We start from the raw sequence: 72,089 nt of genomic DNA on the forward strand, positions 1-72,089 counted from the left end.
TCCCCATAACCCCACCAAGACAGAGCAAAGGCTCTGTCTATTCCTAATTTTTCCAAACGTTTGGTATACTTTCTGAGGACCCACCGAAGCTGCTCCATGCTTTGCCTAGAAAGATCACACCTAAAGGTGTAGGGACCCAAAAGACCCCAGGCAGCAGAAACAACTGTGCCAGGGAACGTGAATAGGGCAGCGCTGGGCAGAGCAGGGGAGCAAGGAAGACAGGAGCTACGGTTGGATTAAAATGAGGTCAGAGGAGCAAGGGCCAGCACAGTTGCCTCTAAGAATCTTGAATGGCATCTAGGAGTCCTGGAGCAGAAGAAAAGGGGAAAATAAGATCTTGTTATAAAACGCAATGTCCAGATAGATTTACTATGGGAGGCCAGGAAGTCAGAAGCCTGGAAGTCAGATAAGGTGACAAAAGATCGCAAAGAAGAGAATAAGATAGATGAGAAGTGCCTGCAGAGATGTATCAGAATGAGGAGGCAGGATTTCGCTGCATATTGGAATCATCCCAGGTTTTAATATACTCACACCTGGGTGTCATCCCTCCCATCCATCCCCAGATTTTAATTTCATTCATCTAGAAATGTCACTTTGAGCATCTGGAGTGTTCAAATCTTACCCTAGTTCGTATCAATATGCCACCAAAGTTGAGAATCATTGCTTTAGAAAATGTCAACCAGACTTACTTGGACTCGGGGAGTTAAGGGTTTCTTAGCCATGTCTGCGGGCTTCCCTGGTGGCTCAGACAATAAAGAATCTGCCTGCAATGCAGGAGACCCAGGTTCGATCCCTGGATCAGGGAGATCCCCTGGAGAAAGGAATGACAATCCCCTCTAGTATTCTTGCCTGGAGAATTCCACGGACAGAGGAGCTGGTGGGCTACAGCCTGTGGGGTCGCGAAGAGTCAAACACAAGTGAGCGAGTAACACTTCCGCTTTCACTAGCCACGTCTGGCTAGATGTGAGTGAGACCAGACTTGACATAACCCTGGAGCTGGACATAGCGGCAAAGGGATCAGACCGAGGCTGTACCGCAGAGGAAATACAGAAACAATATCTGAAGAACCACCAGTGACGCTCTATGTGTTTGGCTAGATTATTGGGTTTGTTGAGCAGTGGTTCCCAAACTGGAGCAGCATCAGAGTTATCTGGTGCCTAGACCTTGTGACAACCAAGACTGTTGATCCTGAACCCAGGAGTTTCTGATTCAGTAGATTTGGTGGGGCCCTAGGATTTGCATTTTTGCATCATCACCAGATGTTGCTAATGCTATTGGTCCAGGGACTACACCGGGTGAAGCATTGCTCCAGAGAAAGTTCCTCTCCGTTCATTTTCTTAGTCACCAGTGTTTTATGTGATTAAGAGAGTGGTTTCTTTACAGCCCCACAGGGAGCCTTCCCGCTCTGTAACCACACACAGGGAAACACCAATCATCCCAAGCCAGAAAGGCCAGCAAATGCTCTCTGTTCCCCACCAGGTGCCTCAGCTACACAGCCGCCTGGGGCCAACCCAAATGCTCATGGGGAACTTGGGTTTTCGTTCTGCTGTCATTAGAAAACTTGGAACCTACACAGCAAGGAACGCCCATTTGTCAGCAAGGGCATTTCCTCCTATGATCACAAATGGTTTCCAGTCGTGAAGAAAACTCAGGAGACATGTGGGGAGAAAAATTGCCAAGCCAATGGCTGTAGTCTCGGTTCATCCGCAAAATCAAACTGAAAGCTAGAGAAATAATTTGACTTCTCTCTACTTATTCTTGCACTGCTGTTTGGAATAAACAGATTTTTTTTCCCCTTTATTTTCAATATTTGCAAAGAAATTATCCCTTGAGATGTAGCATCTCTAGAAAAGTTTCAAACACTTTTATTAATATCTGAGAAGTCATTTTTTCTTTTCTCCCAAACGCAAACATCTCATCATTCATTTTTAATTATTGCCTTTTCTCTCTTATGTTGAAACACAATTTGGAAGTGGAAAAATCAGTGCTGCCAGATTGCCCCAGCCTCAGAAGAAAGAAAATGTAACAGCTGGCACCAAGATCTGAACTCTGCTGGATTCTTCTAAATTCACCCCTGAGGGACGCCGGTACCTCAGTCCAGTCAAGGACCACCGTTCTTCTATGTGTATCCCACATCCATGTGCAGAAGCTTTGGGACTAGAGTGGTCTGAATTTCAAAGTCGTGACATGCAAATGGCATCCTTGATTCCCTGAGGTATTCTGATCCCTACAGCAAATGCAGACACACCTGGGATGCCCAGACCACCTCGGATAATGGACATGGGGCCACAGAGGACAGGTCCCCACCATCAGTTACACAGACACCAATAAGCATGATGAACTGGCCTGGTGTACCCTGCGTGCTCAGTCACTTTAATCGTGTCTGACTCTTTGTGACCCTATGGACTGTAATCCGCCAGGCTTCTCTGTCCATGGGATTCTCCAGGCAAGAATACTGGAGTGGGTTGCCATGCCCTCCTCCAGGGGATCTTCCCAACCCAGGGATCAAACCTGAGTCTCTGCATCTCCTGCATTGCAGGCGGATTCTTTACATACTGAGCCACCCGGAAAGCCCTGGGACAATAATTCCATGATATAGCCCTGGACATATAATCTGGGGAAACATTGAATTAAAGTCAATTATATAAATTTCTTTATGTCAGGACTTCTGAAAACTCAGTGTACTAATACGCATGGTGAATTTTCACAGGCTTCCCCAGTGGCTCAGCAGTAAAGAATCCACCTGCAATGCAGGAGATACAGGAGACATGAGTTTAATCCCTGGAGTAGGAAGACCCTCTGGAGGAGGAAAAGATAACCCACTCCAGTATTCTCACCTGGGAAATCACATGGACAGAGGAACCTGGCAGGCTACAGTCCATCAGGTCCCAAAGAGTTGAACACAACTGAGTGACTGAGCACACACACACATTATGAATTTTCAAGAAGAGGTTTTATTGGCCCATAGGAAATATATTTGATCATAGGGAAAAAGTAAGGGAGCTTCCCTTGGGGCATTCCTGAGGAATTGCTTTGGGAAATGAGAGTTAGAAAATGTCTAGTCTCTTCTCATATAAATTCTACCCTCTGAGTCCCAGGTCTCTACTACATGGGAATGAGTCTAAACTAACCAATAAGACTCAGTGGTGAGGTTTAAGCCAACCATCTACCTACGAGCTAAGAAGCCAATTTTTGTGAAGCCTTTGAGTGTTCCTCCTGCTCCCTTTCCATCACCTGGCTGGAGTAAGAAAGTGACTTGGTGTGAAAGAAAAACCAAGAGAGGACTCTAAAATACTAAGTTGCAGCTTTTGTAGGTGTATTTTAGACATTTTCTTTCACTGCTTCATATATAAAATATTTGGATTCAAATATTCTTGCCAGCGGAAGTCTGCTTTGCCTGGCGATCCTTCCAAGAGGACAAAGCACCTTGGTAGAAATCACTTTTTCTTAAAGAACAGCAGCCATTAAATTTTGTAAATGGATATTCAAACAGTGAGCCCAGAATCAGAAACCGTGTGACCTCTTCTACTCATTTCTCTCACTTGCTCTTTAAAAAAAAATTTTTATTGGAGTGTAGTTGCTTTACACTGTTGTGTTGATTTCTACTGTACAGCAAAGTGAACCCATTGACTGTACAATAGATCGCTCTTTTTTTGGATTTCCTTCCCATTAAGGTCACCATAGAGCACTGAGTAGAGTTCCCTATGCTAACAGCAGGTTCTCATTAGTATCTATTTTATACACAGTGTCAATAGTTTCACTTGCTTCTTGGGCTGGGATACACGACCTAGTTTGGCACCCTACCAAATCAGCAGTATTCCATGTTCTTGGCCACTGGTGATGTTGTTTTCCAACATTTTAAATGCTTTAAAAAAATAAATAAATGCTTTAATGTTCCAAAAACAGCATATTACTGTTACTTTACCTGTTAACTTTAATTATTGCCTGTTACTTTAATTATATATGCTATGATTTAATTATATCCTTTGATATTCACAGTAATGACATACTGATGAAATAAACATTGTCAATATTCCCCTTTCATAGGTGAGAAAACCAGGTCTGAATGATGTTAAGTAATTATCCTAGGTTACACAAATACAAGCAGGACCGGAATTTGAGCCCAGACCATCTGAAATCAAAGCCTTTGTCCTTCCCGCTACCATAAATTGCCTTCTGTAATTATTGGAATAAGGTTGAGAAAGAAAATTTGAATGTTAAAGATAATTCCTTATATGAAACCTCAAAATGCTTTCAAATAACCCATCATTTAAAACTGGAGAGGGATGGATTCTTGTAATATCCAAACATGAAGTTAACAGACTAAAAAGATCCAGAGTTTTCATAACCTGCAAATAATCATATCACACTGATGACAGATTTTACAGCAAATAAATAGACAGCTCCAGAGATAAAAGCTCACAGCCCAGAGGGGCTGCAATGCCTCAAAAGTACACTGTGAGATGGACTCTAAGCTCTCCAAATCAAGGGGTTTGTTTAAAAAAAAACACTGTAAAGAATCTTTAGCAATGTTTATTTCTGGGCCACCAAATTGATTTAAAAAAAAAAGAGAGAGAGAGAGCAAGAGAGAATTTTACAGTTTGGAAAATGCAATTAATCTTCAAGTATGATTTGCAAAGCTCATTTGTAGCAATTAACTTCATTATTCTACTTGAAAGATTTCTCTCTCTCTCTCTCTGTATTCCAACCTTCTTTTAAGTTTTAAATCCGAGCCATTTTTACAGCTTTATTTCTCGTTAAGATTGCAATAATTTGTCATTGGTGTGCAGACACTTTCTTAACTATTCCTGTGTTACAAATAAAAGAACCAGTATTGCTCGGAGGTTATCTCTAGGGCCCTGCAAAGCCAAGCACTATAAAATGGTTAGACATTAAGATGCGGGGGAAACCCCATAAAACAACACATAAAAATGTGTCTTGCTTTGCCATTTATATGGAAAGATGGTGCTGTTCAATCTTTCAAGCCAAAGACTATTTTAGAATTAAAGTTTCAATCAGGACAGGAATGGAGAGAGGTTTCACTCTTTTCTTTTTGACCCTCTTTCTTTGCTTGTAAAACTGCCAAAGCAAAAATCATGTGCTGCGTTGGCTCTACCGCTGGCCTTTTGATCTCTCTCTCTTTCTTCTTTCCCCTCCCTCTCTGTCTGTCTCTGTCTCTCTATCTCTCTATCTGTCTCTCTATCTCTCTATCTGTCTCTCTCTCACATATAAACACATACACACACACACACACAGCAAGAGAAATCTGCTTCTTCCAGCTCAACAAAAACCTTTGGTAAATCAGACCTCAAACTCTTGGAGAAACAACTTTGATTTGTTTGTTTGGGTAGACTTAATTTTTTTTTTTAAACTTGAGGAATGCGGCTCTGTTCATAGTCACTGGAGGATCACTCCGGTTGCCCACAGGAGAATGGGATCACACTTACTGACTACAATAGGAAGTGTGCTGGCTTTCTATGCTGATTTCACACAATCCTCAGCACGTCTCTATGAAGCAGCTCTTTTTTTATTTTCCATGTGTTTCTGAGAGGATATGTCTAGCCCCAGGTCACCCCATCAAGTGATGGAGGTAGGGTCTGAATCCAGCTATAGCTTGTCTCAAAGACGGGGCTCTAAATAAACCTCGGGGCACTCTTGAGAACCTCTATGTAAATTCTCTCCCAACTTATTACCCAACACTTCTTGATGTTCTCATGGGTTTTATCATTTGTATTCACAGAATCCATTATCTTGTCGATGGCTACCTAGTGCAAGTTTGGGGCTGGTGGCTCAGCTATAAAGAATCCACTTGTCAATGCGGGAGAGATGGGTTCAGTTCCTTGGTCAGGAAGATCCGTTGGAGGAGGAAAATGGCAGCCCTATTCCAGTATTCTTGCCTGGGAAATCCCATGGACAGAAGAGTCTGTCAGGCTACAGTACATAGCGTCGCAAAAAGTCAGATACAACTTAACGACTAAACAATAACAAGTGTGAATTTGAGGTTTTAATAACAAGGGGCTTTGTTTGGGAGGGAACCCTACTTGCACGGGGCTACAGGTATGTCTTCCTCTACTCGTGAATTGATTGCAGCTGTTTATAAGTTATGCTACATTCTCAGTGTTTTGTGGGCAGGTTGGAGGGACAGCAGGGTATCACCCAGCATCAGTGTAACTTGGGATCCTTGAGTTTCTAGAAGTTCTTTCAGTAGATTCAGGCTGGTGCTAGGCTTTTCACTGGAAACTCAGTGGTGTTCTTGTAAAACCCTATCAGGACACTTGTCTGGGCAAATCTTTGTGCAAACGCAGCAGATTATGGTGTATCTTGGGGGAACTTCCCTGGTGGTCCAGGAGCTAAGACTGTGTTCTCAATGCAGGGGGCCTGGGTTCCGTCCCTGGTCAGGGAACTAGATTCCACATGCCTCAACTACTGGAGTGGGTAGCCATTCCCTTCTCCAGGGGATATTCCCAACCCAGGGATTGAACCTAGGTCTCCTGCATTGCAGGAGGATTCTTTACCAGCTAAGCCACCAGGGAAGCCCAAGAATACTGGAGTGGGGAGCCCATCCCTTCTGCAGCAGATCTTCTCGACTCAGGAATTGAAACAGGGTCTCCTGAATTGCAGGTGGATTCTTTACCAGTTTAGCTACCAGGGAAAGGCCAATTAAGAGTAGGCACAGCCAAATAAATAAATAACTAGATTTTTTTAAAGTGCATCTTGGAACAGCCATCCCTGCTTCCAGCAGCTTTACTTTTTCTTGCCATAACTGACAAGGATGAATCGACTCTGTCCTTAAATCTCTATAAAAAGAGATACCACAGGTTTTGCATTTCAGGAACATATTTTCAGGTTGAATTCACAGAAACATGTCAGTCTCCACATGTCACCTAGAAACTAACCAACCCCAGCTCCAAGCTCCAGCTATTACAGTTCAGTTCAGTCACTCGGTTGAGTCCAACTCTTTGTGACCCCATGGACTTCAGCATGCCAGGCTTCTCTGTCTATCACCAACTCCCAAAGCTTGCTCAGACTCATGCCATCCAACCGTCTTATCCTCTGTTGTCCCCTTCTCCCCCTGACTTCAATCTTTCCCAGCATCAGGGTCTGATCCAATGACTCAACTCGTCACATGAGGTGGCCAAAGGATTGGAGTTTCAGCTTCAGCATCAGTCTTTCCAATGAATATTCAGGACTGATTTCCTTTTGGATGGACTGGTTGAATCTCCTTGCAGTCCAAGGGACTCTCAAGAGTCTTCTCCAACAACACAGTTCAAAAACATCAATTCTTCAGCACTCTGCTTTCTTTATAGTCCAACTCTCATATCTATACATGACTACTGGAAAAAACAGAGCTTTGACTAGATGGACCTTTGTCAGAAAAGTAATGTCTCTGCCTTTTAATATGCTGTCTAGGTTGGTCATAGTTTTTCTTCCAGGAGCAAGCGTCTTTTAATTTCAAGGCTGCAGCCATCATCTGCAGTGATTTTGGAGGCCAAGAAAATAGAGACTCTCACTGTTTCCATTGTTTCCCCATCTATTTGCCATGAAGTGATGGGACTGGATGTCATGATCTTAGTTTTCTGAATATTGAATTTTAAGCCAACTTTTTCACTCTCCTCTGTCACCTTCATCAAGAGGCTCTTTAGTTCTTCTTCACTTTCTGCCATAAGGGAGGTGTCATCTGTGCATCTAAGGTTATTGATATTTCTCCCTGCAATCTTGATTCCAGCTTGTACTTCCTGCAGTCCAGTATTTCACATGATATACTCTGCATATAAGTTAAATAAGCAGGGTGACAATATACAGCCTTGATGTACTCCTTTCCCTATTTGGAACCAGTCTGTTGTTCCATGTCTGGTTCTAACTGTTGCTTCTTGACCTGCATACAGATTTCTCAGGAGGCAGGTCAGGTGCTCTGGTACTCCCATCTCTTAAAGAATTTTCCACAGTTTGTTGTGATCCACAGTCAAAGGCTTTGGCATAGTCAATAAAGCAGAAGTAGATGTTTTTCTGGAACTCTCGTGCTTTTTCAATGATCCAACGGATGATGGCAATTTGATGTCTGGTTCCTCTGCTTTTTCTAAATCCAGCTTGAACATCTGAAAGTTCACAGTTATGTACTGTTGAAGCCTGGCTTGGAGAAATTTGAGCATTACTTTGCTAGCGTGTGAGATGAGTGCAATTGTGCAGTAGTTTGAACATTCTTTGGCATTGCTTTTCTTTGGGATTGGAAGGAAAACTGAGCTTTTCCAGGCCTGTTGCCACTGCTGAGTCTTCCAAATTTGCTGGCATATTGAGTGCAGCACTTTCACAGCATCATCTTTTAGGATTTGAAATAGCTCAACTAGAATTCCATCACCTCCACTAGCTTTGTTCATAGCGATGCTTCCTAAGGCCCACTTGACTTCACATTCCAGGATTCTGGCTCTAGGTGAGTGATCACACCATCATGGTTATCTGGGTCATGAAGATCTTTTTTGTATGGTCTTCTGTGTATTCTTGCCACCTTTTCTAAATATCTTCAGCTTCTGTTAGGTCCATACAATTTCTGTCCTTTATTGTGCCCATCTTTGTATGAAATGTTCCCACAATATCACTAATTTTCTTGAAGCGATCTCTAGTCTTTCCCATTCTATTGTTTTCCTCTATCTCTTTGCTCTGATCACTGAGGCAGGCTTTATCTCTCTGTGCTACTCTTTAGAACTCTTCATTCAAATGGGTATATCCCTCCTTTTCTCCTTTGCCTTTTGCTTCTCTTCTTTTCTCAGCTATTTGTAAGGCCTCCTCAGACAACCATTTTGCCTTTGTGCATTTCTTTTTCTTGGGGATGGTTTTGATCACTGCCTCCTGTACAACATCATGAACCTCCATCCATAGTTCTTCAGGCACTCTGTCTATCAAATCTAATCCCTTGAATCTATTTGTCACTTGCACTGTATAATTGTAAGGGATTTGGTTTAGGTCATACCTGAATGATCTGGTGGTTTTCCCTACTTTTTTCAATTTCAGTCTGAATTTGGCAATAAGGAGTTCATGATCTGAGCCACAATCAGCTCCTGGTCTTGTTTTTGCTGACTGTATAGAGCTTCTCCATCTTTGCCTGCAAAGAATATAATCAATCTGATATCAGTATTGACCATCTAGTGATGTCCATGTGTAGAGTCTTCTCTTGTGTTGTTGTAAGAGGGGTGTTGCTATGACCAGTGTGTTCTCTTGGCAAAACTCTTTAGCCTTTGACCTGTTTCATTTTGTACTCCAAGGCCAAATTTGCCTATTACTCCAGGTATTTCTTAACTTCCTACTTTTGCATTCCAGTCCCCTATAATGAAAAGGACATCTTTTTTGGGTGTTAGTTCTAGAAGGTCTTGTAGGTCTTCATAAAACTGTTCAACTTCAGCATCTTTGGCATTAGCGGTTGGGGCATAGACTTGGATTACTGTGATATTGAATTGTTTGCCTTGGAAACAAACAGATCATTCTGTTGTTTTTGAGATCGCACCCAAGTACTGCATTTCAGACTCTTGTTGAGTATGAGGGATACTCTATTTCTTCTAAGGGATTCTTGCCAGCTATTACAAGTCCCTGAAAATCCCCCACTGCTTCCCAGATGCCCCTGTTCACTGTCTTGTTTATTTAATGATCTCAAATTCCTTACAAGTTTTATTATCTGCAATAATCAAGACAAATTGAGATGGCTCCCTGGCTTACAAGGATGCCCCCACCCCCATAAGAGTCCCTCTTCCTACCATATTCACTCTCCTTGTAAAAGGTGGCAAACCCATCAGGTGGTAACCCATCCACAGTGTCCCACCACTGGTTCCCCTGCCCCAATCCGAGGACTGAATGGATGATTGGCCTGACCAATCAGAGTTCTTAGGATGTTTTTTCCTAATTAAACTAGAAGGATAAAAGCCTTTCCTTTCTCCAGACATGGAGGTGTTAAGATACGCATCTGGAACTGCTGGGGGTGTTCCCCTCCAGGCTCTTGTGCGGCATTGTGAGGACTAGCCATGAGCAGAGGGAAACAGAGAATGAGAAGTCCGGATGCTATTCATGTCCTTCCTTAAGAGGGCTTACTCCCTCTCCGCTTTGGTGGTTCATGTGAGTCACTAAATTTCTCTTCCATCTTTAAAATGCTTTTAATCCTGACTAGATCCAACCTTTCATGGAATAACAAAGAAATAAATTAAAGAACAAGTAGAAACATTTCTATATGATGAGACAGCATAACTTCGTAGGAACATTTTATGGTCAAGGGAGAGAACAGGGGCGCTAAAGGGCAGACGCACTGTGTGTGCCCTGAGTGTTCACAGTAGCTATCCTGAGTCTTTGCCAAAAATTTTATGTTCCATAGACTCTATTTAAGTCAAGAATAAAATATCTTAGAAATATTGGGTGGGCCAAAAGATTTGTTAGGGTTTTTCCATAAGACGTTATTAAAAGCCAAATGATGTGTTTGGCCAATCCAACATTTAAATCCAAATGGAGAATTTTTTTTTTTAACTCAGGTGTTTGAAAGACTGAATGCAGTTATTAAGAACCACAGGCTGAATTCCAGCTAAAGTATTTTTTAAAGGGTCGACCATATCCGATTTACAATTTCTTCCCACACTGTGAAATTATTTTCTCCAGCGGATGCCAGCTTCTAGTCCAAATGCAAACACTTGGATGAACTTGGGTTTCTCTTCTCTCCTTTCATGTTTCTTCTTGTTGTTCAAGTCCTTCTCTGTTTCATTGTCTGGGTTACCTGTACCTCACCTGCCCTACCTTCGGTGCTAACTGTATCCCTGTCCCCAGAAAAGAGAGTATTACAGAAGGCACTTAGATTCAAGATGCAAGAACTCCACTTTCTAGCTTAGGTTCAAGATGCAAGGACTCTACTTTTTAGCAGTTTCCATCCTGTACTTTCCTTGAAGCAGGATTCCAGGTTGTATTAATATTAGGAAATAGAGAGGAAGGTCTGTGAGTTAACAGGGTCTCCAAAGGAACTTAAGAGATGCTTGGTTCCCTTAGGACAGAGGTATCACCATGTTCTTGATGGTTCCCTATAGGGAAGGAGTCCCTTTGGCAAATTCCAGTTGAGCAGCTGGAATCTTGCTTCCAGACTCCCCTATGCCAACTCCATGATTCTCCAGCAATCACCTTCCTCAAATGGGTTCCTCTCCCACCCACCAGGCCACACTTGACAATGTTACTGGAACCCATTTACCACCTGCCCTCTGCAGTTACGCTGTAAGACCCCACATGCCAAGTGTCTTTCCTTATGACCACACCCTCTCCATCCCGCCAACCTCTGGCCAGGCCCTCTGGGTCCACACTGCAGGCTCCCCACAGCAGCTAACATTCCCCTGGCTTTATGTTATTTGTCCTCTTGATCCCATTCTCTGAGTTTTTCAAAACTGTGTCTCAATGCACCATCTCCCAGTCCTAAAGTAGGTATTTCTAATCTACACCCAGCTTCTTGTCTCCACTTATATTAGGTATTACAAACCCTCTTTTATTAGTATGATTTCCTGAGTACATGATTCTCATACACTTTGGCATGTGAATCTACAAGGGTTTTTTTTCCCCTAATTATTCTAAACTTTCCATAGATTTTCCAATAACCTGTAACACGTATTACATTATATCTATCAACCCCCAGATCTTCACTCCCTACCATCTTCTTATAACATCTACCCATACTTGTAATTTTATGTCATCTGTCTGTATAAAACTTTCTTTTTCCCCCATTCAAATGTGGTTTTTCAGCATTATGCCGTTCTCACCACATCATTCATTTCATAATTCCACCTCCTTGGCAAAGGAGGACTCCTACTCTTCAGCACTTCCTTCTAGGTTAATATTTATCACCAACTCAAAGAACATGAATTTGTGCAAACTCCAATGGTAGTGGAGGACAGAGGAGCCTGGCGTGCTGCACTCCATGGGGTCTCAAAGAGTCAGATATGACTTAGTGACTGAACTGTGCTAAATTTTCTGAGAATTGAAAAATTTACTGAGAATCTTACCCTCTTCTTTCAAGCCAAGCCATAATTTAATACAATACAAAATATGTACTCATTTATCATTTAGCACTTTCTCTTATTCCAGTGGTTGGCATATGAATCACCTTCACACTAATTTTTGTTATTTCATGAAATATTAGAGACAGTCTTCATCCAGGAGACCACCTAACTGACATCCAGAAATGCAGCAGAATTTCTTGATTCAGTTCATCTGATACTTTCAAAAATCCTCCACACATGCATTATTCCTGCTCTTATTTTAATTTTCCACTTATTTTTCACACATATGAAAAGTAGAATCTTTCTGCATATCAGACTGGCAGCTCCTGAATTTCCTATTTTGTATATCCTCCCCATTCAGCTTCTGGAGACTCTGTTATGCATCTCTTTGCCCCCACTCCCCTCGTCAGTCTCATCCTTCCATCTCGTAGTGATTGCCCTGAAACATCCCTGTGGGTGTGCGTGCTAAGTCGTTTCAGTCTTGTCCAACTCTTTGTGATCCCATGGACTGTAGCGCCAGGTTCCTCCATCCATGGGATTCTCCAGGCAAGAATACTGAAGTGGGTTGCCATCCCCATCTCTGAAATATCCCTAAGGAATTTCAGTTCATTTGCCAATAAGGGTGTCTGTTCTGAAACACCTAGTGCAACTCTTTTAATTTTAAATACATCTTTGTATCATATGACTATAAAGAACAAGTCATTTTCCTTAAAGAAAACAGAAAACACAATTTGAAAAGATAAACAGCAATAGAGAAATAATCAAAGACTGGGAAGATATCACTGATTTAAAAATTCAAATGGACCATAAACATATCAAAAATATTCTCTCTCAGATTCAAAAGTGAAAATTAAAATCACAAGATGCCCCTTCCATCTATCAGATTGGCGAGATTAAATACATTCTCAATCTCAGAATTGAGGAAACTTTCTAAGAAATTGCATTTTCATTGCTAGAAAAACCACTCTCTCTAGAAGGCAGCTCAACAAAATGTACCAAAATACTGAAATTATGAGTCAAATCCATGCAAAATTTTCTAAAAACTTAATTTCTTTGTTAAAGAAAATAAATAGCAGCATGAGTAAACTTTTACCCATTTGTGTAATTATAACAACATTATTTAGAACAGTATAAAAAGGAAAACAGAAAAAATGTCCATCAACTCAGAATTGGCTGTATCAGTTCTAACACAACCATGGATGGAAACCATTATGCCATTAGAAATCCCTACTTTAAGTATGTGCTAAGTGAAATAAATCAAGTATGAAATAATATCAGTTCAGTTCAGTTGCTTAGTTGTGTCCAACTCTTTGTGATCCCATATATAGCAGCACACCAGACTTCCCTGTCCATCACCAGCTCCTGGAGCCTACTCAAACTCATGTCCATAGAGTTGGTGATGCCATCCGTCTCATCCTCTGTCATCCCCTTCTCCTCCCACCTTCAATCTTTCCCAGAATCAGGTCTTTTCAAATCAGTCACTTCTTCGAATCAGGTGGCCAAAGGATTGGAGTTTCAGCTTCAGCATCAGTCCTTCCAAGGAATATTCAGGACTGATTTCCTTTGGGATTGACTGGTTTGATCTCCTTGCTGTACAAGGGACTCTCAAGAGTCTTGTCCTACACCACAGTTCAAAAGCATCAGTTCTTCAGCATTCAGCTTGCTTTATAGCCCAACTCTCACATCCATACATGACTACGGGAAAAACCATAGCTTTGACTAGATGGAACTTTGTCGGCAAAGTAACATCTCTGCTTTTTAATATGCTGTCTAGGTTGGTCATAGCTTTTCTCCCAAGGAGCAAGCATCTTTTAATTTCATGGCTGCAGTCACCATCTGCAGTGATTTTGGAGCCCATTTGTATGATGTACTCTGCATATAAATTAAATAAGCAGGGTGACAATATACAGCCTTGATGTACTCCTTTCCCTATTTGGAACCAGTCTGTTGTTCCATGTCTGGTTCTAACTGTTGCTTCTTGACCTGCATACAGATTTCTCAGGAGGCAGGTCAGGTGATCTGGTATTCCCATCTCTTGAAGAATTTTCCACAGTTTGTTATGATCCACAGTCAAAGGCTTTGGCATAGTCAATAAAGCAGAAGTAGATGTTTTTCTGGAACTCTCTTGATTTTTTGATGAAAATAATATGCATAGTTTAATTATAATTATTTTTGATCATTTGTAGAGAATTGTGCCTATCCCTAAGACAGAATACCAAAAGATAACAAAATAAAAAGTATTTCTGGGTGGTCATATTTGGAGAGAGTTTATTTTCTCTTTTGTTGCTTTTCTATGTTTTCTAAATTATTTATAATAAATAAAACTAACACCTTTTGGTACTGTATTTTTATTTGTTTGTTTTTATTTTTTTATTGAAGTATAGTTGGTTGACAATGCTGTTAGTTCTGGTATACAGCAAAGTGATTCAATGATACATATATATATATATATATATATAAAATATATATATATTATATATATATATATAATTTTCTAATTTTTTTCTCTTGTAGGTTATTACAAAACATCGAGCATAGTTCCCTACACTAAACAGTAGATCCTTGTTGTTTATCTATTTTACATGTAGTAGCATGTGTCTTTTAATCCCAAACTCCTAAATTATCCCTCCCAAACCTAACTTTTTTAAGGTCAATATTTCATTGAAAACATCCTATCATTCAATATCAATATCCATATGTTTCCTCTTTTCCCATAATTTACCTTATTTTAATCAAACAGCAATAACCATGAGGGAAAAAAACCATCTTTTTTTTATTTTGCTATTAATATTCCACGAGTATAGTTTTTTGTCCAATCGATGATTGAAACAGACTCAGCACCACACCAATTACTAGAACCAACAATGATGATAGCAAAAGGTCACAATGTGTTTACTGGGTTCCAGGAACCAGTCTAAGGGGGATGTGTGTGTATGTGTAATTCTTACACAACAGCTCTATGAACTAGATCTCAATATCATCCCCTTTCTGTGGACAAAGAAATTGAGAAGTTAGGTAACTGGCCCAAAGTCACACACCTAATGCTTGTCCAAGTGCAGTCAGTCTGCCCCAGACACTACACCCCAAACCAATGTGTGATATCATTTCTATAACAAAGAGTATTGGTGGCTCTTGTTTTCCACGTTCTCCACTGCAGTATGTCAACTGAGGCATGTGTTAAGTAAAAGTTGGGGGCGGGGCTAGCCAGGGTCCTGAACTGCCATTTATATTATTTCTATGGAAAATTCCTTGTGCATTCCAAACAACTGACCTACAAATGAAATTTCTGAATCGTCTATTTGCAAGTGGGGGGAAATTATATAGCATATCTCACAAGGAAATTATTGCCAAGGGAACGACACGTGTTTCCATCCAAAATAAATGTCTGGAAATTATTTTGCCTTTGAATAAATTCAGGCCATCCATCTCTGGCCAGGAATTTACTCTGAGGAATCTTCATCAAGTGCTTACATTGTGAATAAAGACTCTTCAGAAGGCTGACAGCGACTGGCAGACATGGATTTGGGAGGCGTAGAGTTTTCACATGGGCACACATGTGCTCCTGGGGAGAGAGTCCTCCTCGGCTGCCTGGCTTCTTGAAAAGATGAAACAGCACAAGTGCTGAAGCATTTTCTGGTCCTTTCAGTAGTAGACGGACGTTGCACTCTGTCCTTCCACAAAGATAAGATATCTAGGACAGGGAAAAGGCTGAAAATCAGGAGAATTTTATTTTTTTAATGTTTTAATCTTTTTTTTTTTTTTTGGCCATTATCAGACTTTTACTTTTTAAATTATTCATCTTAGTTGCCTTACCATGTTGTGTTAATTTCTGGTGTACAGCAGAGTGGATCAGCTATTGTTGTTGTTCAGTCGCTAAGTTGTGTCTGACTCTTTGCGACCCCATGGACTGCAGCATGCCAGGCTTCCCTGTCCTTCACTGTCTCCCAGAATTTTCTCTGATGTTGACCCTTATAGCCTCTTGATCGCCTTAAACCTCTCCGTCTGCAGTATCAATCTATTCACAATGACAGTTGAGGAATAAGGACAGTAGAGTACTGAACCATCTCTCATGGGCTTCAAAGAGTCAACTGTGTGGACCTCTTCCCAACTCTGGCTTCAGTTACATCACATCAGTAGTGTGAAACCAGCCAAGGTGAGAGTATTTACACCATAGAAATCAAATGCTACAATCAGGGATTTTTTCCCCTTTTTTTCTTTCCTCTTTCTCTCTTTTCTGAGAGAGACAGAGAGCACACAGAAGTTGTCACACACTCATCACACATTGTTGGATGGGCATGACTTGATTTGGGTCCATGAGACCTGAGGAGATAGTTAATCAGGCTTTTAGGAAACCATTGATGACTTTATTCCTCTGGGTAAATTATAAAGAAATGAGATCTCAGACAACTGAAGCTACTTTGGCCACCATAAGAAGACCCATCAGAGGATGAAGGTGACATATAAATCAAGAATCAAAGTGATCTGGAGTCAGAGTTCTGATGGTGTGGTCTTCGGAACCAACCCTCCTGTGACCTATATATTTTTTTTTACTCTTGAGTTAAATGGGACAGTAGAATTTCTGTCTTAAACTAGTTTGAACTAAGATTTTTTATCATCATCAATGGAAAGATTTTGAATTGATACACAGAGTTATGACTTATGAGCAAGGCCACCCACATGGTGCAATCCCAAGAGGATCACTCATGTTGACATCATCGTGAAGAGCAGTCCTTAGAATTGGGCAGGACACCACCTCTGCAGCCACGTATGGTATATGAGGCAGTTGTGCCTAAGAAACAAGTTTACCCATTCCCTATAACTCAGCAAGAACCAAAACCCCTTGCTCAATTCCCCTTGGTTCCATTTATTTCCTTGTGCCATTTTGATTAATCTCTTCTTATTCCCTTGCCACAAGTGAGACACCCACTGCCCTATTTTTCTTTCCTTGCTTCATCCAGCAACCAACCTTTACTGCCTTCTATCCTCATTTCAAGTTTTCTGTGGCCTCCGGGAATTCCTAAAAAGAATGAATAGACTCTTTAATGCTGGCCAGCTCCATTGATTAATCAAAGTTTTCCCACCAGTCTTGCAAACATTTATCCTGTTATTTTGATTTCCATTTCCCCTATATTGGCCAGAAGGACCTATTCATCATCCTCCAAATATGTCCAACAAATCTGTGTTTCAGCACCTCTGTGCGTTGTTCTTCTTGTCCTGAATTCCAAGGTCCCTTTATCTTTCCCTATTGAAATCTTATGTTTCCAGCAACTCCCAATTCAAATCCCTTCCCTTATGAGTAAGTCCAATATTATTACAAGAAACAGACCTCTTTAGCCAAAAGAACTAGTCAGTTGGATAAAAAAAATATACACACACACAGTGCTCACTCACAGAACCTAGGGCACCAAATATAGCCATGTCCCACATGACACCAGAGTCAGAGGAGTCAGAAAAATCATGGGTGGAAATTACCCTCTCCATCTCTGGGGCACAGATCTCCACTTCTCTGATCTTCTCTTCTTTTATGCTTTGTTGTTCTCACTCCTTCACACCAGTTCTCTGCATTTAGTGGGTCCAATGGCATATTTGTCCCATCAGTTCTGGAATTCAATGGAAACAGTACATTCTCCATATGTCCCCATTCCCCCAATTCCTTGGAGAGAGAAGACAGGAGTTCCAGCTGAGCAAAGGAGTGGACTCCCTTCAGTCTGATGCCTACCCCTTGACCAGCCAACTGTGTAGACAGGAAGAAAGAGCATGATTGTTAAAACATGGAAACTTGGACTCTTCCTTCTAGAGATGTGGAAGAATCTGAGTCTTGAAAGAGGAGGCATCCAGACTTGGAAGAAATGACCGGCATCCCCCAAATCATCACACATGGAGTGATCTGAACTCCCACCACCCCCACTTCTTACTACCTGTGTCTTTTGTTGTTGTTTAGTCACTCAGTCCTGTCTGACTCTTTAGGACCCCATGCACTGCAGCACGCCAGGCTTCCCTGTCCTTCACTATCTCCCAGAGTTTGCTCAGATTCATGTCCATTGACTCAGTGATGCCATCCAACCATCTCATTCTCTGCCATCCCCTTCTCCTTTTCCCTTCAGTCTTTCCCAGCATCAGGGTCTTTTCCAATGAGTCACTTCTTCACATCAGGTGGCCAAAGTATTGGAGTTTCAGCATCAGTCCTTCCAATGAATGTTCAGGACTGATTTCCTTTAGGATTGACTGGTTTGATCTCCTTGCTGCTCAATGGATTCTCAAGAGTCTTCTCCAACACCACAGTTCAAAAGCATCTATTCTTCAGCGCTCAGCCTTCTTTATGGTCCAACTCTCACATCCATGCATGACTACTAGAAAAATCATAACTTTGACTGCATGAACATTTGTCGGCCAAGTGCTCTCTCTGCTTTTTAATATACTACACGGCAATAACTTTATTCACGTCTCACTTCCTCCACTAGGGTACATGCCCCAGTTTATTTCATGTGTGTTTATGTGAGAACATAGTTGGGTTCTCCAGAGAGCAGAGTTATAGTTTATGTGCAGGGTGTTTATTCAAGAATGACCTTGGTATCCAGACCCATGAAGGCAGAGGAAGGGAGCAGGACTGGGAAAAGGGCAATGATGAATTTTAGCAAAGGCCTGATGGCAACTTGGTCTATTCTTTAGCCTGCTGTGGAGCTAGGAGGTAACTTGAGCTTCGTCCTAGTTACTAGGGCTTTCCTGATAGCTCAGCTAATAAAGAATCTGCCTGCAATGCAATAGACCCCCGTTCAACTCCTGGGTCGAGAAGATCTGCTGGAGAAGGGATAGGCTACCCACTCCAGGATTCTTGGGTTGCCCTGGTGTCTCAGATGGTAAATAATCCTTCTGCAATGAGGGAGACCTGGGTTTGACCCCTGGATTGGGAAGTTCTCCTAGAGAAGGGAACAGCTACCCACTCCAGTAATCTGGCCTAGAGAATTCCATGGATTTGTATAGTCCATGAGGTCACAAAGAGTCTGACACAACTGACAGACTTTCACTAGTTACATTGAGAGAACCAGGTCTCTGGACCCTGAATTTATCTGCCATTCACTCTGAGGATCTGCAGGAAAGGGCTTGGATTTGTGAAGGGGAAGCTGTCTGCAGCTGAGGCACCCTGGAGGGACCAACAGCTGGGGGCTGTGTGCTGACAACATGCCCAGCAGCTGCAGCAACAAGTTTTTCATTAAAGTGGGATCTGGATGGCAGGACTCGATGATCAAATGCAGTCACCATTGTGCATCACAGGAGACGTGAGTGTGCATATCTGTTATCAGCTTCAAAGCAGAGAGGGAGATGGGGAGAAGGGCGAGAGAGCAAGAGAATAATTGTTGAATGGAAGAATAGATGGATGGATAGATACAAATGAGTCATTTTTACACAGATTCTATGGGAAAAATAGAGGGGGGGGGAATCCCTATGTGTGAAGTTAGCCATGTGGGCTAATTCCAGTTCATACCCTTCCAATGGCTTTAACCAGGTCACTAAGCATCTCTGTTGCTTCTCTGCTCTTCCATCTGATTAAAGCAAATACACTCCCTGATGTCTGTCCCTAACGTTTGCATGACCCAGAGAAGGACACAACTGGGGGTCCCCACCCCACAGAAGTGAGGTGCACCTCAACCCACACAATCAAGTCCTGCCCACACTCCTTCTCCAACTCTCCATGAGCAGCAGCCCCTGGGACAGCCATGAATCGAGAGGCAAGTCCATGGGGTGGGCCACCCTTGGGTGAACAGACCCACAACAGAGACCCTCAGGCCCTAAAGGAGTCCTAGAATGCTAGATTCCTGGAATTCTGAGAAAAGCTTAATTAAAATGGTGGCTCATTTAATGAGAACCTATTCTGTAGCATAGAGAACTTTACTTAACGCTCTGTGGTGACCAGAAAAAAGAAAGGATATATATACATACACACACACACACACACACACACACACACACACACACAGCTGATTCACTTTGTTGTACTGGAAAAACTAACACAACATAGTAAAGCAACTATACTCCAATAAAATTTAAAAAATGAAACAAAACAGTTGCTCATGAAGGGGAATTTCTACCTAATAATCTGTGGATGCCCTGCAGGTCATTTTAGCCTTCTTGTGTGCAAACTGAAACTCCCCAGTCTGCTCTCAATAACTCCTCCACCCCACAGCCCCTCTCAGGGGTGACTCAGTTGCCTGAGCTCCCAGCCCAGGAGCACCCCAGCCTCTGCCCCGCCCCTCGCTTCATTTGCCACAGTCGACAAACAACACGACCTGCAGATTCTGCCTCCTTACTGCCTGTGTAGTTGGGGCCACCTCTCCCTGTGGTCACCTCCTCTGTTCCAGCCACGGCGATCTCCAGCCCGAAAGACTGCAGCAGCCACATCTGCATTGTTTCTGCCTCCAGTCTAACCCACATCCAATCATTCCCTGCTCTGTGGCCAGAGAGATCATTCTGACAAGAAAATCCAATCATGTTACTTTCCCACCTATCAGGCTTTCTGTTATACCCCTCTGCCCTTGAGATGAAGTCCCAGCTCCCCAAGAGAGCATGAAAGACCTTTCATTTCTGCCTCCTTCTTACTACTGAGGCTTTTAAAAAATATGTCACACACATATTTATATATATAGTATATTCTATATATGAATATAGAATATATACATATATGTACACGTATACAATGTATGGGCTTCCCAGGTGGCCCAGTGGTAAAGAACCGGCCTGTCAATTCAGGAGACACAAGAAGTATGAGTTCAATCCCTGGGTCAGAAAGATCCCCTGGAGAAGGAAATGGCAATCCACTCCAGTACTCTTGCCTGGGAAATCCCATAGACAGAGGATCCTGGCAGGCTAACAGTCCATGGGGTCGAAAAAGAGATGGACACAACTTAGTGATGGAGCATACACATACATGTAATGTATAGCCCACATATACACATACATGCACACATGTATGTGTGTATACAGAATATTCCCATATACACTTAAGTACAAGAAAATACAAAACAGATATAAGTGTGCAATGACTTGCATGTAACGGACATTATCATTTTGTCCTATTTATTTCTGTAATTTTAGATATTGTTTTAAAGAAAGAAAGTTTGACAGATATACTTGAAAACTTACCCTCTACCAAAGCCCCAAATCCCACCCTTTACCAAACCCAAACTTTGTCCGGTAGAATTCACCTTTACTCCCCCCCAGCCCCACCAGCAAAGTCCATTAGCCCAACAACCCTTTAGTGAATGGTCTGTCCTTTGCACACATTTGCAAACATTCTCTTCTGTCTGTCTCTGTCTTGTATCAGAGACAACCCTCAATTTTCTCAACCCTCAATTCTGTAATTCGCTTCCACTGGTCTGCCTCTCTCTCTCTCTCTCTCTCTCTCTCTCTCTCTCTCTCTCTCTCTCACATACACACACACACACACACACAGTTTTTATTACTATAAATTTAAAACAATTCAGAAAAAGATACTTGCCACTTAACCAATCCCATGTGCCTGAGCCACATAGCTCTAACAGAAAAAAAAAAAAAATCCAGCAAAAAAGAGGATGAGAAATAATAACAACACTTCAGGGTTAGGTGCTGAGCTCCTCAGACATAGTTCTGGTGAATCTTCAGCTACATGTCTCAGTAACATTTCCGATATTAAGACACCATCATCTTTGGAAGTGATTCTGTGAAAATTATCTGTGTATCTCCAAATCAGCTTTGCTTTCTATGGGTTAGAAGAGAAAAAAGTACATTAAATCTAAGGTCAGCCCTCATTAAGAGACAAGAGACAGAAAACACTAATGGTTAGGTACAAGTGCTCCAAATATTCTTAACTTTCATAGCCAAGCCCTTTTTTAAAAAACCACTTTCTCAAATTTTCTAGGGAAGCATTTTTGACATTCCCTCCTATTAAGACTGCAGTCAACCTAAAGGAAATCAACCCTGAATACTCATTGGAAGGACTGATGCTGAAGCTGAAGCTCCAATACTTGGGCCACCTGATGTGAAAAATCAACTTATTAGAAAAGACCCTGATGCTGGGAAAGATTGAGGGCAGGAGGAGAAGGGGGTGACAGAGGATGAGATGGTTGGATGGCATCACTGACTCAATGGACATGAGTCTGAACAAGCTCTGGGCGTTGGTGATGGACAAGGAAGCCTGTTGTGCTGCAGTCCCTGGAGTCACAATGAGTCAGACACAACGCAGCAACTGAATAACAACCTGTTGAGACAGTTTTCTTTTGGTTGTTCTTAGGCAGTAACTTCAAGAAACTGTCTTTATTAAGCTCCCACGGTCGGTGGCTTGGCTTCCCGGGATGTTATAACCCTGGCAGCTGCATCCCCAAAGCCATCAGTTACCCTCTGGTCTGTCCTCTGTCCCCGTGTCCTGTAGAGTAAATACTCAAATTCTCCCCTGGGGGTGAGTTTTCTTTCATTTTTAATTTTTTTCAATCTCTTCATCCATCTGTATTCCTTTTGGCTATCAGAGTCAAGGTGAGATTGACACATGCTGACAGTTGTTACAGCTGCTGCTGGGCACCGGTTACCCTAGCAACGGAGAGAAAACAAACATAGGAATCCCAAGGAGCCATGGGGACACCCCTCAGCTCTAGGCTTCTGAAAATTAGTGGAGTAACTGGATCGCAAGCCTTGCCCACATCTGTCTGGCTGGATTCGTGGCTGAATTTACAAAACACAGAGGAAGAGCCGATTGCTGCCACCAGTTCCGAGGAGGAAACCTCCCCGCTTTTTCTTTCTTTTTTAAAACTTTTTATATTACATTGAGGTATAGCTGATTAACAATGTTGTGATAGTTTCAGGTGAACGGTGAAGGGACTCAGCCATATGTACACGTGTATCCACTCTCCCCCAAACTCCCCTCCCACCCAGGCTGCCACATAACACGGAGCAGAGTTCCCAGTGCTCCACAGGAGGTCCTTGTTGGTTATCCATTCTAAATGTAGCGGTGCACTTTGATTTATAGCGTGTGATCTTACAGGCAAAAGGACCCCTATCCCCAAGTATTTTGTGTCCTGACCTGTGACAATAACCCTGATCCATCTCCCTTTATACAGAGGTGTCTGAAACTTAGCAAGCTAAGGGGTTGCCAAGGTCTTGAGGGGCAGGAACCAACCATTGTCTTTGGCCATCGGCACAGTCTTTGCAATAGCAAAATTATTATTCCCATTAATGCAGTGGGGGAGGGACTTCCATCTTTTAATGAGAAAATGGAGGATTGTTTTCATTTTTAATTGCAGGGGCTAATTAAGGCCTGGGGCTCTGTGGCCAGGGACCCTTGTGGGTATGCATTCCCATCACCTCTGCAGAGCCTCCCCCCAGCTGTGGGTAAGTCCCCTGCCCCAACTTCCTGCTGTAATTAGTAAGGGCTTCTATTCTGATTAAGTACTTTATTACAGAAGCTAATTATGAAGCCCAGAGCGGGTTAGCTGTGCCTTAGGAGAGATTTCCTTGTGCTTTGTGAAGGGAATTCTAATGGCAGCAAGGGTGTTGTTTCGACCTTTGAAGGACAAAGGTAGGAATTGGCACATCACACGGATGGTCAAATGTTCATCTATCCATGGAAAATGGACATATGTTAAAGCCACACCAGGAAAACCAAGCAGACAAAGCTCCTTTTCAACAGAGATTTCAGCTGGAGGTTAGAGAGGAAACAAACGCTATCAGCCACCAGCACCCACAGACTATTACAACAAAAGGTCCACCTTGGACCCCCGAGCAAACCCGCAGTGTGAGGAATCTGGGCTTTGTCTAATGCACCAACCCAAGCTGAAATCGTGGACTGAAAGGGTTTCAGTCATAACTACATATTGTATCCTGTAATTGTCTCTGCATTCATGTTTTTTCAGTATCACCGTGTTATCTGGAGAAAAGACAAATGTGAAGAAGAAGGAAACCGGGAAAGGTTGGGAATTTGTAATAGTCTTTTGTTGTTTTTTACATCATTCATCTTAAAGCCCTTTGGATAAAGAGAGTTAAGAAAAAGCATGTTTTTTATTAGACATGTCTTTATAATTCTATATGACTTCCTAGCATTTCTAGGGAGATACCGATATCTATATTTGTTGTTGTTGTTTAGTTGTTAAGCTATGTCTGACTCTTTTGTGACCCCATGGACTGTAGGCCACCAGGCTCCTCTGTCCATGGGATTTCCCAGGCAAGAATACTGGAGTGGGTTGCCATTTCCTTCTCCAGGGGATCTTCCTGACCCAGAAATCGAACCCTCATCTCCTGCATGCAGGTGGATTCTTCACCACTGAGCCACCAGGGTCTGGAAGCACATTTTGTTCATTCAAGATCCCCACTTCCTATCGAAAACTAGAGAGTCCTTCAAAGTGGAGAAGACCCTGCAGAACTTCACTGACACTTTCTACTTTGCAGGGGAAAGGCAGACAGTGGGGCTTCAACATGCAGGGTGCAGGCCAGGGCCCCTACGCCACCTGTTTAATCCACCACAAGTGTGTCCAGCAGCTTCAGCCAAGACAGGCAGGAGATGTCCTTTCGTACAAGGTGAGTCTCCCAGCTGTGACTGCCTGGTCTTCCTCTCAGCATCCATTTAGCTACCGAATCCCTAACAAAAATGCAGACTTGTGTCCATGTTCCATCTTCCCCTCGCACAGAACTGTAAAATTTGAGTAGGAACCCCCATTGATTTTTTACAGAATATTATGATTTTTATTTTTTTTTAGTTGAATCATTTCAGTTTATTTCACTGAATAAGGTACTTTGTATGTGTTAATAACTCTCTACTTTGCTCCAAGTTATTTATGTGGCTTATAAAAATACATATAAAATAAAAAAAGAATCAATGGAGACAAAAAGGAGCACGTTAAAATGTTCAATTCAATTGCTCAGTTGTGTCTGTCTCTTTGCAACCCCACGGGCTTCAGCACACCAGGCTTCCCTGTCCTTCACCATCTCCCGGAGTTTGCTCAAACTCCTGTCCATTGAGTCAGTGATGCCATCCAACTGTCTCATCCTCTGCCATACCCTTCTCCTCCCGCCTTCAATCTTTCCCAGCATCAGGGTCTTTTCCAATGAGTCGGTTCTTCACATCAGGTGGCCAAAGTATTGGAGTTTCAGCTTAAGCATCAGTTCTTCCAATGAATATTCAGGACTGATCTCCTTTAGGATGGGCTGGCTGGATCTCCTCGCAGTCCAAGGGACTCTCAAGAGTCTTCTCCAACACCACAATTCAAAAGCATCAATTCTTCAGCGCTCAGCTTTCTTTATAGTCCAACTCTCACATCCATACATGACTACTGGAAAAACCATAGCTTTGACTAGACAGACCTTTGTTGGTTAAGTAATGGCTCTGCTTTTTAATATGCTGTCTAGGTTTTTGTTTTTTTGCGTTTTTTTTTTTTTTTTTTTGCTCTTGTTGTGATCAAATAATTGCTTGATGAAAGGAAGAGAGAATGGCTTTGCTCAAACACTGATTGTGCAATGGTCAGTAATGTAATCTTTCTGATGTTTAATTTGGCAATGTGTGCTTTGAAAGCCTTAAAAATGTTTATATTCTTCACCCCAGTAATAATGATTTTGATTTTTAGAATGAAGAAATCATCAGAGCTGCACACCAAGATTTACATGGTTCTTAGTATAATTTATGATACAAAAAATGGGAAAGAATCTATATATTCATTAAAAGTTTGGTTAAACACAATTGGATATGTATAGGCATTAAAATATATTTGAATAATTTTTGTGAATTTTTAAGGAATGGAAAAATGCCAAGTATATCTTAAGTGAAAACTCAGCTTATATAGAGCATGACACAATTGTGTACAGATAAAGCAAAGATGAAACAAATTTATAAAGGGAAAGAAAGGCCAAATGCTGCATTTAACACTGTTTATCTCTGGGCTGTAATGTTACAGGGAATTATTATTATTATCCAAATGTTCTGCAATAAACATTTATTACTAGTATAATCAGAAAAAAAAAATCCTTTTCTAAAATTCTCATTCAAAATACTCCTTCTGCTTGGGGATGATCTGTGATTCTTTCCCTGGTAATATTAGCTTAGAAAAAATAAAATATCCACACCTCAATTTGTTTGCTATTCCCATCTCCAGCCAGATCAAGTGAAAGTGAAAGTTACTCAGTCGTGTCTGACTCTTTGCAACCATGGCTATACAGTCCATGGAATTCTCCAGGCCAGAATACTGGAGTGGGTAGCTTTTCCCTTCTCCAGGGGAAACTTCCCAACCCAGGGATCAAACCCAGGTCTCCCGCTTTGCAGGCAGATTCTTTACCAGCTGAGCCACCAGGGAAGCCAGATCAAATCTGACCTCAAATTGACAACAAATTTGTAGGAATTAAATATCATCAACATCTTCTCCCAGAGGGCCAGATCTTTTTAAAAGACTTTTTCAGACATTAGTGATGTCTTTTGGCCCATGCATTCTTTTAAGAGGGCGTGAGGGGAGTGTCCAGGGGTACCAATCATGCCACGAATGGACTGTTGGTTAGAACAGATGCACCAGGAACAACCAATGAGAACGAGGTTATAGATGGTAACTACAGTTGCCTTCAGCCTCCATGTCAATCCAGACAGAAATTTCCAACACAGGTGAGTATAAGGAAAGAAACTTACCATCATTGATGGATTTTTCCTTTAACAGATACCCATTCCATACTTTTGAAAATGCAAGTCATCTCTGGATAGTGCCTTTCTAAGTGACAGTGACTGAAAGTGTCAGATGGTCCAAGAGGATCTCTGAGGGCACAGTGTCACAACAACGTCTTCACTGATCTGCTAGGTGTGCACAGTGACAGGCCCCCCAGCAACCAATCAGGATGAGAAATAGAATCCATTAGTGGACTTGTTAAGCACCTCTGGCTCTCTGTGGATGACAGTCGAGTATCTGCCTTTCTCTATAACAGTAAGTCATTCTCCCCAGGTAGTGACAGCGGGGAGACGTCACACAATACGAGAAAAATCTCAACAGTGATTGCTTTATTTTGTAGATGACATTGAGAACACCAGAGGTGCTGGTTAGAAACACGCAGAGATTTATTTTTATGAGGTTTAAGCCTCAGGAATGATTTATAGGGCAACTCCTGAGACAAAGTAATAATTCACCACAGACCATGGAGCTGTGTCTCTGTTCTGAAGCCTCAAGAAAACAAGATTCATCCTTTATTGTGTCTGTGATCATGAAAGCAAATGCTAAAAGTTAGCGATCGGTAGGAACTCTGTCACAGTGATTTACAGACTTGCCACTTTCAAAATTAATACTCCTTCAACCTGTGTGTCTAGAGGTTCCTGAACTCACCTATCTCGACTTCCTCATACCACACATCACATGTATTAATAGTTGAGGACATCATTTTGTATTGGATGAAAAAGATGAATGCAGTCCTTCCAGTAATTAAGTTAGTGCCAACTGATCCTTGTGACAAACGGGGGTTGAATCTAGCAGCATCAGGAAAGGAAACTCACAGGCAATCAGTAGTCACAGAGTTAGCCAAGCTGAGATGATCTTTGACTATGACTGAGAGACGTCCGCTCAGACAAAGGGAAATGCATTTATCACTTGTCAGAGCTTTGGTCTCCACATGTGCTATCTCCGGACACATGTGTTTATGATAACCTTGTAGATGCTCTTAAAGCAGCAGTCCCCAACCTTTCTGGCACCAGGAACCAATATCATGGAAGAAAATTTTTCTACAGACTGGGGACAGGAATGCTTTCAGGATGATATGTTAAGTGCTTTACATATATTGTGCACTTTATTATTATTACATCAGCTCCACCTCAGATCACCAGGCTAAGTTAGATTGCAGGGGTTGGGGTCCCCTGTCTTTAAGGCTGTGATTCCTGATTTTAATTAATCCAGTAGTCCTTGGATCATTCAGGTATTCCAGGTGAAAAAAAAAATTATACCATTTTCGTAGCAGAGATTTCACAAATCAGTTTCACAAATACAACTGTCCAATGACGATTTCCTCCAAATCTCTCCATGTTCCAAAACTTCCATTATTTTGATAAAAGTTGCACAGTGACTTCACTGATTGGGCTCTGCCCATCCCACCCCACCCCCACTCTCTCTGTAAGCTTTATCCCTTCACTTACAGGTTATTACTGATTTTTGTTAAGTGTGCATTTCTATGTCTGATGATTGGATTGCATTATAATCTCAATCCACACAAAAGGGGAAAAAGTCAACCGTTGATCATGAAAACAGTGCTGCCTGCAAAGACCACAGCTACTCTTGTCTTTTGAGATTACTCGGGTCACATACAAGAATTCTTTCGCCTGCCAAGTCTAGATTTCACTGTTTGTTCTCAGATAAGGACTCTTGCTTTTTTTCCACCCTCGACACAGCAGCTAAATTTACAATTTGAGGTTCCAAATACGCCTACCCAGGGTTCAGAGTGTAATCTCTTAGTCCTGGTCATGGTAGATTTCTGCTTGCATTTCAGGGTTTTATCCTGAGTACTCACCCAGTACAAAAACTGTGCACTTCCCACTGGGGAGGAGAAGGCATGTCCGTGGTGTGGAGGCAGTCTTGTGAATGCAGTGGGAGACATTTGAGAGAGAATGCTAAGTCACTTCAGTCGTGTCTAACTCTTTGCAATCCCGTGGACTGTAGCCCACCAGGCTCCTAGGTCCATGGGATTCTCCAGGCAAAAATACTGGAGTGGGTTGCTCTTCCCTTCTCCAGGGGATCATCCCAATCCAGGGATTGAATCCACATCTTTTATGTCTCCTACATTGGCAGGTGGGTTCTTTACTTCTAGCACCAAGGACAGGATGTAAATCAAACTATTAACAGTCGTGAACATTGAGGAGTGGGGCCAGGAGAGAGCGAAGTGAAGAGAGAAAAAAACTTACCTTTTACTTTGTGCATGTTTGTTCCAATTCATCCAGAGATCTTTCCAGAGCCCCTTGCCAGGGGCTGGGAGTGTGTGTCAACAGGAAATGTGGGGTCCCTGCTCTCAGGGAGCTTACCTTGTAGAGGGAAAGCCTAATTAGTAAACATATAAACACAGAAATGCAAAAAATACACATTGGATCATGGCATCAGTCCCATCACTTCATGGGAAGTAAAAGGGGAAAAGGTGGAAGCAGTGACAGGTTTTATTTCTTGGGCTCCAAAATCACTGCAGACAGAGACTGCAGCCATGACAATAGAAGATGTTTGCTCCTTGGAAGGAAAGCTATGACAAACCTAGACAGCATATTAAAAGGCAGCGACATCACTTTCCCAACAAAGGTACGTATAGTCAAAGCTATGGTTTTTTCAGTAGTCATGTACAAATGTGAGAGTTGGACATAAAGAAGGCTGAGCACAGAAGAATTGATGCTTTCATACTGTGGTGCTGGCGAAGACTCTTGAGAGTCCCTTGGATGACAAGGAGATCCAACCAGTCCATCCTAAAGGAAATCAATCATAAATATTCATTGGAAGGACTGATGCTGAAGCTGAAGCTCCAAAACTTTGGCCACCTGATGAGAAGAGCTGACTCACTGGAAAAGACCCCGATGCTGGGAAAGATTGAAGGCAAGAGGAAAAGGGGGCGGCAGAGGATGACATAGTTAGATAGCATCACCAACTCAATGGACGTGAATCTGAGCAAACTCCAGGAGATAGTGGAGGACAAGGAAGCCTGGCGTGCTGCAGTCTGTGAGGTCACAAAAGTTGAACATGACTTAGCGACTGAACAACAATAGCAGCACAGGGAAGAAAATGAACATGCCAGAGAGATCTGCCTTGAAGACAAGGATGGGGCCTGAGGAGCTGACCACACACATCCCCTGGGACACATGCACAGTTGGAACTGTATTCAAGGTCCACCTACTTCCTTTAAAGAAATGCTTTTGAAGAAAATAAAAGCAGAGCAAGCCAGGCAGCCCCTCAGCGGAATTTTGAACTTAAAGTTTTGGTGTCTGCCCTCCTCTCCCTTGGCAGTGAACTTGGCTGGGATGGATGGGAGGAGGGCACATGGAAGGCGAGACAGAGGCTTCACTGAAGCAGAAGCAGAGCCTTGTCAAAGGCACAGGCCACGGAACACAAGACCCGGAGCCACCATTCATTTTCTGAAACCCAAGGTCGGGCTTCAGTGAGTGATGGCAATGTGGCTTCCTCCAGCTCGAAGGACTGGCAGGTCCATCCATCTGTGCTGCTGCTGTTTCTGATGCAACAGGTGCTTAATAAATGCTACCTGAGAAAAACACAACTAGTTGTAGGATTTTCTTACCTATTCAGGGACGTGAAGAGGTCCATTGTGATGCAGACCCCAACTGGAAGGGAAATGCATCTATTTTTGCAAAGCATTCCTGAGCACTTGGAGTTCTATAATTTTCCAACTGCTCATAACCCTCCTCCCCATAAATGTGCTTGGAGCCACCAAATATCTGGGCCAATTTCCTGTCCATCTATTCACTGAGCGAGACAGAGCTGAATGGGGAAACCAAAAGCCAATCCCATTGGAGGAGACTGGAAGGGCACTGGGGCTGGAACGAGACACTAGCCCCCATGGGAAAGATTGGCATTCCAGGTGGATTCACCGCCAGGCATGGAAGGCTGGAGAACCTTATTCATCTCTGCTCCGTGGCACCTCCCCCAAGTGAAGGCAGAAGAGCACCTGGCCCCAGGGCAGCCTCCCCCTCCACCCACAAAGGAACACTAGGTGGTCAGAGGCAAGCAGAGCAAGCACGTTTCCATCTCACACAACGGAGAATCTAACCCAGCGGGGACCAGTGGAGCCAGCCAGCAGGTGTCACCACCCACGTCAATTAATGCAACTGGAAAATAAAGGAAATGCCCCATTCTCTCCACCAAAGTTGAGTGTAAAATTCCAAAGGGAAAGTCAACTCTTCTAAACAAGCTGGGGAGAGTTAGAAACTTGCTCTACCATCTCTAACTGCTCGGCCGGGCTTTATGTCCCTGTGAGAAGTTCTGCCTGGTATGAAGTTATGCAAGTAACTAAAACACTTGGAGTGTCATTCTTAATAAACCTTGACCAAGAAAAAGACTCCTGAAATCCAGAGGTGTGAGACCTCAGGAAAACCCCTTGACCCCTATTTTCCACTCAAGACTGTTATGCAAAGAGAAGAGAACCTGGGATCAGACCACTCCTAAGGCTCTTTTCGGGCATCCCCCGTGGCTCAGTGGTAAGAAATCTGCTTGTCAATGCATGAGCTGTAGGAGATGTGGGTTCGATCCCTGGGTCGGGAAAAATCACCTGGAGAAGGAAATGGTCACCCACTCCAGTATCTTTGCCTGGAGAATTCCATGGACAAAGGAGCCTGGAGGGTTACAGTCCATGGGGTTGCAAGAGTCAGACACAACTGAAACTACTTAACATGCATGCTGCAAGGCTTTTTCTAGCACTGCCTGGGAAAAATAATGGAAAAATCTAGAACTGTCTTTGTCCCCTTTTCAACTGAGCGGATTCCGAGCTCAAAGCAAAGAATGAAATCCAGCAGCTGGGAAGTCCTGAAGGAAGGGTGCAGACAGCCATTCTTCCAATAGCATTATGTTTGGAAAAGAAATTCTGTGAAAATGATTCCTTAGATTTTCCTTATTTATTTTTTCTCAAAGACTTTCATATCCAACAGATAAAAAGAAATAAACTCACCACCGTTTGTTAAGGTAGTTCCAAAGCAGATTATCTGTGGGTGCCTCAGCTTTGAGGACCAGATGTAACTACAAGTCTATCAGTGTAAACGATAAGTCAGCGAGCATTGTGTATAAAAATCACGTGCCTATGACACTGATCTGCTTCCAAACGTGGTTTGAATGTGTGCAGCAGACAGGCCAAGAGTTTCTTCATCACTGCTGGGAAAGGTTGCTGCTTTTTAGTTCACAATGAGAAAATAACCGCTCTCCCCAACTGCCTCTCTGTGAAGAGACAGGAGATAAACACAAAAACTTCCCTGGAGCCTGGTCATTACATCTGGAGAGTCAGAAAGGGCTGAAATGTGACTCTGTCCCCAAAAGGCTCATTGCAGATGTGCAGACAGAAGAGCAGAAAATTCCAATGGGAGGGACAACAGGTGGACTAGAGAAGATTGCATGAGGCCAGGTAAATGCAGCATAAGGTATGTCTAGATGATACCAAATGCCAGGTTATAACACTAGTAATGCAACCCTGACATCGATTGCACCTCATTTCCACCAAACGCAGCCAATGAATGGCTGCTTTGATGCCGCCAAAAAAGAGATTGATGGCAGGGGCGGTGGGGGGGGGGGGGGTGGAGGTGGCCAAAGGAGTACAATTTATCAGCATATTAAACATTTGCAGATGAATGAAATGGAGCAGTTGATGACCTGCACTAGATCAGTGTTAGCACAGTGCCCTTGGCAATGGCTTCACCAGGGTGGCCTTAACATTCTTTGGTCTCATGTAAAACATTCCTTTTTAGTTCTGATTTTCTGTAATCCTTATACAAAACCCTGGCAATCCGATTGCACCCTTTCTCCTATGGGAGATAGATTTTATTCTTCTCTGTCTCCTCAGCTGCTTCCAATAAGAAAACTGAAGCTTTTTTAAAAGTACAATTCAGAAGAGCTGGGAAGTGAGCATATTATGGGAATCACAAATTGTTTCAAATTGGAGGTGATTTGAGCAAAAGCACTAACTCCATCAGGAGGTTAGGAGGTTGCAATAAGCTCTGTAAGGCACCACATAGAACTTAAAGAGAAGAACCTAAAATAAGAGACACTGAGGAAAGCTTTGGGATCCATTCCTATAAAATCCAGTGCAATGTAGCCAGGGATATTCCAGAAGAGGTAGGAAGATGATTGATTTAAAATAAGACACAATTTCAGGGTGCAGTTGAGGTAAGAGGAACTGTAGTGTAAGAAGATCAAACCTGAATACCATTTAAAGAAAAATAAAAATCCAACACTATGAAAACTGGGTTTCAGATGAGATCTACATTAAGAGTAGCTGTGCTGAACAGCTATCTGTTAGGTCTGGTGAGAAGCTAACACTTTGTTGCTTTTTGCCAAGGTGATCAAGGGTCCACATGCACTGATCGAAGCCGAGGGTACACTCAGATGCAGAGCTGACTGAGAAACCGTCCAAAGACACCCCATGGTTCTTGGGAAGTGGGATTGGGAGGGTGAAGCATGCCTTACAGTCACTCGCTGCCACGTTCATTTCTCTGTGAATGGGGGCCTTCAGCCTGAAGGTCTTGGTGTTTGTGGGTTCCCCAGCTCCCCTGACCTCACTGGCACAGAGGGTCTCATCTTCCTATGAACTTGACACTAGTGTTACTAATGCGATTTCTATTCATTCACTCATCAACTATGTATTGAATGTCTTACTGTGTTTACAAGACATTGGGGATAAAACAAGGAACTGCTCCTGCCCTCTTGATTCTTATGATTGGTGGGGAAGATCTTGTTATTCACAGCCTTATTGTGCGGAAGGGGCTTGCATAACTCAAGGAAGCTATGAGCCATACTGGGCAGGGCTACCCAAGATGGAGAGGGGTCATAGGGAAGGGTTCTGACAAAACGGGGTCCACTGGAGGAGGGATGGCAAACCAGTCCAGTATTCTTGCCGTGAGAAACTCATGAACAGTATGAAAAGAAGAGGAAGATAGGCATTCATTAATTCATAAAAATGTAAAGATGCAACTATGATCAGTGTCTCGAAAGTAAAGAATTTGGTGCGGAATTCAGTCTAAAAGAAGCGCCTGCCTCAGTGAGGGGTATCAGGAATTCAGCTGAGTGGAAAAAGATGAGCAAGATTAACCAGGTGAAGAGCGGAGTGAGGGACAGGCCAGGCGAGAAGGAACAGCATGTGCAAAGGCTCATAGGGAGGTGGTTGCTGCTATTTAGTCACTAAGTCGTGTCGGATTCCTCTGCAACTCTGTGGACTGCAGCCCACCAGGCTCGGAAGCATGTAACGAGGGACTAAAGAAAAAGGCAGTGTAACCAGAAGAGAGAGAAGGAGGACTTCTGAAAATCTAGTGGAACCATGGCAGCTGAGAACTAATGCAGCAACAGCAGATTTGAAGAAAAGGGCAATTGGAGAGAAAACAGAAGGGATCTGATGATAATTTGGGCATCAGTTGAGAGAAAAGGAAAAATAAAAAATGACTCCTATGCTTTCAAGCTGAATCCGTTAAGTGGTAACACGCATGGATTCAGGAAAGTCTCGTGACTGTGTGTCGTGCTGGGGGAAGGTGTGTGGTGCGGGAGGCTGTGTGTCATGTTGGGAGTTTGAGGGGCTTTTTTGGGAGGAGGAAATTCAGGAATTTTGCTTGGGTTGCACTAAGTTCAAGTGTTCTCTGTGACATCCTAATGAGTAAATCAGGGAGTTGAAGTGGATCCAGACTCAGAAGAAAGGCCTGGGCTTTAGAGAAACTTGAAAATGACCACTATCAAAATGGTACTTAAACTGAGAGGAATGGAAACACTCACCTAGGAGAAAGTTAATATCTAAGCCTCAGGGAGCCTTAACAGGTTTGTGAAGTTTGGTAAAGAAGGAGGAGGGCTTCCCTGGTGGCTCACTGGTAAAGAATCTGCCTGCAATGCAGAAGACACAAGAGATGCAGGTTAGATCCCTGGGTCAGGAAGATCCCTTGGTGGAGGGCACAGCAACCCACTCCACTATTCTTGCCTGGAAAATGCCAGGGACAGAGGAGCTTAGGGGGCTACAGCTCATGGGGTAGCAAAGAGTCAGACATGGCTTAGCAACTAAACAACAAAGAAGGAGGAGTAAGCATAAGGGACTAAGAAAAAAAGAACCAGTTTGAAAGTGAAAGTCGCTCAGTCATGTCCGACTCTTTGCAACCCTATGAATTCTCTAGGCCCGAATACTGGAATGGGTAGCCTTTCCCTTCTCCAGGGGATCTTCCCAGTCCAGGAATCAAACCTGCATCTGTCTAGTGTCATAAGGGTCTAAGAAAAAAAGAACCAGTTGAGAAAAGAAGAAAAAAAAGATCTTTGAATTATGAGCCAAGCATAAAAACATTCCAAGAAGGATGTAGCCATCATCAATGCCAAAAGCATCTAAGAACATATTTTTATTTAATATGTTGGATAAAGACAAAGTGATGTCCACTTGTTCAGGAAGCAAGAGGTCCCCAGAGCCCTTGACAAGGTGTTTCAGATGCATATTAGGGGCAAAAGCTCTAATGTGGGAAGTTGAAGGATAAATATGGTGGGGTAGATGGTGATAACATAGAGACCACCCCTTGGGAGATGCTTGGCTGTTAAGGTTAAGGAGGAGAATCTGGACTCCAGGAAAGTTTGGGGTTTGTTCATTTTTAATAAGTTATACCTATTATTTGTTTTTATCAGTGGTGCACTGATAAATGTTTACTGGCTCTCTGGAGTCAAACTTTGGTCTGTAGTGCAGCATTGGCCATTTTCTGCAGCATAAAGGCTCTCATGGGGATTGATTTCCAGCTACCCATGTGATATCACTGTACGTAAAGATGGAAAGAAATGCTTGGAACTGACTTTTACTAACCAGTGACTCTGGCTCTAGTACAGTTCTGCTTTTCTCATGTTTGCATTTTGAAAACATCTTGTTCAGAGTGAAGGATGCACAATGCAGGATACAGAGACCAAAGAAACAAAATCTTTACAAAGGAGAGAAGGAGAGACTTGAGAACAAGAAGGAAGCTGGCCTTTACAAGAGGAGGAATAGTCCGCTGTTGTAACAGGAGATACAAAGAAAACAGGTGTAAATGAAGATGCTGGGGGAATTCTCCTCTGTCTTTTCTGTAGGTCCTAGGCACCAGGAACCTTCAAGTGCTTTACATAGATTATCTGATTTAATCCTCACAGTCACCAGAAGAGAGACACTTTATTAGGAGACTTTTTCATAGGCTGAGGCTTGCAAATGAAAGGTAACTTGGTTAAAGTCACCCGATTAGTAAGATTAGAATCCAGGTGATCCTAACCACAGAACCCATGCTCCTGCCCACAAAATCCAAGGTCACAGGCTGGAGCTTCTGCAGCTATTTTGTCACTAAGAGGAAAGAGCCTGCCTGAGGAAAAAATATCAACCAAACCAAATCCCACAAACAGAAAAGGGGAGAAATCAAGTTCTGATCATTTTATTTGAACTTATAGATCAAACCATGCATCAAGCTAAAACTACCTCTGGGCTAAGAGAAGTATGCCAGTAAAATTTTCTCTCTCTGTTAGCTTCTGCACATTTGACCTCCTTATTACTGGCAACAGAACAAAACAAAGAGTTGTTGCTGTTGTTCAGTCACGCAGTCCTGTCTGACTCTTTGCAGCCCCATGGACTGCAGCATGCCAGGCTTCCCTGTCCTTCACCATCTCCCAGACTTTGCTCAAATTCATGTCAATTGAGTCGGTGATGTCATCCAATCATCTCATCCTCTGTCGTCCCCTTCTCCTCCTGCCTACAATCTTTCCCAGCATCAGGGGACAGAGTAAACACAGTTTTTATTTTATTTTATTTTATTTTATTTTTTTATTTTTTTTTATTTTTTTATTAGTTGGAGGCTAATTACTTCACAACATTTCAGTGGGTTTTGTCATACATTGATATGAATCAGCCATAGATTTACACGTATTCCCCATCCCGATCCCCCCTCCCACCTCCCTCTCCACCCGATTCCTCTGGGTCTTCCCAGTGCACCAGGCCCGAGCACTTGTCTCATGCATCCCACCTGGGCTGGTGATCTGTTTCACCATAGATAGTATACTTGCTGTTCTTTTGAAATATCCCACCCTCACATTCTCCCACAGAGTTCAAAAGTCTGTTCTGTATTTCTGTGTCTCTTTTTCTGTTTTGCATATAGGGTTATCGTTACCATCTTTCTAAATTCCATATATATGTGTTAGTATGCTGTAATGTTATCTTTCTGGCTTACTTCACTCTGTATAAGGGGCTCCAGTTTCATCCATCTCATTAGGACTGGTTCAAATGAATTCTTCTTAACACCTGAGTAATATTCCATGGTATATATGTACCACAGCTTCCTTATCCATTCATCTGCTGATGGGCATCTAGGTTGCTTCCATGTCCTGGCTATTATAAACAGTGATGCAATGAACATTGGGGTGCACGTGTCTCTTTCAGATCTGGTTTCCTTGGTGTGTATGCCCAGAAGTGGGATTGCTGGGTCATATGGCAGGTCTATTTCCAGTTTTTTAAGAAATCTCCACACTGTTTTCCATAGCGGCTGTACTAGTTTGCATTCCCACCAACAGTGTAAGAGGGTTCCCTTTTCTCCACACCCTCTCCAGCATTTATTGCTTGTAGACTTTTGGATCGCGGCCATCCTGACTGGCGTGTAGTGGTACCTCATTGTGGTTTTGATTTGCATTTCTCTAATAATGAGTGATGTTGAGCATCTTTTCATGTGTTTGTTAGCCATCTGTATGTCTTCCTTGGAGAAATGTCTGTTTAGTTCTTTGGCCCATTTTTTGATTGGGTCATTTATTTTTCTGGAATTGAGCTTCAGGAGTTGCTTGTATATTTTTGAGATTAATCCTTTGTCTGTTTCTTCATTTGCTATTATTTTCTCCCAATCTGAGGGCTGTCTTTTCACCTTACTTATAGTTTCCTTTGTAGTGCAAAAGCTTTTAAGTTTCATTAGGTCCCATTTGTTTAGTTTTGCTTTTATTTCCAATATTCTGGGAGGTGGGTCATAGAGGATCTTGCTGTGATTTATGTCGGAGAGTGTTTTGCCTATGTTCTCCTCTAGGAGTTTTATAGTTTCTGGTCTTACATTTATATCTTTAATCCATTTTGAGTTTATTTTTGTGTTTTGGTGTTAGAAAGTGTTCTAGTTTCATTCTTTTACAAGTGGTTGACCAGTTTCCCAGCACCACTTGTTAAAGAGGTTGTCTTTTTTCCATTGTATATCCTTGCCTCCTTTGTCAAAGATAAGGTGTCCATAGGTACATGGATTTATCTCTGGGCTTTCTATTCTGTTCCATTGATCTATATTTCTGTCTTTGTGCCAGTACCATACCGTCTTGATGACTGTGGCTTTGTAGTAGAGTCTGAAGTCAGGCAGGTTGATTCCTCCAGTTCCATTCTTCTTTCTCAAGAGTACTTTGGCTATTTGAGGTTTTTTGTATTTCCATACAAATTGTGAAATTATTTGTTCTAGTTCTGTGAAAAATACCGTTGGTAGCTTGATAGGGATTGCATTGAATCTATAGATTGCTTTGGGTAGAATAGCCATTTTGACAATATTGATTCTTCCAATCCATGAACACGGTATATTTCTCCATCTGTTTGTGTCCTCTTTGATTTCTTTCATCAGTGTTTTATAGTTTTCTATGTATAGGTCTTTTGTTTCTTTAGGTAGATATACTCCTAAGTATTTTATTCTTTTTGTTGCAATGGTGAATGGTATTGTTTCCTTAAGTTCTCTTTCTGTTTTTTCATTGTTAGTATATAGGAATGCAAGGGATTTCTGTGTGTTAATTTTATATCTTGCAACTTTACTATATTCATTGATTAGCTCTAGTAATTTTCTGGTAGAGTCTTTAGGGTTTTCTATGTAGAGGATCATGTCATCTGCAAACAGTGAGAGTTTCACTTCTTCTTTTCCTATCTGGATTCCTTTTACTTCTTTTTCTGCTCTGATTGCCGTGGCCAAAACTTCCAACACTATGTTGAATAGTAGTGGTGAGAGTGGGCACCCTTGTCTTGTTCCTGATTTCAGGGGAAATGCTTTCAATTTTTCACCATTGAGGGTGATGCTTGCTGTGGGTTTGTCATATATAGCTTTTATTATGTTGAGGTATGTTCCTTCTATTCCTGCTTTTTGGAGAGTTTTAATCATAAATGAGTGTTGAATTTTGTCAAAGGCTTTCTCTGCATCTATTGAGATAATCATATGGTTTTTATCTTTCAATTTGTTAATGTGGTGTATACATTGATTGATTTGCGGATATTAAAGAATCCTTGCATTCCTGGGATAAAGCCCACTTGGTCATGGTGTATGATTTTTTAAATATGTTGTTGGATTCTGTTTGCTAGAATTTTGTTAAGGATTTTTGCATCTATGTTCATCAGCAATATTGGCCTGTAGTTTTCCTTTTTTGTGGCATCTTTGTCTGGTTTTGGAATTAGGGTGATGGTGGCCTCATAGAATGAGTTTGGAAGCTTAGCTTCATCTGCAATTTTCTGGAAGAGTTTGAGTAAGATAGGTGTTAGCTCTTCTCTAAATTTTTGGTAGAATTCAGCTGTGAAGCCATCTGGTCCTGGGCTTTTGTTTGCTGGAAGATTTTTGATTACAGTTTCGATTTCCTTGCTTGTGATGGGTCTGTTAAGATCTTCTATTTCTTCCTGGTTCAGTTTTGGAAAGTTATACTTTTCTAAGAATTTGTCCATTTCATCCAAGTTGTCCATTTTATTGGCATAGAGCTGCTGGTAGTAGTCTCTGATGATCCTTTGTATTTCAGTGTTGTCTGTTGTGATCTCTCCATTTTCATTTCTAATTTTGTTAATTTGGTTCTTCTCTCTTTGTTTCTTAATGAGTCTTGCTAATGGTTTGTCAATTTTGTTTATTTTTTCAAAAAACCAGCTTTTAGCTTTGTTGATTTTTGCTATGGTCTCTTTAGTTTCTTTTGCATTTATTTCTGCCCTGATTTTTAAGATTTCTTTCCTTCTGCTAACCCTGGGGTTCTTCATTTCTTCCTTCTCTAATTGCTTTAGGTGTAGAGTTAGGTTATTTATTTGGCTTTTTTCTTGTTTCTTGATGTGAGCCTGTAATGCTATGAACCTTCCCCTTAGCACTGCTTTTACAGTGTCCCATAGGTTTTGGGTTGTTGTGTTTTCATTTTCATTCATTTCTATACATATTTTGATTTCTTTTTTGATTTCTTCTATGATTTGTTGGTTATTCAGAAGCGTGTTATTTAGCCTCCATATGTTTGAATTTTTAACAATTTTTTTCCTGTAATTGAGATCTAATCTTACTGCACTGTGGTCAGAAAAGATGACTGGAATGATTTCAATTTTTTTGAATTTTCCAAGACCAGATTTATGGCCCAGGATGTGATCTATTCTGGAGAAGGTTCCGTGTGCACTTGAGAAAAAGGTGAAGTTGATTGTTTTGGGGTGAAATGTCCTATAGATATCAATTAGGTCTAGCTGGTCCATTGTGTCATTTAAGGTTTGTGTTTCCTTGTTAATTTTCTGTTTAGTTGATCTATCCATAGTTGTGAGTGGGGTATTAAAGTCTCCCACTATTATTGTGTTACTATTAATTTCCTCTTTCATACTCGTTAGTGTTTGCCGTACATATTGCAGTGCTCCTATGTTGGATGCATATATATTTATAATTGTTATATCTTCTTCTTGGATTGATCCTTTGATCATTATGTATTGTCCTTCTTTGTCTCTTTTCACATCCTTTATTTTAAAGTCTATTTTATCTGATATGAGTATTGCGACTCCTGCTTTCTTTTGGTCTCCGTTTGCATGAAATATTTTTTTCCAGCCCTTCACTTTTAGTCTGTATGTGTCTCTTGTTTTGAGGTGGGTCTCTTGTAGACAGCATATATAGGCGTCTTGTTTTTGTATCCATTCAGCCAATCTTTGTCTTTTGGTTGGGGCATTCAACCCATTTACATTTAGGGTAATTATTGATAGGTGTGGTCCCGTTGCCATTTACTTTGTTGTTTTGGGTTCACGTTTATACAACCTTTCTGCATTTCCTGTCTAGAGAAGATCCTTTAGCATTTGTTGAAGAGCTGGTTTGGTGATGCTGAATTCTCTCAGCTTTTGTTTATCTGTAAAGCTTTTGAATTCTCCTTCATATCTGAATGAGATCCTTGCTGGATACAGTAATCTAGGTTGTAGGTTATTCTCTTTCATTACTTTCAGTACGTCCTGCCATTCCCTTCTGGCCTGGAGGGTTTCTATTGATAGATCAGCTGTTATCCTTATGGGGATCCCTTTGTGTGTTATTTGTTGTTTCTCCCTTGCTGCTTTTAATATTTGTTCTTTGTGTTTGATCTTTGTTAATTTGATTAATATGTGTCTTGGGGTGTTTCGCCTTGGGTTTATCCTGTTTGGGACTCTCTGGGTTTCTTGGACTTGGGTGGCTATTTCCTTCCCCATTTTAGGGAAGTTTTCAGCTATTATCTCCTCGAGTATTTTCTAATGGCCTTTCTTTTTGTCTTCTTCTTCTGGAACTCCTATGATTCGAATGTTGGGGCATTTCACATTGTCCCAGAGGTCCCTGAGGTTGTCCTCATTTCTTTTGATCCTTTTTTCTTTTTTCCTCTCTGCTTCATTTATTTCCACCATTTTATCTTCTATCTCACTTATCCTATCTTCTGCCTCCGTTATTCTACTCTTGGTTCCCTCCAAAGTGTTTTTTATCTCATTCATTGCATTATTCATTTTTAATTGACTCTTTTTTATTTCTTCTAGGTCTTTATTAAACATTTCTTGTATCTTTTCAATCTTTGTTTCCAGGCTATTTATCTGTAACTCCATTTTGTTTTCAAGATTTTGGATCATTTTTATTATCATTATTCTAAATTCTTTTTCAGGTAGATTCCCTATCTCCTCCTCTTTTGTTTGACTTGGTGGGCATTTTTCATGTTCCTTTACCTGTTGGGTATTTCTCTGCCTTTTCATCTTGTTTAGATTGCTGTGTCTGGAGTGGGCTTTCTGTATTCTGGAGGTCTGTGGTTCCTTTTTATTGTGGAGGATTTACCCAGTGGGTGGGGTTAGACGATTCGCTTGTCAAGGTTTCCTGGTTAGGGAAGCTTGCGTCAGTGTTCTGGTGCATGGAACTTGATTTCTTCTCTTTGGAGAGCAATGGAGTGCCCAGTAATGAGTTTTGAGATGGGTCTATGTGTTAGGTGTGACCTTGGGCAGCCTGTATGTTGACGTTCAGGGCTATGTTCCTGCGTTGCTGGAGAATTTGCGTGGTATGTCTTGCTCTAAAACTTATTGGCTCTTGGGTGGTGGTTGGTTTCAGTGTAGGTATGGAGGCTTTTGGACAGTCACTTATTACTTAAAGTTCCATGTAGTCAGGAGTTTTCTGGTGTTCTCAGGTTATGGGCTTATGTCTCCTGCCTCTGGATTTCAGTTTTATTCTTCCTGTAGTCTCAGGACTTCTCCAACTATACAGCACTGATAAGAAAACTTCTAGGTTAATGGCGAAAAGATTCTCCCCCGTTAGGGACACCCAGAGAGGTTCACAGAGTTACATGAAGAAGAGGAGAGGGAGGAGGGAGATAGAGATGAGCAGGAGGAGAAAAAGGGGGACTCAAGAGGAGAGAGACAGATCTACGCAGCTGTCTGTTCCCAGAGTGTTCTCTGTAGCCCAGTCACCTACAAAGATTCACAGAATTGGATTGGGAAGAGAAGGGGAAAGGAGGAAATAGAGGTGTTCTGAGGTAGAAAACAGAGAGTCAAGATTGGGAGAGAATAATCTTCGGTTTAAAAATAGGGCTTCTCCTTTTTTTTTTTTTTGTAAGGTTATAGTGTATTGAAAATGAAAATTAAGGAGTAGTAGAGGAGGAGTACTAGAGGACTTTAAAAGAAATAAGAGAAAAAGAAAAATAGAAAAGAAAAAGGAAAGAAAAAAAAAAGAAAAAAGAAAAAAAAATTTTTTTTTCTCCCTAATTAAAAAAATCGTAAAAATCTATGGAAATGAAAGTTAAGGAGTAATGGGGGAATAATAGGGGATTTTAAAGGAAAATAAAAGAGAAAAAATAAAAAAGAAAAAAAAAAGAGAGAAAAAAGTAAAATTATATCTAGGAGTTTCTCTGGAGCTGTTGCGGTCGGTGTGGGTTCGGCTCAGTTTCAGATAGCTCCTCATTCCAGCTTACACTTCTCGATATCTACAGGCCCCTTCCGGTGTAGTCGGTGTTTTCTAGAGGGATTTTAATCTGTTGCACCAGTCCCTTCTGAAGCGGTTCCCTTTTGTTTATTTGGCTTCCGTTTGCCGGTCTCTTCAGAGCCTCATTTCCGCCGACACAGGCGGGCGGAGGTGGACTCTTATTCAGGTAGCTAGTTCCGTCGCTCTGAGGGGAGGGGCTGACGCTGCAGGGAGGGGCTGGCGCTATGGGGACGGGCTTGCGCAGCGGGGACGGGCTGGCGCTGCCGGGAGGGGCCGACGCCGCTTTCTCCGTCTGCGCTGCTCAGGCTCCCGGCTGCTCTATATGGAGCGCGCCCCGCGCTGCGCGAGGTTCCAGCCCTCGGGTGTTCCACAAAAGCGCGGAGTGAAAAGCTGCGCCTGCTCTCTGTGCCTTCCCCGTCAGAGCGGTCCAGGCAGCCAGGGGCTTGGTGGGCGCACTCTCCCCAGGTGTGGCGCGCCCACTCCCTTCCACGGTCCCAGTTTCAGTTTCCTCTGGCGGCAGTCGGGTGCCTGCGCCTTCTGCCCTCCGCGTCCCCAGCCCCAGTCCCCACCCGCGCCGGTCGGGTGCCTGCGCCCTGTGTCTCTCCGCGACCTTCCCCTGCCCCCTGCCTCCTGCCTCCAGCGGGGCTGGGCCGGTCCGCAGCCTGCGAGCTCTTCTCTGGATTTTCTCGGTCTCTTTGTTCTGCGAACCGCCGGCAGTGAGTTCGGGCCGGTTAATTTACTCTCTCTCTTTTGGTCTCCCACAGTTCAAGTTGGGAACTCACAGAAGCTCCCTCCGATTGTCCTCAGGGCACTCAGGCCCGGACCCTACCCCAAGCAATGCCGCCTAAGACTCCCTTCCCGGGACGGATGTCCGTCCTTAGCTCTTTTGTCTCACTTTTTGTTTTTTATATTTTGTCCTACCTCCTTTCGAAGACAATGGGCTGCTTTTCTGGGCGCCTGATGACCTCAGCTAGCGATCAGAAGTTGTTTTGCAAAGTTTGCTCTGCGTTCAGTTATTCTTTTGATGAATTTGTAGGAGAGAAAGTGGTCTCCCCGTCCTACTCCTCCGCCATCTTGGCTCCTTCCCTAAACACAGTTTTTAAAAAATGCAAATATTTCAGATTAGAACTTTAGAAATTCTATGCCAGAATACATTGCAGAGTCAGGAGTCAATATTGTGTGGACCAATACCCAAATACAGCTAATCCATTTATGTGGATTACAGCTGTTACACGTACAGCTCATGTATGTGAGCTTGGTGCTTTTTTTTTTTTTTAACATTGTCTTAAGTTATGCTAGAGTCAAAGGACCATTTCTAAAAAGAACAAAGTATTATAAATAATGATCAACCAGTACAATCAACCAGGTTGTTTCCGTTATCAATGAAACTTCATTTCCAGGATCCTAAACCTGCCTCCTTTGTTTTGGTAAAAGACCATCCTGCAACTGAGATGTGGGGCTGCGTGATTCCCTGGGGCTTATAAAATAGAGCAAAGATCACCACTCCCCAATAGAATGTGATGCTTCTAAAGAGAGATGACCTCCTGGAAAGAACACTGCCATTGTCATGCCCTCACAGAAACAGGAAACGAGGACATCACAGTTGTTACAAAAGAGTTCTCATATCTATATTATATGGAGTCCCTGACTGGGGTATCAAGGATTAACAGGAAGTGAAAATAAAACGGTAACAAATGAGTCATTGAGACACAAATCTCTTCTTGTAAGCCAAGATCTAATTTTGCTAGTGGTCCTGCTCTTGTTCTGAATGGTTGGCTAGCTGATATCACAGTCTTCCTCCCCACCACCCCACCATCCAAACCCTCCAGGCTTCGCCCTAACTCCAGTGGAAGTGAACACTGCAGCAGAGATCAGGACCTGCCGCTGATAAAGAACCCCTGATCCTTGATCCCATTTGGTCCTGGGTCTTAATAGCCTGCAGAGCCTGACTGGGAACTGATTGGGGGGGGTGGGGGGGGGGCCGGCGGGCAGGCACGGATTTATGCCTGCAGGAACGATAGTAATTATGCTAATTGAAGACTTCTTTGTTGTGAGATTTCCAGAGCAGGAAGCAGCTTGTGTCAGACATTTACAGTAGAAGTCCTAAAAATAGCACCCTCAGGTATGCCCCAGGGTGATGACAGAGTGAGCAGGGAGGTTAATCTGAAAACAAAGCAAATGAGCTGGAACCGACCGAGAACAAGCACCAACAGAAGGTCTAAGACTGTGAACCTTGTGAATAAGAGCGCGGAGGGGGGAACTGGGGGGCGGGGGCGAGCAAGAAGGCAAAAAACTGCAAACAAGCATCCTTTCTGGAAACTCCTGCATTAAAAAAAAAAAAAGTTAAGCCCCAAACTAATTTTAAACAGCAAAGAAAATAAAGGAGGCTGCACAGCTGCTGATCAGAAATGAGGTCGATCTGTCGAGGTGGACCTCGGCGATGTGGCAGGTGGGGTGCGCATGCGTGCTACATCTCCAGGCAGACGATGGACCCCGCAAGGACAAAGGTTTGAGAGGATGCTGCCCGCGGGAGGAGCTGGGGCAGCAGAAGGGCCCCCTCTCAGCGGCACCTCAGAGACCCCACGTGGGCACCTAAGAAGGTGACTTTAAACCTGGGAACACGGAGCGCCCTGGACTGTTTCCCCACCTTTAGACCAAGGGAATCGGACACGACTGAGCGACTGAACTGAGACCAAGGGAAGAAAACCACTTTTTCCTCTAAACTGTATCCTTTAGCTGCAAAATATCATCGCAAAACCAGAGGAAAGGAACTGCTGGTTTACCCAGATAAACCTTTAGTCAAAAGAACCTCTTCCTTATTCCGAACATGAAGAATTACTTTTTTTTTTTTTAATTTCCAAACACCAATCCTTCTCTCTTTGCAGGAACTTCTCTGTTTCCAAATCGTTTTTTTTTCTTTCCCAAAAAAAGGAAAACACAAATCCTCTTTGCATGAACTTAACTGCCACCTCCAGACACAACTTAGATTTTCTGTGCCTTTTCTCAGCCAAGGATCTGCAACAAACAGGCCATACATACTCCCACTGTTCTTTACCATCTCCTCTCCCTTAATCCTGAAAATCATGACTCTCACACCCTCACCTTTCCACTGTAACTGCTCTGGGAGACCTCTGCTCCCCTCGTCAACTGAAGTCAACGTCTTCCCTCGGATCCCCACCACCCCTGGTCATTCTTTAGCAATGAGAAGTGTTGTCTCAGAGACATAGAGAACAGATGTATGGACACCAAGCAGGGATTCATCGGAGGTGGGATTAATTAAAAGATTAGGATGTACATACACTACTGATACTATGTGTAAAATAGATAACTAATGCGAACCTACGGTATAGCACAAGGAACCCCGTTTAGTGCTCTGTGGTGCCCTAAATGGGCAGGAAATCCAAAAAGGAAGGGATATATATGCGTGTGTGTGTAGCTGATTTATTTTATTGTACTGCAAAAACTACAGCAACTACACTTCAATTTTTTAAAAAAAATTTTAATTAAATGAAAAAAAAAAAAAAGAAGTGTTTTCTCAGAATTGTCTTTCCTTCGGTGTCAGTGATCCCTCAGGGATATGGCTCTCTAACCCACCGAGCAACCCCGCCATAGTGCATCTCACGCCTTATCAGAATGCCCTGGGGGCCTGTTAAAGGCAGATTGCTGGGCCCCACACCCAGAATTTTGGACTCAGTACATCTAGGTGGGATCCAGAACTTACCTGTCAAGCAAGCTTCCGGGTGATGCTGGTATATACGGTACAGGAACCATTCTTCAAGAACCACTTCCCCAACAGTTGTCAACCCAGGATTTTCTTTACAATTGCCCAGGGCTGGGACACTTTGAAAAGTAAGATGACTGGCCCTGACCCTGGACAGTTACAGGGAGACTATCTGGGTTGGAGTTTGAGCTGTCTCTGTGATTCTAACTTGCATGATTCTATGATCAGCAGCCTCTGCATCTGCCTCCTGCTCCAGCTCTGCTTTGTCATGCCAGCCTCCACAGTGACCACCTGTCAGGCTCAGTCCCCTAGATCTTTGCCCTTAAGCTTGGTGAGAAATTAGGAGACCTGTCCTAATGAGGTGGCTCTAGGGAAAGAGACTAGGGCAGCTTTGAGAGAGATTTGGGATCCAAAAATAACTCTTCTTAACAACCACCTGGACACTGTGTGGACACTGGAAGAGACAAATAATTCACTTATTTAGTAGTAAGTATAGAAATAGTATTTGCAAACTTTTTCAAATCCTGAGAAGACCACAGTCCTTATCCCCCCTGGCCCCAACAGTTTTACACGAATATTATGCCAGACCTTCTGTCCACCAGATGGAAAATGGTTTACTCATCTACTCTGGGATCAGAAGGCAGAATTCCCCTTGGTACCTTGCCAAAAAAGTAATTAGGCCTATTTGGAAACAAGATTTTGTTTTTGTTTTGTTTGTTTCACATTCTTGGAAGTTTTGCTCCTTTTCTCCTGATAAATCCAAACATCAGTAATAATACCACACTTGCTATTCACATTTTTAGGTCTGCTTTCTTTTTCTCTGTACACATTCACACAGAGCTTTCTTTCCTCTTCCTTTTCTTTTACTGTGTTTTCCCTCTTTGCCTTCAAACTAGTTATGTGTTCTAGGAATAAAAGATGGGTCAATATGAAAACATCTGTCTGTAAAATTCATTGCAACAACAAATTAAATATGGAGACAGTGAAAAGGCATTTGATAAATTTCAGCAGTCACAACTATTGCTGAAATAAACAGAAATGCTTCAGGCATGATAAAGACTATTATCAAAGCCTAAGATCAAACACAATATTAAATGTAAAATAGTAAGCAAGCTCACTGAAGCCAGAAAGAAAAAAGAGATGCCTTCCGGCATCATTTGTATGCAACAGTGTCTTGGTGATTCTAGCTAATGCAATAATAAAAGAAAATAAAATGAGTGGCATAAATTTGGAAATGAAAAGAGCAAACTATATTTATAGATTAACCATATGCCTAGAACACTCAAGAAAATATAGTCATTTTTTAAAAAGCTATTAGAATTAAAGGGCAAACTTGGGTTCTTTTTAAGATTAGTAAATACACAAAAGTGAAAAATTGCCTTTATACTAACAGAAGTCATTTAGAAGAAAAAGAGTTTTTAAAATTCCATTAATGATCACATTAGAAACTTTAAACTCCTAGGAATCTACATGAAAAATAGGAAAAGGTCTATGTGAAGAATGAAATGAAATGTGGGTTGCCATTTCCTACTCCAGGGGATCTTCTGGACCCAGGGATCCAACTTGCATCTCTTATGTCTCCTGCATTGGCAGCCAGTTTCTTCACCACTAGTGCCTTGTGGCTCAGCTGGTAAAGAATCTGCCTGCAATATGGGAGACCTGGGTTCGATCCCTGGGTTGGGAGGATCCCCTGGAGAAGGGAAAGGCTACCTGCTCCAGTATTCCGGCCTGGAGAATTCCATGGACTGTATAGTCCATGGGGTCACAAAGAGTTGGACACGACTGAACAGCTTTCACATATATAGTGCCAGCTGGAAAGCCCTATACATATACATATATCTCTTCTTTTTTAGATATCTTTCCCATTTAATCACCACAGAGCACTAAGTTCCCTGTGCTATACAGTAAGCTCTCATTAGTTATCTGCCAGCCAATGCAGGAGACACAAGAGACACAGGTTCAGTCCCTAGGTCAGGAGGATCCCCTGAAATAAGAAGTGGCAACCCACTCCAGTATTCTTGCCTGGAAAACTCCAGGAACTGACAAGGAACCTGATGAGCTACTGCCCATGGGGCCACTAAGAGTTGGACATGACTGAGCAACTGAGCACACATACAGTATGTTCTCAGTAGTTATATACTTTATGCACAGTATCAGTAGTGTATATATGTCAATCCCAATCTCCCAATTCATCCCACCCCCGCTTTCCCACGCTGCTGTTGTTTAGTCGCTAAGTCGTCTCTGACTCTTTGAGACCCCATGAACAGCAGCCGGGCTCCTTTGTTTCCACTGTCTCCCAGAGTTTGCTCAGATTCATGTCCATTGAGTCGGTGATGCTATCTAACCATCTCAGGCTCTGCTGCCCCCTTCTCCTCCTGCCCTCAAACTTTCCCAGCATCAGGATCTTTCCCAATGAGTCGACTCTTCACATCAGATGGCCAAAGTATTGGAGTTTTAGCTTCAGCATCAGTCCTTCCAATGAATATTCAGGGTTGATTTCCTTTAGGATTTACTGGTTTGATTTCCTTGCAGTCCAAGGACCTCTCAAGAGTGTTCTCCAGCACCACAGTTTGAAAGCATCAGTTCTTAGCCATTCAGCCTTCTTTATGGTCCAACTCTCACATCTGTCCATGACTACTAGAAAAATCACAGCTTTGACTATATGGACTTTTGTCAGCAAAGTGATGTCTCTGCTTTTTAATACTCTGTCTAGGCTTGTTCCCACCTTGATGTCCATAAATTTTATATTAAAAATCCATATGTAAGAATTGCTAAGATAATGTAGAAAAACAAAGAGGAGGCAAAGACTATATGTGAACTGGTGCAATCAAAATAATTTGGGACTGGCCAGGATTGGTCAGAGAAAGCAGTGCCAAAGAGTCCAGAAATAAACCCAGGTATGCATAGGGACTTAATATGTGGTAAAAATGGCATTTAATTCAGGCATGAAAGAATCGTTTATTTTATAAATGAGACGAATTATTGGCTATTCATCTGGAATAAAACAATATCAGTTCCTTACTTCAGGCCATAGACAAAAATAATCTACAATGTTTAAATGGCAAAAGACACCATTAAAAAAAGTTAAGTGGCCTATAATAGATTGGAAAAAAATATGAGCTGATATCTGAGAGTGAGTTCATATTCCTGTTGCACAAAGAGAGAGAAACTAATTTTTTATAATCCAATAACCAGCAGACAAACGGGGGTGCAACAATAGGAAATTTACTCAAGAGGAAAACGCAAAAGGACGATAGACATGAAAAGCAGATCAATCTCACAAGCAGCACAGGCAAGCACAAATTAAAAGGCAAATAAAATGTAAATATCCTACACCTCTCTTTTGTAGTAATTTAAGTCCTTACCGTGATTAAATGTTACTGGAAATGAATTTTTCCTGAAAGTCTGCCAGTTGTTCTTTTTTTTTTTTTTTTTGCCAGTTGTTTTTGACAAATTGTCATTTGGTGTCTAAGAGACAGTCTTCATGACAACAAAAGTGACTTACACCAGCACCACTTTGAAAATTCTGTGGTCTACGCTGAGATGCTTGGCAATTTTTATTGTCTTTAATTGTCTCTTGTGTGAATAGACAATCCCTTCATATTTAGTCTAAATGACCAAATGGAGTGCAACTTTATTTTATTGAGTTTTATTGAACTTTTGATTGTTGCTTCAAATTAAGTATAAATATGTCATCATTCTCCAAGAAAGGATGCATGTATTGCTTATAAAACTTGTGTTATAGGGAGTTCCCTGGTGGTCCGCTGGTTAAAACTCCACATTCCAAGAGCAGAGGTCTTGGTCAGGGAGCTAAGATCCCAGGTGCCAAAGAAAAGAACTGAAAACATCCTTTTTTTTTTTAATTGTATTATAAATTTTTTAAAAAGCAAATAAAATGCCTTTCTCTACCCCCTTATTTGAACAAAAAGTGAATGTCAGATAGGAGGAGGAAGAGAAAGAAGGAGGTGAAGACGGAAGATGCCAATGGTGATGATCACGTAACTATATTTTCTTACCAAGGGCCAGCTACTGTTCTAAGCACTTGACATATAATAGCTCATTTAATTCTATTACTATCAACAACCATGAGGTAGGCACTATTATTATTCCCTTTTATAGATGGGAAGATGATACAAAATTCTCATGAAACAGTCCTTACCTTGATTACAGTGAGTTCTCTGATAATTACTATTCTATCCTATGTTACTTTACTTAAAAATTTCCGATCAGGACCCAGTAAATTAATTTTATGGTACACAAATGGTTAAACCTACAGTTTGAAAAACACTGATCTAGAGAGATGTTCATATTAAATTTAACAAGTTTCTGAGTAATGTATGTATGGAAATCTCATTTACAGAAGAAAAACTGAAAGAAGGGGAAGGGACATGGGGGGAGGCAGACAAGGAGGGAGGGAGGAAGAGGCAGAAGGGGAGGAAGGGGAGATGCTGCGTGTTTGTGAGAATGGACTCTGTAGTAACAGGTGTGTGTGTGTTCAGGTAGGAAAGAAGGGACTGCTCCTCTCTGTCTGTATCAGCTACCTCAGTTGGTTGGACATAGGAGAAGAAAGATTTTCAGCTTTGCCTTGTGCATCTCTGTTTTGTTTCCATGCTGCAAAACAAATGCTTTGCTTTTGGAGTTTTTAAAGCACAATCCAACACACTGGGACAAAAGAGTTTTGTGATCTGTAAATTTCTGTGCTCTGGGATAAAAATCTAAGTTTTTTTTTTTTTTTGGTCATAGTTCATGCTTCAGTGACCCTCATTCAGGATTTGGATCCCATTTATTAAAAAAATAAATCTCTCAATTCCACCTATGAAGCTTCCTGGGGGAAGGATAAACCTGATTATGGTGTTTTCTTATCAAGGGAGAAGGGTGAGTGCTTATTCTTACCTGTTGTAATAATGCAGTTGAATGAAAGGGGAAGGATATCCATGGAAAAATACCCAGGAAGAGTTACAGAGGATGTTTATAGAAGAGAAGTGTAAGTCTACTTGAGTGAAGACTCATTCATTCATTCATTCATTCATTCATTGAACATGTCCCTGATTTGTTTTTTATTTTATTTTGTATTTTATTATTTGGCCTCACTGAGGGGCATGCAGTATCTTGGCTCCCAGGACTAGGGATCAAACCCCCACCCCCTGCAGTGGAAGTGCAGCGTCTTAGCCACTGGACTGCCGGAGAAGTCTCTGATTTGATTTATTTTACCTTAATCTTATGTACCAAAACTGCCATCTCTCTGTTTTGCACTCTACATGAAATAGTTCATTTAATTGCTAGAAGTTTCCCCCATGAACCAGAAGGTTTAGTATCTCCTTTAGACCTTCCTCCAGCCAAACTGTTCAAGATTCTGGAGTCTTATTCAGTGCAAACATCAAGCAAGCCTGGTTCTTTCTTCCAAAGTCTAAAAGGAAAAAAAAAAAAAAAAAGCAGAATTTTCAAACAACTTCCATGGTGACTTACAGCTCTCTTTGCTAGCTCCATCTTCTAGGCTCATGCTAGGGCTGCACTACTCTGCACCCTTGAGGTCAGATGCAGGTTTAGGTCTTGCTTTAACCAAAGGAAGGAGTGAAGATGTGATGGCTCATGTAAGATTCAGTGTGTGAATTTGCCATGTCCTTTGCTGCCTCTGCAACAATGGATGTGATCTCCATCAGCCTGTCCTCACGATGGACGTACAGAGGGGTGGGAAATAAACTGGAATCGTGTTAAGCTGCTGAAACTTCAGAACTGCTTGTTACACAACATGACATGTCCTATCCTTGACTGATACACTACATGAGCACTAAGTCTTAATCGCAAACTCCTGACATGCATTACTGTTAAGACCCGTACCTTGCCACTGGGGGAATGTTTGTCCACAGCTGTGGTGCTGTCTCCGCTCTCTGGAAACCTACAGAAATTTTACAGAACTCAGTGGGCTTTGTGACTGTAAAATTTTTACTTACACTTAAATTCTGAACCATTGTTTTCACCGAAGGATTGGGGAATGAAAAGGAATAGAGAATAAAGACAGGATCATTGATGTTTGAATGCAAAGGGAAGGAAAGTGGTCAAGAGCCAGCAGGGCAATGAATATTTTAAATTTTTTTTCTGGAACTTCCCTGGTGGTTCAATGGTTAGGGCTCCCTGTTTTTACTGCTGAAGGTGACTGTTCAATACCTAGTCAGAGAAATAAGACCCTGCAAGCTCCTGGGCCAAAAAAACAATAACTTTTTTCTGTGCATTTGGGAAAAGGCCCAACTTTCTTAACTCTGAACAATGAATGGAGTCTAAGAGGCCAGCAGCATCTCCCATTCTGAAGCAGCCAGTCTGAGACAATAGTCTCTATAGATTCAAAGACGTCCAGAAATCTGTCAAGAAGGGTAGTAGGGTGGATGAGCTGGAGATTTATGTGCTGAATTATGAACTGAATCAAGACACTCTCATCTTAATTTGAAGTGGTCTTTTGAAATCAGAACTTCTGGCAAGAAAAGGAAAACCACAAATTACACCTAAGGCAAAATACACTATGGAGATATCCCAGATCTTTTGAGTCCCATGAAAATAACCTCAATTTCTAGGGAAATTGGCCCATCTGTGTTAGAAGTACATGGACCCCCTTGACACCAGCATTAGAGGCCCAGGGCAGGCTGCTCCAGGAAAGAAATACTTCTTGGAGGGGAAGGGCCCTGGAATAAGCTTGACTCCTTGGATCATGCAGGCACACGGAGGAGCCAAATAGCAAAGCCTGGATGTCTAGCCACCACCCTTGTAAGAAAAAGTCAGTATAAGTTAGGTTGTTTACCTTTCCATTTATTCATGTACCCAGTAGACTCTCCCGGGCACAATGCAAAACACCGGGGATATTTGATAAAAAAACAACAGCAAAATTAAAAGGTAGTCTTTGCCTTTCAGGTTCTAATGAGGGAAACAATATCATAGTAATATACCAGGGACTTCCCTGGTGGCTCAGTGGTAAAGAATCCATCTGCCAATGCAGGAGACAGGGGTTCGATCCCTGGTCTGGGAAGAGCCCACATGCCACAGAGCAACTAAGCCCGTGGCTCACAACTATTGAGCCTGTGCTCTAGAGCCGGGAAACCGTAACGACTGAGCCCACATGCCACAACGAGAAAGCCTGGGCGCCCTAGAGCCGGTGCTCCACAACAAGAGAAACCTGCACCCCACAACTAATGAGTAGCCCCCACTCGCCACAGCTAGAGAAAAGCCCACACAGCAACAAAGACTCAGCAGAGCCATAAACAAATAAATACATAAAATTATAAAAAATAATAATTTATCAGGTTAGCCGATAACAGTATTAATTTTTTCTGTAACCATAGAAAATTTTTGATCTACTCAATAGAGTAAATATATTCTAATAACAGAGCTATTGTAACCAGGAAGGGTTAATTTTGAATTTACACTGGATCTGCTTCTGTGAGTTTAACCCTTCTCTTGCCACTTTTGCAGCAGACATATATGATGGTCTGCTGCAGGGAGATCATCTGACCCTGCCCACCCGTGAAGAGCTGTGACATTCTTGAATTCTTTGTTTGGCAAACGGCAGCACCCAGTTCCCCCGTCTGCTGCTTATGGTGGGCCCAGAAATTCACATTTGGGGAGGCCTGAATCACAGATAGATGTGACATCTTTGTTTGTTGATATGACAGGAGATATTCCACTTCACTGGAGAAGGAAATGGCAACCCACTCCGGTGTTCTTGCCTGGAGAATCCCAGGGACGGCGGAGCCTGGTGGGCTGCCATCTATGGGGTCGCACAGAGTCGGACACGACTGAAGCGGCTTAGCAGCATTCCATTTCACACCACCCATGAAGAGACTGTAAGGAATTGAAACTAATACATCCCCCTACCTGAGGCTTGCCATTCTAGGAGATATTTGAAAGAATTACAAGGCCTCTTTACTTTGTTTCCTCACCTTCTCCCCCATCTCTGATCCATAAAAGAATCTGACATCCAGGCCCCAACAAGATGGTTATTTTGAGGTGCTAGCCTGCCATCTTCTCAGTCAGCTGGCTCCCAAATAAAATCCCTTCCTCATCCCAACACCTGACCTGGTCTTAGATTCATTGATTTATCATGCAGTGAGCAGAGCAAGTTTGGACTCGGTAACACTATGAGCAACCTGCTAGGGTCGGATGGAGCAGAGAAGGAAAAACTGACTTCTGGGTTCGCAGAACTGGTAAGAACCAGGGATAAATGCCACTTTCCTGAATTGGGACACAAGAGACCTAATCATGGGATCCCATTTGTGACTGATGTTGGGAAAATTGAGGTGTAGTCTGTAGAGTTCCAAAGTTGTCATGATGTATATGAGTGTGTGTGTGTGTTTTAACTACCATTCATTTGTGAGGCAGAAAAGATTTGCACCCAGAGCAGATTTAAAAGACCTCTGAGAGCAGAAAACACACACAGTTTGTTCCCCAAAACAGTGCAATTTCCTTGTCCCGTCTGATTAAGTTGATCATAAACAGACTGTGGTTTTCCAGGAAAAAGAAAAGAAAACTGAGCCTTTCTAACAGTTTCAAATCATTTATCTTGATTAACTAGACAGTCTTAAATCCAAACAAGCCTGTCTTATTTAAACTTACGTGAAGAATAGGCCTTCATCCTCAGGAATGGATGATCCATATTTTCTATGATCCTTGATGAAATTGGGGTTACAAGACTGTCTTGGAAGCAAACACAGAAATCTGGAAATGGACCTCTCTCTGCGTTAAAAGGAAACCAAAGCCACCCAACCCAGCAAAGACACTTTTATGACCCTACAGACCCTCTAGTTATCACTGTTTCCTTCTCTTTATCCTTAAAAGTCAAGCTCACTTCTTTTTTCTCACCTTCTTGTACCTGCAGCCAACCTGCAGTCAGACACCACCCTGACCCTCCTCCCAAGCTGCGTTTTCCCAGGTCAACCCTCTTTTCTTGTTTCCAAATCCAGTCAGGCTCTTTGACCTCATTCTAGATGAGTAAGTCCCTAATTTGGACACTGCTCTCTCTTCCCTGGGACACCCCTCCCTCCAGGTCTTGCTCCTTTGAAAACATGACCAGTTTCTCCTGCCCCCCAGACTCTGCTGAGGATTTTATATGTCCTTATTTGCCTGTCTGGTGGCTAAGATGGTAGAGAATCTGCCTGCAATGCAGGAGACCCAGATTCAATCCCTGGGTCAGGAAGATCCCTCGGAGAAGAGAATGGCTACCCACTCCAGTATTTTTGCCTGGAGAATCCCATGGACAGAGGAGCCTGGTGGGCTACAATCCATGAAGTTGCAGAAGAATCGGACACGATTAGCAACTAAACAACTACACAGACATTCCATATAGGAGCCTCTTCCTGTTTTATCTCCCATCTTTGCTTATGGCCTCACATATTCTTAGTGCCACAGGCTCAACATCTTGTCATGACGTTAGGCTAAAAATCCTTGTAAGGTGTAACTGTCTATTTCTAAAGCATCTCTCTTCCTTGTCCTTGTTACCTCCACTGCCAATGCCCAAGTTCACTGACAAGTCTAATCCCCCTTCCACATATCCTCTGCCCAATGACAAAAAAAAAAAAAAACTTTCTAAAGTATACATCTTACCATGCATCTTCTCTTCTCAAAACCTTTAATGGTTCCCCCTTGATATAACACAAAGGCACAATGTAAATACTAAGAGAAGATGGCTGAAGGCAGAGAGATGAAAATGGGGCAGGACGGTGAACTTGAAGTCAGATTTCATGCCAGAAGGAAGCAGAGGTGTTGTCGAGAACAGAATTAATACGCCTTCCTTTCTGATCCCAATGCTTCAGAAATTACTGCATTAAATCAGAAAAATGGTATTTGTCAGACTTCCCTTATCAGATGAATAACATAATAGTGATGGTTTTTGACAGTCTAAGTATTTCCACTGAAAAAGTTTTGAGAAACAAAGCAAAAAAACTATCAGGGTTTTGTTGTCAACATTTTTATGCTGTTGCAATGCTCTTGCATTGATGATTCCAAGGAAATGGAAGTGTGGACAGTTTTGCTACAGGCCAAATATTTAGGATTTGAATTGAAGAGTTACTTTTGACAGTTGAGGACTTAGAACATATTTGAATGTTCCAGGAACACAGTTTGAGACTCTGCCAGGCAGAATCAGGATCCCCCAGGTTCAAGGTGGCAAAGAGCTATTTCAAATGTTTTGTAAGTTGGTGAAGTAGACATCAATCAACAGGCAAAAATTCTGGGACTCATTTTATTTCAGTTTCTGTTTTCAGTTCCTGTATTTTTGTGAGGCATATAAAAGGGAACAATATGGTTCTGAAAGTGTCCATACCAAAATAATGTAACACCCAGCTCAGCCTAATATTAATCATCTTCCAAAGTAACTAGTACATAGAATATATTAGATATCTTTTCCTAGCACTCATGGAAATACCTGTAATGCAGAACAAGTGCTATTATTAGAGTTTTACCAATACATTAAAACCTTAAGGGACTTCCCTGGTGGTCCAGTGGTTAAGAGTTCATCTTCCAAGGCAGGGCATTCAAGTTCAATCCCTGGTTGGGGGACTAAGATCTCACATGCCTCGCGGCAAAAATACAAAACATAAAACAGAAGCAATATTGTAACAAATTCAATAAAGATTTTTTATAAATGGTCCACAGCAAAAAAGAATCTTAAAAATAAACAAATAAAATTTTAAATAAAACTTTAAGACATTTAAGCAACGATATTCCTTCCTACAAGCTACCAAATTCCTAATCTTTAGAAATATTCTAAAAAAAAATTTTATTTTTAAAAAGGCATCTGATTATAGAAAGGTTATATAAAGGTGACCCATTAGACAGTAAAGAATTTGTCTGCAACACAGGAGACCGGGGTTCCATCCCTAGATCAAGAAGTTCCCCTGGAGAAGGGAGTAACAACCCACTCCAGGATTCTTGCCTAGAGAATTCCATGGACAGAGGACCCTGTCAGGCTATAGTCCATGAAATTGCAAAGAGTTGGACAGGACTTAGCAACTAACATTAATTTACTCATCTTCAGGGACAAATTGAGAGCTAAGCTTTTTTTCTCTCAATTAATGGATGGAGACCTCACTGTTGACATTGTCAGGAAGTCCAGGATCCCCTTCTGGAGGTCTCCTCCTCCCACACCCATTCATGTATTCTCCAAATCCCCAGGCAGTGAGAGAAATGGGTGGTGTGACCAGTCCCCTAAGGGGACCCAGGCTGGGTTTGCAATTGTTCTCACTGCTGCCACCGAAGCTGGGTCCTTGAGCCTTGCTCTGCTCCTAGGAAACATCCTTTCCCTTGGCTGCTGCCCTCAGTGACGTGGTTCCCTGCGCTGCCTTCAGGAGGGTGAGATTCCCAGGCTGGATCTTGGGACCACGTACACAACCACATGGGGCCACTGGGTGTTGAGACGAGTCCCAGCCAAGGAGACTGTCTGCATCTACTCGGGCCAAGGGGGACTGGAAGCATCTTTTGACAAGTAGGTCATTGAAATGTCACGAGTCCTGCTCCTACGTCAGTGAGGCTTTGAAAACCCCCTAGAAGGATAGTGGCCGAAATGCACATGCAATCATGCCCACCCAGTGAAGCTGGTGCTGAGTTTGATTTTCCTTTGAATTTCTGTCTTTTCTAAATATCTCCCATGAAAATATATTACATCTGTAACCAGAGTTTTCAAGCTACAAATTTTTTTTAGAGAATAAAGAGAAACTGCCATAATGTTTTCCCTGGATTGTTTAATACATATCTATCGAGTGTTTCTTATATGCCAGGCACTTCCCAGGCACCAGGGACATGAAAGAACAGGATAGGCTATGTTCTACCAATTCATCAGCAAAGAAGTTGAATGTAAGTCTGTCCCTGTGGGTATGGGTGGAGGGGTGGCCACCAACCACCAGTTAGGGAGCCATCTGGATACCATCCAACACGGAGGAGGCAGGCACTGAACTGTCTTCACTCATTTAGGAAAATCACACAAATTGTTGAAAAGAAATTCATCTTCCATTGCAGACTAAAACTTAATTACGTCTGAAATTATCTATAAGTAGACTGATTTCTCATTCGAAATAACTTTAAAAATGTACTTTTTCTGGGACTTCTCTGGTGGTTCAGTGGTTGGGACTTTGTCTTCCAGTGCAGGGGGTTCAGATTTGATCCCTGGTCTGGGAGCTAAGATCCCACATGCCTCCTGGCCAGAAAACCAAAACATAAAACAGAAGCAGTGTTGTAACAAATTCAATAAAGACTTTATAAAAGATGGTTCACTTCAAAAAAAACTTTTTAAAAATGTGTTTTTTTCCAACTAAATTCAGGTTTTCTATCAGCATCTCTCCTAGTTATCATCTTTCCCTCTTCCCTTCTCGACCTCCAGTCTTCTACTTTGCAGCCTAGCCCTCAAATATCCCTTGAGCACAGAATAGCCAGTCACCATGGTGACCACCATCATCCACCATTACTCTGCAGAGCCCAGAGTCAAGTGGGTGGCAAGTCTTTCTTCCTCATCAAGACCCTCAGGACTGGCAGCCAACTTGGACTTCAGAGGCTGGGACTTAGGAGAATCCCTTTCCACCAGGCAGAGTAGAGTCTCTGAAGTCCGCCTGCCCCTGGCAGCCTGGGCACTGCAGCTGAGTGTTGCCACGTTGAAGCAGATCATTGGACTCACGAGAAACACAATCCACAGCCACATTTGCTTCACTCTTTCGGAAACAGTCTGACTGACTCTTCTTTTGGCTTCTCAGATGTTTTTCAGTGTGACCCAGGGTATCCCAGGAGGCCCTTTCATGGCTCATCCAGTGTAGCCAAGAGCCACACAAGGACAGAAAACACACTCCCGCGACAGCTCTTAGAGATGCTTCAGAGAAAACACCAAGAAAGGAAGGATCAGAAACCAAGGAGGGAAACACTTAATGAGACACCAACATGCGTGCTCAGCAGCATGGTGATGTCCGACTCTTTGTGACCCCATCAACTGTAGCCCTCCAGGCCTGTCAGTCCATGGGATTCTCCAGGCAAGAATACTGGAGTGGGTTGCTGAGGCCTCCTCCAAGAGATCTTCCTGACCCAGGGATCAAACCTGCGTCTCTTGCATTACCAGGCAGAATCTTTACCACTGAGCCACCTGGGAAGCCCTGAGACCCAAAGCAGTCAAATAAGTAAACATTTTAAAAAAAAACAAAGCATTTACAGGGCAAGAGCCAACCATCTGGGGATTCACTGATAAACGCAATGTCTACTTCCCTGCTGGTACAGGCTACTTGCATTAACTCCAGAAACATCTACAGAAGCTTCCAAAAGAGAACTGGCCTCTTTTAAATCAGGAAGATTCAGAAAAGTTTTCTTCCAAAAGGTCCTGGACCAACCACAATAGCTTTCGCTGTTCACTCTTTTGCTTCAAATTCTGCAAAGGCAAATCCCTTTGGATTTCCAGCAGACTTATAAAGTGGAGTATGTTTATATACAGTATTGCCACATTCCCCAAATATTCTTTCAATACAGCTGTGATTAACCTTTTGGGGAAAACAACTCCTCTGATAAGTTAAAAACAATATTAAATAACATATTAAATAATTCAAAAAAGAGAGAGAAAAAGAAATAGATACTGCTATGGTGTCAGCTACTGTGCTGGGTCCTGAGGCTATAAAAATTGGGAAAATATACTTCCTGCCTTGGAAAGGCCCCCCAGTTAGATGAGTTTAGTGGTTAAAGGACATATTACTTTAACACTCTATGGACAATGAGATCTGGCGCTGGCAGAATTCAGGACCAGAGAGAATCTCAGACATAGGTCAGCCTTGTCCCTCTGTTCACCTTTCAGGTTTTGCTGAACTTCAGAATTCCCTGCCCCTGGAAGAAAGCCCTCATTTTTGAGCATCCTTATTTTCTTCTTCTGATGCCAAGTAGTGATTTTACTTCAACCTTGGGAGCAAAGTCCTCGCATAACAGTGACTGTTTTTCAGAATTGAGCATCCTTTTAAATGGGAATCATTTCTACACCCTCACTAAGCAAGAACCTCCAGGAACTTGCTGCCAGAGTGGAATTCCCTCTAGATTTTTGAGCAATAAACAGGACTTGTCAGAAGCTGTCAGAATCCAGTAGCTTTGAAACCACCAGTTTGGTGAGAGAGGAGACATGACGTTGAAAAAATATGCCGTAATTCCCCAGACTCAGCCAGGAGAAGCTGTCTCAACATGAAACGTTCCGGGACTATCTGTGAAATCTATGGAAAGTGAAAAATACAAAAGTAGGAACAGATTAGGATAGCGTCATGGGCAAAGCCTGGCCTGTAGCAGGGTTCTATACATCTTCCTTGAATGAATGAAGACGATACAAGCCTTACTCCTATAGCTTCTTTTTAATAGAAAAGGGCTATAAAGCTGAGACTCTGACAGAGTGAAGGGGTTCAGTCTCTGAGTGGGGCAGCCAATCAGTGCTCCCCTCTCCCAGCCAAGGAGTTCCAAATGCACTGTTTGTCCATCTCTGTGTCAAATCCACAGTCTAGAAACATCCCATAAGCGGGAGCTGACCCAGGTTTGAGATATCAAGGGCAGCCTCCCACTAATCCATCCTCAATAAACAAAGAGCAACATGGGCTCATATGCAGAAAGCAGTGTTCAGATGACCCTGCAGAAAGACCCTACTCAAAGAGAAAGCGTTGGGAATTCTCACGAGCCATCGGCGTCCCAGTGCAGCGATCATGTTCTCCACCCTTTGAAGTAGGCGAGGAATCTGAGAAGCCAACCACAGTTTCCATGGGGCCAGGGCCAGGGCCCCACAGGAACTGTGTGAATGGGGATCCTGCAGGCATTTGCCCTGGGTTCCCATCTATAAAAATCACCAGATTTGAACAGACAGCTGCTATTCGGGCTCTTAAAACGGTAACTGGACAGAGACGTGGGGCTCGCCTCAAGCCTGTAGCCCGGCCGTCAATCTGATGAGAAATACAGTTGAAAGGACAGATTGGAAAGCCAAGGACCTGTCAGGCTCCTTCACACTCCAGTGTTGCCAGGAGGTCTATAAAAATGTCATTGTCTCTGGGCTGCCGGTGATTATGTTACCCTATACGTTGGCCGTCGGTAATAAAAGAAAAAAAAAAAGCAAATATCATTTTTGCACTGTTCTGGCCTTCCTCTGGCCTTTTTCAAACAATAATAGACTAAATATAAAGAGACAGAAGTCATTACCCGGCTCTTTAACTAGTGCCAAGGAAAATGAATAATTAAGGAAACATTACTGGTAAGAAATGTACACGGTTGCTTTTAAGGTAGAAGCAAATAAGAGCTCTTTAAAAATATATCATTTCCCCTGTATCTTAACACGGCATTCGGACTCTGGCATAATATATTAGGGTCGCTACTGTTTAGATCTTAGCAGGAAAAAAATGCTTTTAGTTTCCATTATCCTATTATAGGTCCCATATCAAACAGAGACTCAGAGGAGAGATGAAGAGGCTTGGGGAGGGGGTGGGTCTGTTTGCACAGCTTCCTGACCATCTAGCAGGGCATCTGATGGTTGATTTTGTTCACCTGGGATGGCAAGGCCCCAGCTCGGCTCTCTGACCTCCCCCGCATCGGAACATCCAGAGCAGTGGCTGGAAGCCAAATTGACTTAAGCTGATCCTGAAGTTGCCAGGAGGAGGCCCACCCAGGGGACCTTGCAGGAACCTCAGCACCCGGACAGCTTTAGACAAGGCAGTCCTCCTGCTCTCCCTGTGGCTCTCTCTCCCTCTCACCTCTCCTCTCCTCCCCTCATCTGGGTCTTCCGCCTCCCTTTGGCAGGAGCATCTGGTGGAGTGGGCAGCAGACCCAGCTCAATCCCCTCTGCCCAGCCTCTGCGCAGGTAGCAGGCAGGAGGGACTTCGCCCAGCCCAGGCAACCTCAGAGGCGGTCCGAAGACTGTAGGCATGGCTTGTCCGGCACTGAGGGCCAGAACCACAGACAGGCGAGTGTGAGCCCGGGTTCATGAATGTGAAGCTGTGCTCCCAGAGAGGCCCTTGGTCCTGGCGCCAACCCTGTGTTGGATGGATGAGGCCTGAGGCATTGTCCTCGGGCATTGTGTGACTCAGTTGGTCAAGCAGAGAGCTGGTGTCTGCTGTTCCCTAATGCCTGGCTCCCTGCTCCCCTGCTTCAGGTGGCAGAGCCCTGTTCCTTTCCTCTGTGTTATGGGCTGACTTATGTCTCCCAGATTCAACTGTTGAAGTCCCAGCCCCTTGTACTTCGAATGTGACCGAATCTGTGGACAAAGCCTTTTAGGAGGCAATTGTGTTAACATGAGGCTGATTGGGTGGAACCCTAGCCCCATACAAGTGAGGTCCCCATAAGAAGATGAGATGCCGAGGGAGCATCCAGTGGCAGCTAGAGGGTGGCTATCAGGGGGCCAAAGACACTTTGATCTTGGGCATCCATCTCCAGAACTGTGAGGAATTAAACACCTGTTGTTTACACCATCGGGACTATGGCATTTTGCGATGGTGGCTCCAGCAGACTCATATACTCTATCAAAGTCAATCATTTGAAGGTCCCCAAAAAGTCACTGCCCTGGTTCCCTAAGACACCACAAACAGGGCATGGTAAAACAACAGGAACTTAAGATCTCACAGTTCCAGAGGCTGGGAGTCTGAGATCAGGGTGGAGGCAGGGTTGGTTCCCCTGAGGCTGGGAGGGGGTTCTGCTCTATGCCTCTCTCCTGACTTCTGGTGGTTTGCTGGTAACCTTCATTTCCTTGGACTGGACCAGAATCACCCCAGTCATTGTCTTCCTCTTATATGGCACTCTCCTTGTGTCTGTTTTTTTCTCTGTGTCCTGGTTTCCTCTTTCTATAAGGTCTGTTTAGTCAAAGCTATCGTATTTCTAGTAGTCATCTATAGATGTGATAGTTGGACCATAAAGAAGGCTGAGCAATGAAGAACTGATGCTTTCAAACTATGGTGCTGGAGAAAACTCTTGAGAGTTTCTTGGACTAAAAGGATATCAAACCAATCAATCCTAAAGGAAATCAACCCTGAATATTCATTGGAAGGACTGATGCTAAAGCTGAAGCTCCAATACTTTGGCCACCTGATGCAAAGAGCCAACACATTGGAAAAGATCATGACACTGGAAAACATTGAAGGCAGGAGAAGAAGGGGCCAACAGAGGATGAGATGGTTGGATGGCATCATTAACTCAATGGACATGAGTCTGAACAAACTCAGGAGATAGTGGAGGACAGGGAAGCCTGGCGTGCTGCAGTCGATGGGGTCACAGAGTCAGACACGACTTATCGACTGAACAACAATATAAAAACACTGGTCACGTCGAGCCAGGTCTCATCCTAATGACCTCGTCTTAACTTGATCACCTACAAAGATCCTATTTCCAGACAAAGTCCCATTCACAGGCAATTGGGGTCAGGATCTCAACATCTTTTTGGAGACTATCATCAATTTATAGCAGTTACATATAGCAAAGCACTTACTTTCTAGAATTTCCAGGGCTTCCCTGGAGGCTCAGACAGTAAAGAAACTGCCTGCAATGCAGGCAACCCAGGTTTGATTCCTGGGTCAGGAAGATCCCCTGGAGAAGGGAATGACAATTCACTCCGCTATTCTTGCCTGGAGAACTCCAGGGACAGAGGAGCCTGGTGGGCTACAGTCCATGGGGACGCAAAGAGTTGGACACAACTTAGCAACTTACACATTACTCTCCAGAATGCCAATGCCAGAGAGTTATTTATGAGTTAACATAGGAGAAACCACCTTCTCCCCAGCTCCTTAATCTTCCCCATCCATTCACCAATGTTTTGAATTGTTTTATCAGAGAATAGAACTTTCCCGGGCTCCCTGAGAAAGAAGGCTTCCACCGCAGGTTGATGAATTCCTACTGCAAGACACACACCCAGAGGGGAGTTTATCTTGGCAGATGGTGTCATTACCAAGGAGGTACAAGACAACTAAAGGGCTAATGCACAAAGGACCCCCAGGTTGGGCGCTGGAGGAGGAAGGAAAAAAGAAGTTAAAGGAGGTTGGGAGCTGCAGAGATCTGTGCATGTGCTCATCAGACCTTTGCATTTTTCCATCGTGTGTCTGTTGTCACGTAGACATGGACTTTGCAGCCAGAAGAGAGAGTGGTTCAAAGGAGCCACTGTTGAAATGTATGTGGTCACACTAGACTCTGAGCAAATCAGATGGGACCTGCAGATTCTTCTGACAGGAACAAGATGGGGAGAAAAGAAGAAAGACTGACAGCGTCTTTAAAAGCCACCTTGGCTTGCTGGCTTGCCTGGAGCTGATTAATTATGCATCATTGCAGGAAAGGCACATGTTCTAGAAATCCTCTTCAGTGAACTGCATCCATTCGTGCCTTTATGGAGTCAACCCAGGTGATTCAGGCAGGAGGGAGGACTTGGATAAAGAGAAAACCTACAAAGCAGTTGCGTTCCACACATACTTGCTCTTTCAAAGCACATCCAGAAGGAAATCAAATCACTGTGCAAACCTCTGCATTTAATTCATTCCCCGGGGGGAGAGGGGGAGGTGTAGGGGAGGCGCACAACCAGGGCCATCATTCCAGAAGCAGAGACATGAAAGTCCCATTATTTGAAATATAGTCATTGAATTTTTGTTTCGCTCGAGGCTGTACATTGAGAAGTTATCAGTAAATAGGAAGAAAGTCAAGAAGGATGAGATGTAATGTTGTGGTACTTTTTGCCAACAGGACTGAGAGCAGCTTGGCAGCACCTGGAGACTGTTGTCAGGAGACTTTGTTTAAAAATCACAAGTTTGGGTTGGGGTGAGTGTGTGAGTGTGTGTGCATGCACGTGTGTTGTGAAAATACAATCCAAGTGATTTATGGGAACTTTTGCTTTGCGAAGGGCCAGTCTGAAACCTCATTGCAGCGTTTCTAAAATTGCTTGTTTTGGGAGAATCCATGGTTCATGAGGGCTTCCCTGTTAGCTCAGTTGGTAAAGAATGCACCTGCAATGCAGGAGATTCTGGTTCGATTCTTGAGTCGGGAAGATCCGCTAGAGAAGGGATAAGCTACCCACTCCAGTATTCTTGGGCTTCCCTTCTGGCTCAGCTGGTAAAGAATCTGCCTGCAATGCGGAGACCTGGGTTCAGTCCCTGGGTTGGGAAGATCCCCTGAAGAAGGGAAAAATACTCCAGTATTCTGGCCTAGGGAATTCCATGGACTACACAGTCCATGGGGTCGCAAAGAGTCGGACCCAACTGAGCGACTTTCACTTACTTCACACTTATGGTTCATGACAATCAAACTTGTAAAGTCTGCACAGTAAGGCACGTGGCTGCACATTACTGACTTGCTGGGAAAAGAGTTAAAGCAAGAACAGGGTAAATTACTGAGAATACACCCTGGCTTCACTTATCTCCACCCCAGCCTTGCTGGGTCTTGGCACCAGAAGTCACCAGTCATGCATTTTCCAGTGCTTGTTCACTCCAGACACAGCCTCTGCAACACCCGGGATCTCCCAAAGCCTGACTTACAGTCCTCTCTATGCTCCATGACTGGGGCCAACTGAGCCCGTGCACGCAACTACAGAGCCTGTGTTTTAGGGCCTGGGAGCCACAACTACCGAGCCAACACACCACAACTACTGAAGCCCAGAGCCTGTGCTCCGCAACAAGAGAAGCTGCTGCAATGAGACGCCTGTGCACCGCTAAGAGTAGGCCCTGCTTACTGCAGCTAGAGAAAGCCTGCACGCAGCAACAAAGATCCAGCACGGCCAAAGCCTAATTAATCAATAAAAAACAGAATTCTGAAACTTTAATCAGCCAACTTGAGCATATCACAGAATATTTAAAGCACACACACCCACCCCACCCCTCTCTGCGTCCCTTCAGTAGAGAACCTCAGTGCAGTGTGAGGACCCACACATGAAGGACACTCTGTTCCAGAAGGTTCCATCCAGCTCCATCACCTTTCACATGAGCCCTGCAGGGGCTGCACATTAGGGCACAGATGGCAGCAGGGCCAGGCCACCTTCCTCACACCTGCCAGACCCCAGTGGATCAGACTCCACGTAACCTGTGCTCTGGCAGGGCTGGAGTGTCAGCCTGTGTTACCCCTTCTCGTTTGTATGAGTGATCTCTCTGCTTCCATGTGATGACCATGTCTAGTTTGGCCAGAAGGACCAAGCTGACCTTTTTCCTGAGAGTCCCAGAGGAGATATTCTGCATGTGTTTCTGTGACTACAGCAAGTTATAGAGCACAGGGGCTTAGCAATCCACAATTTCTTTCTTTGCCTCCCTTCTTCATCTCCAGGCAGAACCCTAGCCTTTTCATGGACTCCTCCTCTCACCCAAAAACACTGAGGGGGAAGAGTCATCATCACTATCATCATCACCATCACCACCATCATTTCATCTTCATCATCTTCATCGTCTTCATCACCACCATCATCATTTTGTGTTTATCACTATCACCACCTTCATCAGTTTCATCTTCTTCATCACCATCACCACTATCATCATTTTTTCCTCATTACCATCACCACCTTCATCATCTTTATCATCCTCATCTTTATTATCATCTAACTGGTCCATCCCTTATAAGCCCATTTGACTGGTTACCTCACTACTAACCACTAACTGTTAATCTGCTTCACCAGCTATTTCAGCTCCACACAAACATAAGCCAAACTTTTCTGGGAAACAACCAGCCAACTTGTCATAACACTAGCTCCATGCTGACTACAAAAGAAATAAAAGATAGAATTCATAAACAGCACAAATGGCATTCAATAGGAAAACGGTTTTTAAAAATGAATGGAGGTGGGAGGGGGGATTGGGATTGGGAATACATCTAACTCTATGGCTGATTCATATCAATGTATGACAAAACCCACTGAAATGTTGTGAAGTAATTAGCCTCCAACTAATAAAAAAAAAAAAATGAATGGGACACCCATATGATGAAATCTCTGTGCTGGTTAAAAAGAAAGAACTACCTCTCTATGACTAACATGGTCTTCCTTCTAACATATACTGCAAGTGGTGATGCAAATTACAGAGCAATATAGGTAGCATGATCTTCTGCATGTTAAAATAAACATCCCAAACTATTTTGGTGGAGGGAGAGAAAAGAAAACTTGCATTATAGTATTTGTGCAATTAAAAAAAAATATGGGCTGGCCAAAATGTTCCTTCAAGTTTTTCTGTAAGATCATGAATGTTTTGGCTAACCCAACAATAGTAAAAGGATAAGTTCTTTCCCTGAGAAGCTTCCAGTCATGAGGGAAGAAGGCAGACTAAGAAAATGACATGCCCTGAGATAGTTGTTCACCTGTGGGACTAAGAGCTCCCTGGAGAGCAAGCCAGGAAACCTACCAGCAGAGGTCAGGACCTGATGGGGAGTTTGAGGGATGGGTAAGGTGTGTTAAGATGGGGAAAGAGACAGGAACCAATTAGACAAGACGCCTTATTCACCCTCCCTGTGGGAGGAGTGGAGAAAGACAAGCTGTACCCCTTCTTGGTCCCTAACCCCCACAAGGGAGATATTCATATTTTCTTCAGGTGATGAAGTCATTAGAGAGGTTTGCTCTCTGGCAGTTAACAAAATCAGGGAAACATACATTTGTGGAAGAAATAGAAATACATGCTATACTTCTGCAGTTAGGCAAACGTTACATTTCCTTTAACATGAATAACAATCAATATAAAGCAAAGAACAAAAAAAGTGTCCAGCCACCTGGGTCCAAGAGAGTATTTTAGCTCTTAACTGACCCTCCATCATCTTCTGATAATCTGTCCTCTCCTCCAATGACCACTATTTTAAACCAAAGCCAATTAATTCTGCATTCATATTTTTCTAATGGAACATAGATTAAGAATGGCCTTCCCAATTACCCTGCACTGATTCTCCTTTTAGTTATAATAAGCCATCTAAAGCCTCCCACTCAGGGGCCCTTTCTGGTTCCAAGAACTTTCAGTGCCTCTCAGCAGCTTCCTCAGCTGCACACAATTAATCCCCAACCAGGATGCCTCTGGATGAGTGATTCAGCAACCTTTCAAAGGACCCGACTCATCTTCACGCAGAAACAACATATGCTACCACAAAGTTAATCCAACATGGAGCATCAAGACATTAAGCAGATTTATTCGCAGGGGGTGGGGAAGAAACCACAGGAAGAGAGAAACAGGGCACATTTGGCTAAGAGCAAGAATTCTGCTGGTCTGGGTAGGGATGGTCCTGCTTGCCAAGGTCAGCCAAGTCCTCATGATTCAGACCAGTATCTCCATGTGCCACCCAGGTCTGCAGCTTTGACAGTAAATCATATTTGGATGAGGGGGAAAAGGAGTTTGTGGTCAAAACAAGCGTGAGAAACAAGTGGCCTGATGGAAGTTCCATGTTTTGTTTTGTTTTGTTCTTATTGCAGGACTTCTCAGAGCCTTTATTATTGAGAAAGTGCACAGTGAACCCCTGGGATGGCTGACAGTCAACATTTCTCAAAATGTTCTCAGTCAACAGTCCTTGGTGATCACCAGTACGTGTTTTAGGAAATAGTGACTTAGATAACGGAGTCATTTTTCTTGGGAAAATGTATTTCCTGGGAAAGCGTGTCATGCCCTGTGGAATTCTGAGAATAATTGCACTTAATTACTTGGAGTTACAGCAACCTGATGGGCAAACCTCAACCAAGGAACTGTGCTTCTCTAGCTAAAGTTTGGCCCTTCCTTTCTGTTAGAAGCATCTTGATTATGACTGTCAGGCTCCCTATAGCCTCGGTCTTCCAAGTGCGGTCCATGAACCAGAAGTAGGCAGATGGCCAGGAGTGTGCCAGAAATGCAGCATCTCATGCCATCCTCAAAGGGATTAGAATTTAATTCCTTGCCCTGTGTCCATGGAGCTCTTGAGGACTGGTCTTTCCAGCCGGCCATCCCAACCCCCGCCCCCACCACCACCAAGCAAGATGCTCTGGGCAACTGGAGCACAGCTGGTCACAGGCAAGTCCTCTAAGCGAGCGGAGACACATGCTAGTCATCAGCAGAAGGCCTGGTGTTTCCTGCCGAACAGCCTTCAACCCTGTCCCCTCCCCCGACCACCACCGCCAGCACCACCCATGTGTAGACAAGTGTTCTAGGATCAGGGGGAGATTGTAAAAGAAATAAAAGACACAGTCCCCATCTTTAAAAGTGTATCATCTCGCTGGGAGAAGCGGACCATTCACATATGTACAAGGCAACTTAAAAACGCATTTACAGAGAAACATAATTAAAAGCATAAGTGGAGGAAACCACGTCCCGAACCACGTTGCAGTCGTAGGATGTATGCTGGGTGCCAGCAAAGAAAACCTCCCTTTCAGACTCTATCATCCCCTTTGGTTTAGAGTTTGCCTTATTCTAGAAAGGTTTTGAGAAAATGTGGGAAAATAGGTTGAAAGAAAAATGAAAAACTAGAACCAAGGGAAATGAGAACACAAACATGGCCCTAAAGAACCTAAGTCAACATAGGGCTTCCCAAGTGGCTCAGTGGTAAAGAATACCAATGCAGGAGACACAGGTTCAATCCCTGGGTTGGGAAGATCCCCTGGAGAAGGAAATGGCAACCCACTCCACTATTCTTGCCTGGAGAATCCCATGGACCGAGGAGCCTGGTGGGCTACAGTCCATGGGGTCGCAAAGAGTTGGGCAAGACTGAGCACACACGACTAAGTTAACATAAGCATGCCATCGCTATGCTTCCAAGCTATGACTTCTTCTTCCTGGTGAAAATGTTTTGTGGATTCCTTGATCGGATATTGAAGGAACATTGAATTCTAAAACATTACTGCTCATAGCAAGGTCCTTGGACTAGCACCATTGGTGTCAACAGTAAACTTGCCAGAAGTGAAAAACCCCAAGCCAATCCCAGACCTACTGAATCAAAATCTGCATTTTAGAAAGATCCCACGTGATTCATAGGAGCATTAAAGTTTGAGAAGCCCTCTTCTAAAAGTCATCCTTCACCTGGAATTTCACAGAGGAGGTCCTAAATAATAAAAGAGAAAATCTATCCACAGGATTTCTACAACAAATGTGAGAAGTAACCGAATGGCTGTTTCCGACAGCAGCTTTTGAAATGACAAAGGATGTAAGAATAAAGCTAAACTTAAGGCAAAGCGTTCTTCGACATGACACTGAAAGCACAATTTAATGTTTGAAATTTGGTAAATTGTAACTTGGATTTCATCAAAATTTAAGTTTCTGGCTTCTAGAAAGACACTGCTAAGAGAATGAAAAGACAAGCTACAGTCCAGGAGAAAATATTTGCAAATGATAAATCCAACAAACAACTAGTATCTAGACTAAAGGATTCAACACTTGACAATTTAAAAAAAATCCAATTAGAAAATAGACAAAACACACAAACAGACATGTCAACAAAGGGGAGCTATAGATGGCAAGTAGGTCAAGGAAAAGATGTTCAACCTCATAAACCATTAAGGAAATGCAAATGAAAACCATGATGATAAGTATCACCAGATACCTATTTCAACAGCTCAGAGAAAAAGTAGCGAGAACACCCAGTGGTGGTGAGGATATGGAGAAACTGGGTCTCTCACATGTCACTGCTGGGGATGTAAAATGGTACAGCTGCTCTGGAAAATAATTTGGCAGCTTCTCATCAAAGTAAACATGCACTTACCATGCAACCCGCAATTCCATTCTTGGTCATTTATCCCAGAGAAGTGAAAACTTATGTTCACACAAGAACTTGCTCACAAATGCTTACAGCATATGTAGCCATGGCCAAAACGTGGAAAAAAACACCAATGTCCTTCCCTGGGTGAATGGTTAAATAAGCTCCGGTACCTTTGTATTAAGTAATACTGCTCAGCTATAAAAGGGGAGGAATTGTCAATACGTAGCAATTTAGATGCATCTCAAAGGCATCGTGCTTAGTGAGAAAAGCCAGTCTTGAAAGGTTGCATACTGTGTGATTTCATTTGTACGATGTTCTCAGAAGGACAAAGCTATAAAGAAGGAGAACAGATTTGTGTTTTCCAAGGAACACTGATAGGACGGGAGGGTAGAGAGGGGTTGTTGTTTTGTTGTCTGGTCTCTCAGTTGTGTCCGACTCTTTTGTGACCCTATGTACTGTAGCCTGCCAGGCTCCTGACATGGAAATCCATGGGATTTCCCAGGCAAGAATCCTGGGGTGGATTGCCATTTCCTTCTCCAGCGGATCTTCCTGACCCAGGGATCAAACCCAAGTCTCCTGCATGGGCAGGCGAATTCATTGGCACTAAACCACCTGGCAGGTCCACCAGATCCTGAATAAAAGGGTACAATTAGGTTTCTGAGCCTGGAAATCAGAAGATTTGAGTCTGAACTCATGTATTCATCCAAACAGATGCTCGGAAAAATATCCACCACCCAGAGTTCCTACCTGAGACCACCCATTGGCTCCATCCATCTCCAGACAACATCTCTCAGCAATTGTTGGAAAAAATGTCTCCGGAGTCAAAAATCTATGCTTCCTAAATCCTGAGCAAGAGCTCTAGGAGGTCACAAGTCCAGCCAACGGCTATCCCCAGACAAGTTTTGTGACACCAAATCTGTGTTCTTTTTTCTCAGATGGAAGCCAACCAGCATTTTCA

At 42.8% G+C, this 72,089-nt stretch overlaps 1 long non-coding RNA gene across 1 annotated transcript; it reads right to left on the reverse strand.

Moving 5' to 3' along the window:
* Positions 1–21,372: 21,372 nt before the first annotated feature.
* Positions 21,373–28,994, reverse strand: LOC122693442. Its single transcript, XR_006340900.1, has 2 exons — positions 28,876–28,994; positions 21,373–21,738 (listed from the first exon to the last, which is right to left on the reverse strand). It is a non-coding gene; the product is annotated as an uncharacterized LOC122693442 (long non-coding RNA).
* Positions 28,995–72,089: the final 43,095 nt, after the last annotated feature.

The sequence above is a fragment of the Cervus elaphus genome, chromosome 5, assembly GCF_910594005.1.
Source record: "Cervus elaphus chromosome 5, mCerEla1.1, whole genome shotgun sequence".
Lineage (NCBI taxonomy): Eukaryota > Metazoa > Chordata > Mammalia > Artiodactyla > Cervidae > Cervus > Cervus elaphus.